General features: G+C 45.9%; 1 long non-coding RNA gene across 2 annotated transcripts; it reads left to right on the top strand.

Annotated features, from left to right (window-relative positions):
* Positions 1 to 22,640: 22,640 nt before the first annotated feature.
* On the top strand, positions 22,641 to 30,447 carry LOC127296264 (uncharacterized). 2 transcript variants are annotated; one of them, XR_011743852.1, is made up of 12 exons: positions 22,641 to 22,709; positions 23,681 to 23,729; positions 23,962 to 24,060; positions 24,170 to 24,345; positions 25,678 to 25,827; positions 25,976 to 26,402; positions 27,158 to 27,209; positions 28,004 to 28,181; positions 28,329 to 28,446; positions 29,057 to 29,171; positions 29,458 to 29,622; positions 30,028 to 30,447. It is a non-coding gene; the product is annotated as an uncharacterized lncRNA (long non-coding RNA). The 2 variants fall into 2 exon arrangements; XR_011743851.1 differs by having other exon boundaries at positions 22,641 to 23,729.
* The last annotated feature ends 41,642 nt before the right edge of the window (positions 30,448 to 72,089 follow it).

The following is a 72,089-nucleotide window of genomic DNA, read 5'->3' as shown; positions in this document are numbered from 1 at the left end:
CTTTGGCGTTCTGAGAATATATTGTCGAGTGCTTATTCGGCTGTTGGAATAGAACATTTTATTGAGTCAACGGATGACTTATACTGCTCTCCCGATGGGAGTATATGTAGAGTTATTTACATAACTCGAAATATGCTCCCTTTTTCTTCTTCTTTTTCTCTTTCTTTTTTATAATTTCATCGGGCACGCGAATAGCATTTCCGATGGGAGTAGCCCCCGAGGCTACAGCCAAGGATTTTGGACTTGGTTGTAGGCTCCACACATTATGCCACTATATTGTCGTTCCTTCTCGAGCTTTTATATCTATCGGGTGCGCGAACAGCGCTCCCGATGGGAGTAGCCCCCGAGGCTATGAACAAATGCTTGCATTTGATCATAGGCTCCTGCAATTTCTATTTTGTCATACTCGAATTTTACTTTTTTCCAAAGTAGCTCCCGAGCATTTGGGCAAAAACTTGTATTTGATCAAAGGCTCCCGACGTAATAGATAAATTTTCCTGCCACCAATCTTCTTATTTCAGACTTGTTGAGATTTTCCCCTTGGTCAAAGTGACCTCAGTACTGACGATAGCCACAATCTTTGTATCCAAGAAACTCGAGTACTGCTGTCCCTGCCTTGTGGGTCCAAAGTTCCTACCATGTTGACACGTCGTGCAAGTGGGGGACACACGTCCTCCGCTTTTCCTGGCGCACGTACTGTAACGCCTATTCTGTTTCATCTAAGTAAAAGTACCTTTTTACCCTTCATTTACTAGTTCCTTGTCCACCGCACAATTTCTCCATCCAACGGTGCGTCGCTTCATCACACCTTTATTTAAGATCATCGTCTTCCTCCTCCTACACTTTCGCTCGCGCCGCTCCTCTGCTCTCATCTGCCCAAATCCTTCTTTGCGCCCCATAGTTCTTTGAGCTCCGCCACGCTCGCACTGTGCTACTGCGCCATTGTTAATGCCACCGCGCAAACTCACCAGGCACAGTACTCCTGAATCCTCGATGGCTGCCGCGGATCTGGGAAGCGCGGAGTGGGAGAGATCCAAAATCTCCGCCCAAGACATCAACCTGCTGAAGAAACTGGGGATCAGCAAGAAGCAAGATGCGCTGCGCTTCCCCAGCGAAGAAAGCTACCCAACCCCTCCAATGGAGTATCGGGTTAGTTTTGTTGATCATCTCATCCGCGGCCTCTCTGCCCCCATTCACAATTTTCTTCGAGGGTTGCTTTTCATGTATGGATTGCAACTCCACCATCTCACTCCCAACTCCATACTTCACATCTCAATCTTTATCATCCTCTGTGAGTCCTTCCTTGGAGTCCAGCCTAACTGGGCTTTATGGAAGCGTCTCTTTTTTTGTCGCCACAATGGCTCTGCCAACGTCGCCTATAACATAGGTGGCGTCGTTATCTGCGTTCGCCCTGATGTCGAGTACTTCGATGTCAAATTCTCTGATTCAGTTCAAGGGTGGCGCAAAAAATGGTTATACATCCACGAGGAAAACCATGGGTCTGTTGAAGACAACATTCCTCCTTTTGATGGTGCCGAAAGAATCTGTCGTCGCTGATCCTGGGATGCAGAGGCTTCCGCCGAAGAAAAAGCGGCGACCGAGGCACTAATGACTCGCATCCACGAACTTCAAAACACTCGTGGCCAAGAGTTGTCAGGTATCCAAATCACGGCGTATTTCCTTAGGATTAGAGTGCAGCCTCTGCAAGCTCGCAAAAATCCCCTCTGGAAGTATGCTGGCGACGAAGATGTGGATCGCTTGTCAGTGGATTTGTCGGTCAAGGACTTAGAAAAACTTGTCCGAAAAATCTCCTCCCTCAACAAGAAAGATCCTGTCCCCTCGTCTTGCCGCGTGAAGCCGTATAGCGCCACCAACCCTCTCCCTGAGGTAATTTCTCGTGTGGCCCCTTTTTTTTATCGACCACTTTTTTTTTTGTTTTTGTTGACATCCTTTGTATAACTTTCTTGTCGACATTCTTCTGTTTTGTAGAACCATCCAGATCTTGTTTCTCTTCCTCCCCTTCCTGAAGGTGGAGAAGTCGAGGAACGGGCAGTTGTCACCGACGACAACCAGGGTACTTCTCGCCCTGAGAGTGAAGCTGCAGTTTCTCGAAAATCTGCGGTATCCTCTGAAAAAGAGACCGATTCTGAGGCTACTACCTCAGCACATTCCCCTCCTCCTGCTGTCTTGCCGCGTGAAGCCGTATAGCGCCACCAACCCTCTCCCTGAGGTAATTTCTCGTGTGGCCCCTTTTTTTTATCGACCACTTTTTTTTTTGTTTTTGTTGACATCCTTTGTATAACTTTCTTGTCGACATTCTTCTGTTTTGTAGAACCATCCAGATCTTGTTTCTCTTCCTCCCCTTCCTGAAGGTGGAGAAGTCGAGGAACGGGCAGTTGTCACCGACGACAACCAGGGTACTTCTCGCCCTGAGAGTGAAGCTGCAGTTTCTCGAAAATCTGCGGTATCCTCTGAAAAAGAGACCGATTCTGAGGCTACTACCTCAGCACATTCCCCTCCTCCTGCTGTTTCTCCGAAGAACAAGAGGAAGAGGAATGAAGTCGAAGATTCCGGCACCTCCAAAGCCGAAGAAGCTGGTCCTTCCGAAGGGAAGAAAGCTTTCGACCCTTTCTTGGATGCCCTTGTCAGCTCGTAAGTCCTTATTGTGCTTTGTTGCTTATCTTGCAAAATACTTGTCGTCGTTTTTCCTTATATTGTCGATGTTTTATTGCAGTGATGATGAGGAAGGAAATCCTCCTATTGACGTGGCTGCTCGAACGAGGACGTCACGTACTTTAGTTGTGTCGGATGCTCAACCCGATGTAGAGGAAACTTCGCCTCCTCAACATAACATCGAGCATCCAACTCCACCTGCAAGCCCCCGAGCCCCTTCACCGAAGAGGGCCAGGACTGAACCAGTCGAAGAACCCACTCAATTAAGTGGTGGTTTCACGACTTCTTCACTGAATGACGTAAGTTTTATCCATTACTCTTTTGTTTGATACCTCGTTTTTTTCCTTTGTTGCCATCGAATTTTTCTCGTACTATATTTGACTTTTCTTTCTTTGGATTTCTCTAGCCTTTGATGAAGGAGTTTTTCCGACTCGGTACCCAATTCATCAGGTACCGTGATCTTTCGAACCATCTGAAAGGTACTATCTTGCTATCTTTTTCTCAATTGCATTTCCTTCCTCTTAATTCTTGTCGCAATAGTCATTATTGTCGACTGCTTTTTCAGCCGATCTTGCGGAAGCTAAAAATCGCGCTGACACACTTGCTCGCAAACTGGAGCAAAGTGAAAAAGCTCGCAAAGAGGCTGAAGCAGATGCCAAAAAGGCTAAGGCAGAGGCCGCCACCGTCGAAGATCTTCGAAAGAGACTTCATGAGGCGGAAAAGTCTTTAAGCGAGCGGATTTCTGAATAATCTGCTCGCGAAGAAGCGATTATCAAGCGCCTGGCGTCGCAGAGCCGTCGTTTTGCCAGTAAGTGCCCGACTTCCTTGAACTTCTTCTATCTTGCTTACTTATCAATAAGTTTTTGTCTTAGCAGGAAAGACGGGTCAAGAATATGAACTTACGGCTCCCGAGAATGATCCTCTTCTTGACGCGCTTTCTCTCCTTGAGATTCATGGAGACGAGGCACGTGACGGCCTTGCCGTAGCTGAAGCGGGGTTGTCGCAACTTTATCCCTACTTCTTCCCGAAGAAAGAACAACCCGCGCCATTCCTTGCCCTCGCCAAGTGCTTCAATACTCCCGAAAACCTTGGGCTCAAACTTCGCCAAGAAAGTTTGAAGGTTGGCGTGGAGGGTACTATCGCCTTGGTTGCCGATAGCCAACAGAATATCGACTGGACTAGGGTTGGCGACACGCAAGGGATGGAGACCAAAAGGTGGCAGTCGCTGATCAAAGCTGCAAAGCCAAACTCGAAGAAGGTCCTTGCTTATCTTGGGTGCAAACCAACTCCAGCTCCAAGCTCATCCAAAACGGAGGTCTAGTAGACCACCCTGTCTTTCCTCCTTTTTATGTTTCTCTTTCTTCCTTTTGATGTTGTCGCCAAAGTAGCTTTTGGTGACACTTATCCCACTAGCTCCATTGTAATGCCTTGTAATTATTCTGAAAATCAATGGAATTCTATTTTGCTTGATGATTGATGTCGAACTTTTTAATTTCAGTTGATATTTGATAACTATACTCCAACTCCTGCTCCTTCCGATATTTTGCCTACTTCTTCTCGCTCGAGGAAAGTGCTTGTTAATACTGAACTTGGTGAAGATTCCTCGAGTGCGAGTTTATCGCAAGATTTGGAAGAACTTCGGCAAAAACTTCAGTATGCGAAGAGGCAAACACTTGTGATGATGGAGCAATCTCGCAAGGCATCCGAAGCAGAAAAAATTGCACTTCAACAAGCTCAAGAGGCCATGGCTGCCAAGGAAGCCGCCGTTTCTGAAGCTGAGAAGGCAACTACCCGAGAGAATTCCATGCTTGAACTAATGAATGAAGCCGATGCCGATATGTCCGGTATTTTATTTCGAACCAAAACTCCTTCTATCTTTCTGCTGTATCCTTTTTGAGTTTTTCGTGCTGTCGTCAAATAGGTTCCTTTCTCGATGCTGCGGCTGAAGATGAAAGGGTAAACACGAGGACCAACCTGCTCGTTAACCTTTCTCTTGATCATGGTTGTCTGTTCTGGGCCACTCCAGAACGGACCCGACAAATTGTCAGATTTCAAGACCGCGCCTGTCAGGTTCGCGATTTCCTGGATTTTTGCACTAGAACATTGTCTCTAGTTTACAAGACGATGTTTCCTCGGAACGAGGCACCCGATACTCTTCTTGGCTTGATGGAGAAATTTCGAGATGCTCCGCAAATCCATGGCTTTGTTCGGGCGCAACTATCTGCTGGCGCCAGGTTTGCTATGATGATGATCAAAATCTGCTATCCCAAGTTTGACATGAGCCAAATTGTTTCCAAATGCATGGCCAAGATGGCGAAAAGGAAAAGGGATGTTAGCAAAATTGATGATCATGTGACCCCTGTTGCCGAAGATATGATGGATGAACTTCTTCGGATGGATTCTGAGTTCTTCGTGAAGGGCAGCTATGCTGAACATAGTACTCGTACTATAAATCGGATGACCATAGACAATATACTAGGGCATAGTTGATTTTTCTTTTTCTCTGGTCACGTTGAGTTTTTCTCAGGAATTGTCTCTTGTATGTTGTGAACATGTTCTATATTGTAAAGTCAATAAATATTTTTATTTTTCCTCATCAAGCCCCCGAGTGTCTTGGTGGCGAAATTCTTTATTGTATATGCGAGGTTTTGAACTAAGGCAACTAAATTATATTGAATACACTATATTTGCGGGTACAAGCCCCCGTGCCTTGTTGTTGATCGCTATCTTGTATCTTTGTTTATTTTGCTAGGTATTTTCGTACCAAGGCGAAATATTTTCGGAGATATGTATTGCAAGTCTTAAGCACAAGCCCCCGGGCCTGTCGAAGAAATATATGTCTCAACTATCTTTATTATATTGCAGCACCGCGAGCCCGCCTCATTAAAAACCTTTTCCGGCCCCACTCGGTGCCCCGAAAAAGGAAAAGAGTGCGTCTGAAAACTCGTGGGCGTTTCAGTACATTGTATTTGTACAAGGAGGACTATATTTCGACACTAGGCGTAAAAACGCCTTAGCTGTGCCACGTTCCAGGGGTTTTTCTCGGGAGCCCCTGACTTCTTATCCTTGATTCTGTATGCTCCTCCTTCGATGACTTCCGTGACGATGTAAGGACCAAGCCATGGTGACTCGAGTTTTTCAGTACTTTGTTGATTGAGCCGTAGAACTAGATCTCCCACCTGAAAGGACCTTGGTCTCAAACGTCGACTATGATAATTTTTCAAGTCTTGCTGATACTTGGTGACCCGTGATAGTACTTCATCTCGAGCTTCATCGAGTGCATCAACATCGTCCTCCAACGCTTTTCTTGAAGTTTCCTCGTCGTACTCTGTGACCCTTGGGGAATCATGCTCTATTTCAATTGGTAACACTGCCTCAGCTCCGTGGACCAGGAAGAACGGAGTTTCCTATGTCGCCGTATTTGGTTTTGTTCGGATACTCCACAATACACTCGGCAACTCCTCTGGCCAGGTGTGTCGAGCTTTTTCCAGTGGTCCTAACAAGCGCTTCTTGATACCGTTGCAGATGATGCCATTGGCTTTTTCGACTTGACCATTGGTTTGCGGGTGCGCAACTGATGCAAAGTGTAGTTTGATGCCTACCTCTGCACAATATGCCTTGAATTCCTTGGATGTGAAGTTGCTACCATTGTCTGTGACGATGCTATTAGGCACTCCAAACCTGAAGACGATGCTTTTCATGAATTTGACGACAGACGCTCCGTCTGGTGAATTTATCGGCTTGGCTTCTATCCACTTGGTTAATTTATCGACAGCGACGAGCATGTACTCGTATCCTCCTGGCGAAGCTTTATGTAACTTCCCCACCATATCGAGGCCCCATTGAGCAAAGGTCCAAGACAATGGTATTGGCATCAGTTCTGCTGCCGGAGAATGAGGTTTCACGGCGAATCTCTGGCACGTGTCGCAAGTTCGTACTATCTCCTTTGCATCCTCTATTGCTGTCAACCAATAAAATCCGGCTCTGAAAACCTTGGCTGCAATAGCTCGACTGCTTGCGTGGTGGCCGCAGATTCCTTCGTGTACATCCTTTAAGATCATCCTTCCTTCTTCGGGTGTAACGCATCTTTGTAGTACTCCCGAAATACTTCGTTTGTATAACTCTCCTTTAACCACAGTAAAGGCCTTCGATCGCCTAATAACTCGCCTTGCTTCCACTGGATCGTCGGGTATCTCTTGCCTTAGGATGTATGATATATAGACCTGCATCCAAGGTATCTGCACCATCATCACCAAGTCTTGTTCCTCTTCTTCTTCCTTTGGTGCTTCTTTGGTAGCCCCCGAGAGTTTCTTGTCCTTCTCCTTCTTTTTTGGTTTTGTCGACTTCGTAGATCTCTCTGCTATCTCTTCCCAAAATACGCCTGGTGGAATTGCAAGGCATTGTGACCTGATGTTTGCGAGAACGTCGGCTTCATCATTGCTCAGCCTACTGATGTGATTTACTTCGCATCCATCAAACAATTTCTCGAGCTCATTGTACACTTCCTTGTACGCTATCATACTGTCATTGACTGCATCGCATTGGTCCATGACTTGCTGAGCCACCAACTGCGAGTCGCCAAAGATTTTTAGTCGAGTTGCGCCACAAGCTTTCGCCATCTTCATCCCGTGTATGAGAGCTTCGTATTCTGCCTCATTGTTAGATGTGTTTGGGAACGTCATCCTCAAGACATACTTCAGCTTGTCGCCCTCAGATGATATTAGTATCACGCCTGCTCCAGCTCCTTCTAATCTCTTGGACCCGTCGAAGTTCATAGTCCAAGTTCTCGATAAATCTGGTGGTCCTGTATTTTGTAACTCCATCCACTCTGCGATGAAGTCTGGTAGAATCTGCGACTTTATTGCCTTTCTTTTTTCATACGTGATGTCCCGAGGGGAAAGTTCTATTCCCCAAAGGGAGACACGACCCGTAGCTTCTGGATTGTTGAGTATATTGGACAAGGGCGCCTCATTGACCACTATTATCGGGTGTGCCGAAAAATAGTGTCGCAATTTTCTTATGGTTGTAAACACTCCATACGCTAGCTTTTGATACCGAGGATACCTCTGTTTTGAAGGCGATAAAACTTCGCTGATGAAGTATACTGGCCTCTGCACTCCATGGAGTTTTCCTTCTTCCTCTCTTTCAACGACAAGTGTTGTGGTTACCACCTGAGGTGTGGCTGCAATGTATAACAACAAAGGTTCTTTTTCTTTCGGCGCCACCAAGATTGGTGGTGTCGAGATTTTGCGTTTGAGATCCTCAAAGGCTCTGTCTGCCTCTTCGTTCCAATGGAACTTCTCTCCCTGCTTGATCAAGGCGTAAAACGGTAACGCCTTTTCCCCCAACCTGGCGACGAATCTGCTTAAAGCTGCGACTCGCCCGGTTAGCTGTTGTATTTCTTTTAACTTTGTTGGCTTTCTCATTGTTACGATGTCCTGGATTTTTTCGGGATTTGCTTCAATCCCTCTTGCTGAAACTAAGAACCCGAGAAGTTCTCATGCAGGGACGCCAAAAGAACACTTTGTCGGGTTCAGCTTGAGACAGAACTTATCGAGATTGTCGAAAGTTTCCTTTAAGTCCTTGATTAGCGTGTCCCCCTTTTTTGATGTTATGACGACGTCGTCGATGTATACTTGTACGTTTTTCCCGATCTGTGTTGCTAAGCACTTCTGCATCATCCGCTGATATGTTGCTCCCGTGTTTTTCAAACCAAAGGGCATTGTTCGATAGCAGAACACGCCGTAAGGTGTGATGAACGCTGTTTTGACTTCATCTTCTTTTAATCTGATCTGGTTATAACCAGAGTAAGCATCCAAGAAGGAAAGACGTTCGCATCCTGCCGTGGAGTCGATAATTTGATCGATCCTTGGGAGGGGAAAGTGATCCTTTGGGCAATGTTTATTGAGACACGTGAAGTCGACGCACATGCGAAGGACTTTCGTGTTTTTCTTCGGCACCAACACTGGGTTAGCTACCCACGTGGCTTTTGTATGTAATTCCTTGATGAAACCAGCTTCTCTGAGTCTATCAATTTCCGACAGCATAGCCTTGCGGTTTGGTTCTGAAAAACGCCGCAAAGGTTGTTTGATTGGTCTCTCTATTGGATCCAAGTTTAGGTGGTGCTCGGCAAGTTCCCTGGGTACTCCTGGCATGTCAGCTGGACACCATGCGAAGATTTTCCAGTGCTCACGGAGGAACTCGACGAGCGCGCTTTCCTATGCGAGGTCCATATTTGTCGCGATGGACGTCGTCTTCTTCGGATCTGTTGGGTGAATCTGTACTTCCTTTGAATCTTTTGCAGTATTAAAAGTTGATTCCTTATTAGGCCTTCCTACATCTAGCAGCACATCGTAATCCGTCGTGAGTCTCGACGCCATGTACTCTTCTTGCATCCCGAAGGTTTCGGAGAGCCGATGAAAGTCCTTATCACATTTATCGGCTAGCGCGAAGCTTCCCTTAACTGTGATTGGCCCCTTAGGTCCAGGCATCCTCCATAATAAGTATGTGTAATGTGGTACCGCCATAAACCTGGCATATGCTGGGCGCCCCAACAAGGCGTGGTACTGCGATGGGAAATCTACGACTTCAAACTCCAGCCTCTCTATCCTGTAGTTTTCTCGAGTGCCAAACTGAACATCGAGATTGATCTTCCCCAATGGGTAACTTGGCTTTTCTGGTGTGATGCCGTGGAAACGTGTGTCCGTTGGCTTCAGGTTTGCCAAGGATATGTTCATCTTCCTTAGTGTATCTGCGTACATAAGGTTTAAACTGCTGCCTCCATCAATGAACACTCGAGATACATCGAATCCTGCAATCACTGCTGGTAAAATAAGTGCTGACTACCCTGGTCGAGGAACTTGCTGCGGGTGATCCGCAATTGTGAAGCCAATATCCTGTCCTGACCAATTAAGGTACTCAACTGTTGGTGGAGGCATCTTTTCTGCCATGAACACCTGTCGCGAGATTACTTTCTGAGCTCTATTGGATGGTCAGCCTTTCTGAATCATCGAGACCGCTCCATGGGAGTTGGGATCAATGTAAGGTGGTGGCGTTGGTGCTGCCGCAATTCTGAGCTGATGTCGATTTTCGTCCGTAATTGCGGGAGGAGGTGGTAGGTGGATCTCACTCCTAGGTCCCTGAGGGTTTCGACTCGCTGCCTGAGTATTAGCTTGTCCGGCGAATCTCAACATTGCTTGAAAGTTTCGGCAATCTTTCTGCAGATGCCCCGACTGCCTCTTCCCGTTATTGTCGACATAGAAATGCATCTGGCACGGGCCGTTCATCATATCCTCAGGGGACACGAAGGGTCTCTGAAACCTAGGCCCATTGTTTGGCCTGTTGTTTCGGGAATCATCTCTATTGTCGCCTCGCTGCTCGTTGCTCCTTTGATACTCATCTCTATTGTTTCCTCCAGCGCTTGCTCGAAACCCAGCCAAAATTTGGCCAGGTGCGTCATAGCCCGAAAATTGTCGAGAAAATCATCGTCTATTTTGAAAATTTCGACTGCGGTCCTCCTCTGGTGACCTGTGTCGTTTATTATGCACAGCATCCTCGCCATCTACCCATCTGTTTGCTATTTCCATTAATGCTGATACTGTCCTTGGGTTAGTTCTTCCCAAGTCCTCCACAAAATCTCCTCGTCGAACTCCTGCAACAAACGCGTCTATCGCTCTCTCGTCAGATATATTTTCTGCCGAGTTTTTGATGATGTTCCACCTTTGGATGTATTTCCTCATTGATTCATCATGCTTCTGTCGACATGATCTTAATTCCTCAAGTGTCGCAGGCTTTTTGTAGGTTGATCGGAAGTTCTTGACAAACACATCCTCAAAACTGTCCCAGCTGTCGATGGAACCTGGGGGAAGCTTCTTTATCCAAGACCTCGCGGCTCCACTCAGGTGTACTTGGATGCTTTGCATGGCTGTTGCTCTGGTTCCTCCTATCAGCTTCACCGTCTCGAGGTAATCGATTAACCAATCTTCTGGATCTTGAAGGCCGTCAAACTTTTTGAAGTTATCGGGTAACTTGAATCCTGATGGGACTCGAGTTTTTCGGACCCGTCGCGTAAAACACGGGAGTCCACACATATCTTCTTCAGCAAGTTCTGGTGAACGCTGATGTTCCCTTCTATCTTGTCGCACTCTATCGACCCTGGCCTGGGCTGCCGTATCTCTGACGCCACTTGCTCCTGGTGGATCTTGCACTGCTGCAGTAGGTCTCGGGCTATTTTGTCTTGCAGCTCCTTCGGGAGGTGTGGCTGCAAACGCTGCTCCCATGGCTCCACATCCTGCCATGGCCATGTTGTACAACGCCTCTCTTGGATCTCCAGGAGGTGGCCTAGATGCGAGGATAAAGGCTTGTGTCGCCATATACCCAGCTTCCGGTGTTTTGGGGATAATGTTCCCTCTTGTGTCTATTGACATAAAAGACATGTCGAGGTTTTGAACTAGATTCTCTCTTTCTCCCTCAGGTATGTTTTGCAACCTTGATCTTGCTCTGTTCCGAGCTTCCCTGTGGCTATCTCCCGAAGTTCCTGAATGTCGACTTAACTCCGCCCTTCGCCTGCTTGATGCGGAAGCTGCCTCCCTTCTTCTATTCAAAGCGGCTGTCTGTTTTTCCAATTCTCTTCCAGCTCGAGCAAGCCTATATTGGTAAGCCTGCAATTCTTCAGTCGTAGCAGTTGTCGCCATTGGTTCTGAACCATCCATAGCTCTTGCGGCTCTATCCCATGCTGCTTGTGGAAGTTGAACTCTAACCCGCGGTGTAGGCCCGACGTATTTATTGCCTAAACCTCGCCTTAGGTCAGAGGGATCGACATATGGATTTCCCAAATCGTCGAAAGCCTCTGATGTTTCCTCCTGATCGCGACTTGCTTCTCCAATGGCGTAAATTTGATGATATTTTGAATTCTGCACCTTGCTGGTTTTGGTGACACCATCATAGAGATTGGTGAAGACCTTTCCAACAGTTATGGACTTGTCGATGAAGTCGAAGTTGTCGATGCTACTCAAGTCATCGCTTATATAGGAGTCCGCGGATGACTCGAAGGACATGTCGCTGAAGATCTTAGCGAGTTTTTCGCTTGCCCTGGTGCTTATGAAGCGTGGCGACGAAATCTCCTCATCGCCTGACTCGACGGATGATGCCGAGCTTGAAAAGTCAGGTTCGACCGCCGATAATCCCGGCGAGATCGGAACTTCGAGACGGTACGCTCCTTCTTTCTCAACGCGGAAGTGGAACCTTCCGAACGTCATCTCCATGGGCTCCTCCAGATATGCATATGCATCCAAACGGGAGGGCGGGTGAGGAACAAAATCAACGAGACCAGTTTCGATCTGTTTACCTTTGTCCATGATGTTGCTTGCTATCGACGAAGTCGACGATCTTGAACGTGCCATCGAGATCAGCTCCTTGTCGCCTCTAAATCCCACAGACAGCACCAATTGACAAGGTATTAACTTGTCAATGCCTACAAGTAGTAGACTAGGGTTTCGTTGGATGTAGAGGGCAAGTAGATCTCGAAGGTTTCAGCCGAAAAGTACTCGACGGTGCAAAAGCTAGGGTTTGAGAAATAATGATTCGATCATTTCTTTGTCCCTCGACTCCCCCTTATATAGGAGGCGGAGCCGAGGGATACGTAGTACACAAGTTTACAGAGTCCGAGAGGGTTTCTGACCCGTCCCGCAAGATTACAAATAACACTTCCTATTACAACTCTAGCTTTCCTTATCACCATCATGGGCTTCCGAACTTTATATTCTTCGATACGTGGGCCTTCAATAAACCCCGGGTACTATCTTCGGCAGGCCCATTGGGGATGCCTATGTCAATATATATACACTCAATTCATTGTTGGTAGTTTTCATGAAGTAGAAGAATCACTACAAGAAAAGTTGCCATAACCGACGAAGTTGAAGTCGCGCTGTGGGTGCTGCTGTACCATGGCCAACGATTTTTGGTCTCTCCGTGGTGCATGTCAAAACTTTTTTTTCTCGTTTTTGAGGCCACCTAGCCCGACGAAAACGTCCAAAACGTCGCGTATGGTGGCCCGGGACATGGTGCATCATGAATTCTCGGGTTCGCCGGCCGAGTCAACGCAAATCCGCACCGCCCAGGGATGTAGGGCCCAGATGGCAGCCTCTATAGCATTGTTTTTTTTCTCGATCGCGCCATCTCATTCAATGCTCTCCGATCGAGCCATTTACGATGCAGGATCATGGGTCCCACATGTCATCTTCTATGAACGAAAATTATTTCTTTTCTTGGATTTTTTTGACCCCCTGATTTCTAGCTACTTTCTTTTTCTTTTGATCCCATGCCGCCTTGGAAACGTTGAGACCGCTGTTGCTAAATGGGACCCACATGTTATCCTCTATGTGCAATCAAGTTTCTTTTCTTGGAGTTATTTTTGGCACCTCATATTTGGTCACTTGCCTTTTTCTTTCGATCAACTGCCGCCTCTCAAACGGTGATACCGCTGCTGCTAAATGGGACCCGCACGTCATCCTCTATGTGCAATCAAGTTTCTTTTCTTGGAGTTATTTTTCGCATCTCATATTTGGTCACTTGCCTTTTTCCTCTCAAACGGTGATACTGTTGCTGCTAAATGGGACCCGCATGTCATCCTCTATGTGCAATCAACTTTCTTTTCTTGGAGTTATTTTTGGCACCTGATATTTGGTCACTTGCCTTTTTCTTTTGATCCCATGCCGCCTCTCAAACGGTGATACCGCTGCTGCTAAATGGGACCCGCATGTCATCTTCTATGTACTATAAAACTTTATTTTCTTAGATTTTTTTGGGCACCTGATATTTGGTCACTTGCCTTTTTCTTTCGATCTCGTGCCGCATTTGAAACGGTGAGACCGCTGCTGCTAAATGGGACCCGCATGTCATCCTCTATGTACTATAGAACTTTCTTTTCTTGGATTTTTTTGGCACCTGATATTTCGTCACTTGCCTTTTTTCTTTCGATCCCGTGCCGCCTCTCAAACGGTGATACCGCTGCTGCTAAATAGAACCCACATGTCATCCTCTATGTACTATAAAACTTTATTTTCTTGAATTTTTTTGGCACCTGATATTTGGTCACTTGCTTTTTTCTTTCGATCACGTGCCGCCTCTCAAACGGTGATACCAATGCTGCTAAATGGGACCCGCATGTTATCCTCTATGTACTATAAAAATTTCTTTTCTTGGATTTTTTTTGGCACCTGATATTTGGTCACTTGCATTTTTCTTTTGATCCCGTGCCGCATTTGAAACGGTGAGACCGCTGCTGCTAAATGGGAACCGCATGTCATCATTTATGTACAATCAAGTTTCTTTTGTTGGATTATTTTTCACCCTCTGATTTTTGGTCACTTGCCTTTTTCTTTCGATCTCATGCCGCCTTTGAAAACGTTGAGGAACCTGCTGACTCATGGGACCCGCATGTCATCCTCTACGAACAATAAAAGTTTCCTTTCTTGGATTTATTTTTGACCCCTAATTTTTGGCTACTTACTTTTTGTTTTGATCCTCTGCTGCATTTGAAACGTTGAGGATTCTGCTGGCTCATGGGTCCCACATGTCAGCCCGCTATGAACAATAAACCATTCCTTTCTTGGAGTTATTTTGACCTCTAATTTCTGGCTATTTTGCTTTTTTAAAATCCTTTGCCGCCTTGGAAACGTTGAGGATGATGTTGCCTAATGGGTCCCGCATGTCATCCTCTCAGAACGATGAATTTTTATTTTCTTGGATTTTTTACAAACTGATTTTTGCTTTATTTTCTCTTTCGATCCCCTGCCGTCTTTAAAACGTTGACGACGATGCTGGCTCATGAGTCCCCGATGTCAGCCTCCCGTACAAAGACAAACTCCACAACCACACAAGAAGTGGTCAAGCATTGACCTCTACTAAGGCGCGCACCGCTTCGATCACCTGAGGCGTGTGTTGCTTCTTATACATCTGCATATAATGTTACATCTTCTCGTTCAAAACTTCTTCGGTGGTTTTTCCTTTGCTCTTGATTTTTGGAACCTTCCCAAAAGCCTCCACTCGCCTATACTCTACGCGCTTGGCTACAGGAATGTCGCAATCTTTGTTTTTCTTTCCAATCGGCAGCTGCGTGGCTCTAAGAGAGATGGAGCAGCCTCCCCCCAAAACGCGATTGTTTTTAAATATTTTTTAGATAATAACACTGGACATGCAATAACTTGTTCACTAGGTGCAAATTTGGGCAAATTAAAAGATGCGATGAACGGATACACAAACTTGCAGGCGGCGGCTCTAAAACCAATCTAGGGTTCCGTACTCCTCGCTGGCGACGTTATTTGTTTGCTCCGCCTCCAACGGCCTTGGGTCCTGGAGGTATGGCGGACCACGGCCCCTCGCTGACGGGGAGTTTTTGTTCTTTTTAGCTTGTTTTTTAGTGTCTTGTTCGGGATGGTGAAGTGGCGGTTACATCCTGAATCGGAATAAGGTCGCCCCTGCCCTATCCTCACCCGGTTGTGCGTCTAGTGCTAGTGGAGAGCGCGTGGAGTCGTGTGTCCGGCAGATCTTCTGGGATCCAGTCGGTTTTCATATTTATTGGTGTAGTTACTTGTTAGTCTCTTTCGACATACGGTTGTCATCATTGACGAGGGTTGCTACTCTGATGCGCTGGTTTTTTGGAGCCTTAGCATGACGACTTTCCATCTGTCTACTATAACAAGCTCTACTACGATAAACTTTACCTGCCTCTGGTGATGGAGGGGTGAGGACAACGGCGCGCCTTTGGCTCGTGCTAGTATACGTAGTCGTCGAAAGGTGGTCTAAATACCTATTTGTAATTTTTATTACCTTTTAAGCTATTTGTATTACAGTGGACTAGTAAAAGGGCCCGTGCGTTGCACTGGAAGTACGGATAATCAAACAATTTAAAAGGACTTGAATTTTGCCCGACAATCTAGAAGGCGAGCACCGTAACCCTGCGTCCTCCCATCCTCCAATATATGAGTGGTGGAAATATGTCTCTCTATATTGTCGACTTATATAGTTCTGTCATAAATCCTATTTGATTTGTATTAATATGGCGGATTCTCTAAATGACACTATACATTTCATTTTGGATGTTTGCATTGAGAGGCTTGGCATTGTATTGTCATGAATGTCAATATCCCAAGATATCAATATTGAGATTGAATGCCAATATTTCTGTTTGGATGTTTAGTTATTTAGAACCTAAACTTCATATTGAGGTTGAATGCCAAATCCTGTTTGGATGGTCAAAGCGATGAAATGCAATAGTGCAACATTGCTCAGTGTTCTGTCAGCCAAAAAATGCACACATATGAATCAATATTCCTCAATACTACACAAAATGTTCACACCGCTCATGGCTCTAGATGCAAATAACTAAAATTGTCATATACGCACTCTGTTCCTGTCAACCTATAGGCAGTTCCGTCTAAACAAATGCATCTTACCTTCAGCATGCTACCTTCAGTTCGCTCGAGCAAGCAACAATTAACAGCAACAAGAGGTATGGGAGGACGCAGGCAGCAGGCTCGTGGGGTCAACCACCACCGATAGCTCGGGGAGGTGACAACCAGGGGCGCACGGGGTGCTGCAGTCAGCGGGGGGTCGGGGATCTGGCTGGGGCCAACTGCTAGAGATCGTGGATCCGGTGGCATGCGGTGTGCTCCTGGAGATCGACGAACCGGCCGAGGAGCGGCCACACCGGCGTTGGGCGCAGCTTCAGCGGCAAGGTCGACCGTCGACGGGCCGTACCTGTCCACGAAGAAATTGGGGGCGGCAGCGACGGACTGGATGAGCAGGGGGGCGGGGGAAGAGAGAGCCGGAAATTAGGTGGGAGGCGGCGGCGTGCCGCCTCGCCGGAGCTGGAGGAGAAGGGGGCGGGAGTGTACATGCTCTCTCCCATTCGGACGCTATCTCCCTCCACTTCTCCCTATTCATATCCTACTGAGAGAGGCGGGGGTGGGCAGGGAGCTCGCAGGCGACCGGGTACGGTCGTACGGACGCGGGGGTCGAGAGGGAGCTTGCCGTTAACTGGGAACGGGCGCGGGGGTTGGAAGGGAGCTCGCCGGCGTCCGGGTACAGACGCGAGGATGGGGATCCACCTGAAGCCATGGTAGGAGCAGTGTGGCTGCGTTTGTGCGGGCCTGGCTTGACTTCCGCACGAGCGTTTTCTTTCCAGACTACCGAAACGTTATTTCACTTCGCGGTGGCAACTTTTGTAATTTCAACTGATAACCAGGGGCAAGAAAAAACGGACGAACAAGAAGCCTTATTTTTTTTATTATTAGGTATAGACTAGGACACTTGCCCGCGCTTTGCGACGGGTCAATAATTTATAGGTCATGAAAAAATTCATGTGCCAAAGGCAACGACTATGTTGATTTACGGCACCACCACGAGCGCGACTACTGAGCTTGTAAGATTTATCTCATTACGAGTGAATATTTTGTTGATCATGAAAATGAGATTCATGTGCCGAAGGCAACGACCATGGTGATTTGCCTCACAGCGATCATTGGCCACTGAGTTTTTAAGATTTGTGGAGTATTTTACATACTTCAAGTTATATTCATCTATCATTGCTCAACTCTTTCTGTTTTGAACAAAAAATATCACTAACACATTAAGTGAAGGAACGTTCAGCCTTCTTCTCGGAAAGTGCTTATGAAGCATTAGCCCCCGATGGCTCCGTTGCAACGGAAGCTGCAGCAGCACCGAGGTTTCTGAAATTAGCGGTGGCATTCAAAATACGAGTATTAAATTTAAATTGAGAGTATAGGTGATATTTCGATGAAACCAATTGCAATTTATTTCACAAAAGTAAAGACTAAATGAACACTAATAAAGTACAGCACCAAGCCAACATTACGATGCATGCACAATACGAGGTAAACTACAGAATGCATGTAGTTGTACATGCCAATGAACAAAGAAGAGAGGAGAAAACAAAAAGATATTGTGCCTCTTCTAGAGCAGCAGTGGGCTTGAAGGAATCAGGGTCCGAATAGAGTATCTGAATTATTATCTTCCCATAGAGCTGGATATGGAGCTGGATATGTGTGCCTCGCTTTCTGAAAATTAAATACCACAGGTTCCATATATACGCGAAACCTACAGTCCTCTCCAGAATCAAATATAGGATCTGTGGAGATTGCGCACTCCCGTGAGACCAGAAGCATACGTAAGCCGATCCAACCTCCCTTTTCTACATGGCTTACATGACAGCAAGCATATGATCAGTGTCTGACAGGCGGTCTTCTTCCTCAGACTAAACAATGGCCTCCTGAAGTTTCCCGTGGATGCCTGGCTGCAGAACGTGTCCGTCGACCTATCGGATGAGTAGTACCTGCCGGCAATGTAGGCACGCCAGAAAGACAAGCACCACACTGAAGACCTTTAGCCGCATTACATACCACATACGATTCCCGGCTCTGTCTCTGCACAAACAGAGGAGCAAAATCGTAGCAATTGACGCCCAAAATCTGAAGTTTTACGCTCAATCGTAGAACCGTCGGAAACATTGGCGGCAGCACAGAAAACTCCCGCGCGGACCTGATTAAGATCAAGGAGCAGCAGAACAACCTCTTCAAATCCCGTCCCGGAGTAACCGAAGGGGAAGGCGGGTGAAATCAAGGCCGGCGCGCCGGCAGGAGTCTGGCAGCGTTGGAACGGAGGTTCGATGCACCTGGCCTTCCCGGGAGCCCGTGGTCGGGGTACCGTGACCGGGAGGAGTCCGTCGAAGTATTTTCAATTCGAGCAGCCGAGTGTCCTCGTCGTCCGGCTCCAATACCTCCTCTTCCTCGTCAGGCCATGGCGAGCAGCCGAGCGTGGCCTACCCGACATTGTACTCGTGCAGCTCCGATCCTTCCCGATGTCCATGGCGAGCAGCGGGGAAGCAACGGAGTCTCATAGACTGGCTAGGCGGTGTAGCTAAACTTGGGGTTATCGTAGCTATTTGAGGACACGATCAATGAGACCTCCACGATCAATTGGGTTGGAGCTGGACCCCAAGGCGGCGTATAACTCTCCGAAGAAAGAGATAGAGAGAAACGAACTGAAAAGGAGAGAGACGATGCGCTAGTTATGAACGTCGTGGGATCGGACGTGAGCAGAACCACGATGGACGGACCAAAGAAGGAAATCGTTCTCTCGAGATCAACCAGGACTCTGTACCGAGATCGACCTCGACTCCGTCTTTGGCGGTTCCGTTCGGTGGGGAGACGTACGATGAGCGAACGAAGCTAACGGGGTAACTTACACCTGGACCAAGCGGACGGACGACGAAACCAAACGGACCGAACCACGGAAACGCTTCTTCCTTTATTATTAGACTAGGAAACATGCCCATGCGTTGCATCGGGATAGAAAAAATCACATTGCAAAGCTGCACAAATGTTATGGTTGTTACAACCATGACATGTCACAGAAACCTTACAATATGGACACGTCCAAGGTGTGCTTCACAGGTAGGCACGTATGGAACCAAAACAATTTTAGTTTACATAGTGGATGGTTATATCAAATATTCAAATGAAGGCCTTCTAGTTCTTTAAAGAAGACATTAGCTTGTGGAGTGGGCTCAAACGCCGAAACTAAGGAAAAATAAACGAAGAGATTAAAAGTAATTGTAGTGTAGCTTGAAAAAAAATTAACGTTAATGATTATTCATGAAGAATCAGCTATTCATCTTTTATATTTAACCAAATATACAATACTTCCACCAGACAAAGTTCACAAGGGAATATATTGCGAAGACAAGTTAGACATCGAAGATGGTGGATGTCTATGCCATCGTTCTGCAAATATTAATAACATTGGTAAATTCTACAGATGTCGTTAGGCTTTGAGGATATATCACGAAAATAAAATCATAACAACAAAGAGATAATTGTGTGATCGGTTTAATTATTGGATCTTATCGACATAAAATTTATATTTTATTGACTAAATTAATAGTCAATGTTTATCGTAAACTGTGTGTGCCTGTTAAACCGAAACGGAGGAAGTACTTTCGGATAATAAAATCAGTTGTAGCATAAGCTCTAATAAATCTTAGTTCTGGGAATTAAATAAATAATAAATTTCTTTTACGCGCATAATAACCTGTTAATAATCTAACATAACCATACCTCATAAACTGTTCAGAATGCGTGTAACTCTAAGGACAGTTCCTTCGGCAATGTGCTCAAACAGGAGGGCTTGCTCTGTTGAGTCCTTCCCTGTTTTTCCATCACTTTTCGAGGGCTTGCGGGGGTGTGTGCGGGGTTCCCATGAGGGTCGGTGTTGGTGTTGGCCGTTTGGTGGCGGCGATGAAGGTAGCAGGTGTTGTCTTTCTCCTCTACACATCGAGGAGAGAGCTGGTGCCACTGTGCCACGGAAAGAAAATTCAGCACAGACACACATAGGTCATGACTCGCTGGCCTCCATGGCCGGGTAGAGGCATGAGACCATGTCTTTGTCCGGCAGCGTGAGGGTGGTGAACAACATGAGCCACAACCCGGCGGTAGCTGATTCCTCTCTTGTGAGGCCGTGACATCCCCGTGCGTGCCCCAAATCCATCCTCATTACTGTAAATGTGTATTTATCCGCCTCAGTGCTCAATTCCGAAATCCCATCTCTCCTTGAAGATACCCGCTGTAACTAAAATTGAAAGCAGGTAGAATCCCCGATTGGGCTGTCTCCTCTTCGGGTGGCCATATCTCTGGAATATGTTCATCGCTGGTAGTCTGAAACTGCTCCCGGGTGCCTGCTTGCTGGGTAGTCCACGGCCTGCTTGCAGGGCGCCGAGAAAGCCTGCGGCCGGGCAGGCAAGCTAAGGCGGCGACCGGGGGAAGGAGCGACGCAGTACCGAGAGGCCGTGCCTCTGGCGAGCAGATCGGTACAGAACCCCAAATCGAGCGGATCGGAGCTGCCGGGCGTGCAGATCGACGAATTTTGCGGCCCTTTGGGAGCTCATGGAGGAGTTCGATCTGTGCCAGAACAGGTTACCCAATAACCATAGGTGCTATTTCGCCTCGCCAAATTCTTTTCCAATAAATCTGAGCTCCACCAATTCAGCATAGATTTTGTTTTGCAAAGATTGTGCACGGGAGAGCTCGTCCCGGCCTCGAAGCAATAGCTGGCCCTGGGATTCGGTTGCCAGAGATCTCGATCTGGCCGTCGGGTGATTGATCCGGTTGTCGGAGTGCTCGATCTGGTAGCATCTTCTAGGATCCGGCCGTCATTGGGAAAAGCGCAGCCTACAGGGTATGGCGACGCGAGGCGGCTATCGGCCATGAGCAGGAAGAGAAATCAATCGAACCTTGGGAAGAAGATGAGACGGTGCGGGTGCGTCTTGTAGATATAGAGGAACACGAGAGAGACCAAACCTCCTACGATCTGGAAAAATAAGACCAAACCGGTACAATGACAACATCTGTATTATGTGTTTTGGTGGAAGGGCAAAACGGTCATTATTATTAATAGAAGATTGGTGAAACTTTCGCAAAAAAAAAAAAAACACAAACTTGCTATGCATGTGCAAACTCATACAAAGTCGACTAGAACAAATGGCATTTCTCCTATAAATGTCCCTAGACTACCCTCTCAACCAGGGGGTCTGAAAGGGGCAAACGAATCTGGGTCGTCCAATCCACATGCAACAGTAATTTTTGAGTCCCACTTTTCACCACAGCCGTCGGATACGGTAATTGTTCTTTCACTCTTTACTTGTCTAAGTAGGTCCATGACAGATGGGGCCTTGCGGGCGTGGGGTCAGCGAGCAGAGGCAGCGAAGTCACTCGCTCAGGTCGCCTTTCTCTCGTCGTGTGCGCCCACGGTGAAAACCCTAGCCTATCGGGAGCCTCCTCTCCTCTCCCAATCCCCTGCCCCGTCTCCTCTCATTCTCCCCCAATCCGCCGCCTCCTCTCCTTTCCTCTCCCCCGCTCGGAAGCAGCACACCGCCGCTCAACTGGAGGACCGCGGGCAGGCGCGGAAGATGTCCGCGCGAAGGCGATGCGTCGGCGGCGGCTGGCGGCGGCGGCGCGCGTCCCGATTTAGTCCAGCCGGTGGCGGGCGGCGCGCGTCCCGCTTTAGTCCGGCGGCGGCGGGGGCGCGATAAGCACCCTAGAGGTTATCCCCCTCCTCTTCTCTCAGATCCTGGAGATCTGCTCGAGGGGGGACGAATCGGAGGAAGAGGAGGAGATGGAGAGCGGCGACGAGGCGATCCGATGACCCCTCGCTCGACCCCGCCGCCGACAGTGCCAGTGGGTGAAGAGGCGATCGAGGACGCCGCGCAGCGCGGGGGCGCCTGAGGCCGGGATCTCCGGCGGCACGTCCGCGGTCGTGGGCCCCGGGATGGATCCGGATGGGGACGACTGCGGTGGCGGGCCGTAGCAGGATCTGCAGGAGCTCGCATGGAGGAGGGTCAATGGTGGCGGCGTGCCGCCTAGAGGAGTATGTCGACATCCGCTGGGGCTCTCTGGCAGCGGCAGGAGTAGGGACTGACTCCAAACCTCCCTCCGCCACCACGACCACTGCTCCCGAGCCTCACATCCCAACATCAGCTAGGTGATGTCCTAACCCTATCTCATGTAGTTTCCGATCTAACAGATGGGCATGCATATCCACGGATCTGCTGCAGACTCATAAGCTGATGTGCACGATAGAAGGGTTTCCATGGCTGCAACACTTGTATCTGATTGATTACGTTCATTATACTGTTGTAGTTGCAGCATACAAGGCATATGTCTCTGACCTACTTTTCTTTCTCTTCGTAGGATTATCTTTTATTTCTACTTCAGCCTATGGTAGTTTGTGGGAGCGGTTGCAGATTTCCAAGGATGATCAGTTTTCTACAGGCAAGATCCCATTCTTGGTTGAGGTTTCTTAAACTATAGCTTCATCATTCATGTTGTTGTTTCCCATTTATACATGTCTTGTCAGCCTTGCTGGTTCTGTTGGTTATCTTCCTTGCAGCCTATGGAAGTTTGTGGGAGCGGTTGCAGATTTCCAAGGAAGAGCAGTTTGCTACAAGAAAGATCCCATTCTTGGTTGAGATTTCTTAAACTATAACTTCATCATTCATGTTGTCGTTTCCCATTTATACATGTCTTGTCAGACTTGATGGTTCTGTTGGTTATCTTCCTTGCGTGTGCATTCATGCCATGGTACTTTTTGTTGCTAGGACACAATGGTAGTATGCTTGATATATATGTAAGAAAGAGGGGATTTGTCTTTTCAGCAATGTAAGCTTACAAGTTAAAGGATCTTGTTTTGTAGTATGTTTTAGGAATCAGTTTTGGGAAGCCAATGTATTTATAAATAAACCTCTTTAGCGACTCTGTCCAACATTAATTCTGTGACTCATTACATTAGTCTGCCATGCTTTGAAGGTGGGCTCTATCATGTTATATACAATGTCTCACTAAATCACCCTTTTGCCATTATCGCAAGGACCACATGTTATCAAGGTGGCCCATACAATTATTGCCATATCATCCATATATGATGTGGTAAAATCTCAATTGCTTAAATTCGTGTTTATCATTATTGCATAATAGTTTATGGTCAAATATAATAGCTTGGATGATAGTTTTATTGTTTTTTATAGATGAATACTGATCTACCGGTGTCCTTAGCGCTCTATTTTGGGTTCTCAATTATCATGATGTCTAAGTATGATTTTATTATGTTCAGCCGTATAAATCTTGGAATCAAGAAGCATAATGTTTTAATTTAAGAGGGCTTGGGTGCATGACGTGTATTTCTGATTACAGGGTGTCCTCAATAATATCATCCAGCCATGCAATTGTTTCTGCTGCTTGTGCATTGGAAGCTTTCAAGCTTGTCTCTGCCTGCATTATAAGCGTGTCAAATTATCTCACTTGAATTTTGTTGCATCATGCCCCATTCTTAGTTTGTTACTCAAATAGTTGGTGTCACCAAAGAGTAAGAACAAAGGTTCTATTTAATGAGTTGTTTATAAATATGTCTATTCTTATATATTATCCAAATATGCCAGGGAGCATCACGGCGTATGTTCTGCTGGGTAGTAGATACACGGCTTGAGGGTACGACACTCAGGCAATCGGTTGTACTCCTTTATCTATTTTGTGTTGCTCGATAAATTTTGTTTAAATATTATATGTTCATAAGGTCTTGTTATCTGTTGGTTATTCCTTGGTTGGCATTTCCCCTTTTCTCTTTTCCATGTGCTGGTTTGATTGAAATTTTGTTTAAAAAATGCTGATGTGATGTCTTTGAATTTCCTTTTTCATGTTTGTTCTGGTATCTCTACCAAAGATTCATGTCCGGGCACCTATCCTGCCTGTTATGTGCAACCATAGGATTTCATATATTTCCCTTGAGGAGGGCTGCAGCAGGAGTGTGCAAATCTGCAAGGTCTTGTTCTAATGCAAAATTTTCTATTACTTTGAATGCCTATAAAGTTTGTTTGAATCCAGTATGTTCTTTTTGGCTTGCAAAATTCTGATGTTGATGCTTATGTTAGGCTGTGCACGAGCTCGAGGATGGCGCCGATGGGTCAGCCAACTCCCGCGGCAGATATTTCTTGGATGGGCTCTGTGGATTTTGTGTTCTGCTACTGCCAGGTTCAAATGGGAGTTGAGAGTACCATGTGCGGCGTCAACCAAAGTGTGCACTTTTTCTTTGTTCTTAAGAAATCAAGTGAGGAACTAATCTTTTTTTTTTGCTTCTTTCATAGTATTGAGTGTTACATTTTGTATTGTGCTGAAGTTGATCCAATTTCAGCACCGCTCCTCCAGTTCTTGATAGCAGGAGAGTTCTCTTCTCACCCTATGTGAAATGCTTTTATTTTCTGGCGAGATTGCAATGAAATATAAATGGGATACCTCGCTGACCACATCGCCTTCCGTTTGCCTGCTCTTCCATACGAACGCTAGCTCTGCGTGGTGGCCACCGCAAGGTTTTGAGGCTGGTTGAGGTTTCATACATGTTTTCCCCTTCCCGTTCTTGATCCGAGATTCTGTTCTTGAGCCTGAGTGATGGCTACTGATGGGAGAAATATAGATTTTTAAACAATACATCAACACATTATATGCCCAAAAAATGTCATTCTGGACCTCGTGCATTTACAAAGTATGCAATGCAAATATTTGCGGTATACTTAGGAGGTTTGATTGATGGAGAATTCAGGTTGTTAGCATGCACTTACATGTGAACAGAATCATTAGACTGAAAATTTATTTACTTTCTTGCATTGTTAATTCTTGTGGTAAAGTGTATCCCCAAACTAAGGATTTAATTCCATGTTTACCTTCAGGCTAAATGTTGTCTTAATTATCTGAAATATCATATGATGTTTATGCTCAAGACAGGGATTATTACCGATCATTTTATCACCCATGTTTAGCCTACGTACAGGGACGACTTGCTTGTATATTGTATTGCTTCTTTTGATTATGTGGCTAGCATTAATCATATAGTGCATCTTTCAGTTATATGTTCCATGAGCAAGGTGCTATTGTCAGGTAGATGAAGGATTCATTCATGGGAACAATAATGGTTCTCAGATTTAGAGTCCGTGTTGTTGTCCATCGTGTATAGGTTTATATTTTTTATGGTATCATTTCTGGACCTTGTTTCTGAATGTACCATTCTAGACCTTCTTTCTTTGCAGGGGTTGGTTCTGTTCAATCCGGGGTTTCTTCATGATTGTGCTTGCTGGTCGCTTGCCCTGTCTGTTAGTAGTTATTTTTGTTGGCCTGACTGTGTTACTTATATGCTATACTGATATTTCCCTCTTGCCTTCTTATCATGTTATCTCCATATATTTTGCCAGCTATTGATTTGCTAGCCAGTTGGTAGTTTTAGGGTGCTACATCCTGCGGCTGTTCTTGGTTGTTACTTTTGCCTTATTATATATAAAAATAAAAGGGAGTTACCCAACAAACATTTTTTCTGATCTTGGCCTTTTGTTTGCATCTAGATTTTTCGAAATGTGTCAGCATGTACTAACTCATATTAATTTCTTTTCAGTTGTAGTGGTGCAAGCTCTGGCTCAGAGGAGGTGTTTTGATGGCCTGTGGCATATTTCACCGAGGAGGCTCATCAGCATGAGTTCCAGGAGGAATACAGTGCAAGTGAGCTTTACCTGGCAAGTTCATGAGCAAGAAAATATGGTTTGAGGTGATTTTACTGTTTCTCTAAAATTTCTCAATGGTATATCCATGAAGGACTAATCATAGCATACTGAATATTGAAATATATTTCACACACATTTTTAGCAATCAAAGATCTTGAATTATTGTTATTCTCACATGTTATTACTTGTCAGAATATACCTTTCACGTTGAAGAGGCGGTGCCATCTAGTTGCCGGTAACTGCGTGTTGAATCTTCTGCTGGATGCCATATGTCCGATAAAATGCCTGGGAGAAGCACCACTAGCACGGTTGATCTATGTTCATAATGCATGGGTGTCCAAGGCTATGTTCCTACTTTGGCTCATTGGCAGCTTCACATATCGTCTTTACAATCAGGCTATTAACTGCTTACTTCTCCAAGTTCAGTCCATGGTGCAGAAACTGAAAAGTTATTTAGTTAGTTTTAATGGATAGAAACCATATGTCCAGTGCATTCTCTATAAAACTAGGTCAAGTAATAATGTCTCATGTTGCGTTGTTTCAGTTCCTGAGGGTCCTGGAGAGGGAGCTAGCTGTAACTGCGAAGACCAAAGAGGCTTTCTTTGCAGACTTCACCCAGGTGACTGACTTTTTGAACTCTATTTCTTTTGTGCCTTTTCTTTTTCATCATCTCTGGTTACTCACTACAACCATCTATGTTCTGTCACCAAGAGGACTACAACCGCCATGATAGTTTTGACGTGATAGTACTTTATGTGGCATGAATGCACCAATTTTGTCTTTCTTCTTTGCCTAGAAATGGACAATTCTGTATGTAACATGTTCCTCTCTTTTGCTTGATACTTTAATAACCCCTCATTCTTGCTATTCTTTTCCCTCTGTATATGTATGCGACTTTCTGATAATTATTTTCTGGCTTTAATTATAAAATCATGGTCATTTATAAAAGAGAGAGTCACGTTGCCAACACTAAAATAAGACAAATGGAGAAAAACTGTCAGAAATGAAAAACAAAGGAATAGGTAGAAAACTAAACCGCAAGCTTTGGAAGAAGTTCAGTACTCCCTCCGTCTCATGTCTCATAGTATACGATGATATACAACCAATATACTCCTATATTGATTCTGATAGCATCTTATATTATAGCTAGGTCATACGGTAAATATGATTTGGCATTACATGATTTTATTTTCTGTTCTTTCCTCTTTCACATTTTATTTTATTTTAGCTGAATACCCATCTACTTGCTGGAATTGGTCATGTTTGGAGTGCATTCTGCATGTTCGAACTTAGAAGATGCTTATCCAGGTCTTCAAGAATAGTGGGTTTTATATCGTGCATGATGTATTATTGATGTTTGATGGTTTTTTGCAGCCTTGGTCAAACCTTGCAGGGAATGTTTGGCGCTGATTTCACGTTACGACAGGTAATTAGATTATTGAAACTTCATGGGGGTAGAAATTTGTAGAATGGGTAGTTACGCAAATCTCAGCTTTTCTTTGTACTTTCTCTTCTTCTACGTTACTGAACAGAAAATGTTGCCTGCCTAAGGTGCGTCTTAGCTTCCAAATACAAGATGTGTTTCCAGTTTTAATGACTCCCGTCACATAGTACTTCTCTAAATATCTTTAGGAGCTCGGAAGTAAAGAGTATAAATTAAGACCATGGAGCGCAATGTTGATTAGAATTATTAAAATTTCTATAGCTTTGAGGACTGACAGAATGATATGGCTGGGTGTTTGGAACCTTGATTGGTATGTTTGATTCCAATATGTACTTATTTTCGTGTCCCTCTCTGTTGCAACAGCTTTCATGAAACAGTATTGTTACAAGACTACGATTTCAGTCTTATAGATTAACTAACTGGAGACACCCCTTCTTTATTTCATGTTTATAAGAGAAAAAATAATCATTTCGTCCGTCCGATCTACCCGTCGGCAATCTTAAACTAGGTTTCAACCAACTAGAACAATTTCCCTGTTTCTTACGGAAATTATACTCTTTCTGTATTCCCCTTTTCACACAATAAATGTGATTTGTATGCAAATATTTTCTCGAAACAAAAATTAGTTACAACAAGGTTCTCAATGAAGCCAATTTAAGGGATAATGATGCAAATATGAGATGAATTTTGCACTCACTTCATGGTAGACAATTCCAAAGTATTGCATGTTCTCAGCTAGGCCTCATGTTCCAATCAATCCAGAGTTACTTTTGCAGGGAAGAGGTTGCACTATTTTGCTTGCTGGTACCTCTGTTTTTCAGCTGCAGCCCCGCAGGTCGTTCGTCCTCAATCCATTGTACAAAAAGTAATTTACATAATTCATGGACAGTGTAACTCTGCAGCATTTTTGGTATCGTTCGTGGCACTTAAGTTCTTTCGACATGATATATGCAGGTTAGTAGTTATTACTCAAAAGTCATGTTCTTTTTTCTATAGTCTAAACTAACTTATACAATTGTCTGCACACATAGTATTGAAATATCGTCTATAGTATAATAGCTAGCCCGTGAGATTAGGATGCGCATTATGTTTCCTTCACAGGTTCCCGATTTGGATTGTCAGCGCACATTAAAATTCAGCTGGCAACGAAGATGTTAATAACATATTTCATCGACATGCCAAGTTGAAGGAGAAGAGAGCCAAACCCTCAGCTCCTTAGGTAAGTGAGATTCACATGTCAATCAGATCCATTTATGCACCACATATCAGTAATTATATATCTCCATCTCACATGTTTCTCATACATGAGACTTTTTTTTCTTCGAATTTTCAACGGAGGGGTGAGTATCCCAATTTGAATTATACTGAAAAAAGGGCAAACCCAAGATGGTCATACAACGGAGAGATAGAGGTGTAGAAGAGGTTTTTCTTTTCAGCAGTTGTAGGAAGGCGGTTGATCCAAGCGTAATAATGAAGATATATGGACTTACGTAACGAAAGCAGAACAACAAACGGTGCTATGTTAGGAAGTAAAATCAAGAAAAAGACACAGTTTTAGTTCATGAAATGCCCAATAGTAATTTTTTTGTGGTTTTCATTATTACAACTTATTTTCTAAGATATATCATAGAAAAAATATAGGCAAGGTATCTGAGAATATTAGTTAACCAAACGCTGAAATATACAAAAGCCCGTTGGAAAAATTGCATTAGAATAGTCTGTGAATGTGCCAAACATGACATGTCTAAGTGAAAATAGCTTCACTGAATTCTGAGGGAGTAGAAAACTTTGATATATAGAAGTATGTTAACATATTTAATTTGTTGCAGGTTTCTTGATACGAATTTCTTTCTTCATACCATGGCGCAGTTGGACTTTATGTACTGTTGTATCATGTTAATAGATCTTCAGTGATTCGTGGTGGAACATACTGCTATATAATAGGTACATTATATGTACATTACCCTGGGTTTTTTTTATCATCGATGTTACAGCCTAGGATTGTTGGCAACGAACATTATGAAACTGCACAAAGAGTTAAGGAAACTTTACAACGTTACAAAGAACTTCAGGACATTATCGCTATTCTTGGGTTGGATGAATTACATATTTTTCACTTCTAGAGCAATGCATTGCTTGCATCTTTATATGCTATAATATGTTGAGTAGATGTGGTCTTTTAAGTTGTTAAATCTCTCCATTATGATATGATATCTTCCTTTCTTTACAGGTCAAGACATCATTTCCAAATACAGAGCTGTCCATCCAAATTTGTGCATCTAGCCAAGCAATTCTTGATGTTGCTTTGAGCTAGCTGTATGGTTCAGAGATGGTTCTTCATTTCGGCTTCTCTTCATTTGTGGCTTATACTGGCTGCTTCTTTCAGAGCTTATGTGTGAGTTTCCCTCTTTTCAAATTCCCCTCTGAACATATTAATTTGTTTGATGGTAGATGCGAGCGCCATTTGGACACTCCAGTGTCTGGTCAATGTAAATGCTTTGGGGGTGTTAACTTCTGTTTAATCCATTTATTCTCTGCATGAAGGCCTGCACAGATCTAGCCTCGTTCTGTTCCCCGTCTACATTACTAATTTCATTAGGAAAGCATGGAGATGGAGGTTTGAGCATGTCAAGAATATCGCTGCTTATTTACTTTGTTTCACTGCGAAGCATATATTACACTTGTGCCTTCTCTTCTATCTTACCGGGAAATGGATTGGATAGTTTCCTTTTTATGAAAGAAATATTATTTTTGTTGAGAGCCTCCATGCATGGGATTGATCAAATTTCACTACTTGCAGGTTCCCTCCTTTCTAACTCCCCGATCCATCGAGTATTCATAAGTCGTTGTTTGCAAGTTGCAGATCAACCAGAAAGCCTTTGCGCAACCCAACGACGGCTATAGTGCTGCTTTTCATCTTGTACATGAAGTTAGCCTGTTCTTCTGGATGTTCCCGCACTAGCTTCTGGCCATGCTACCTTATAATATGCAATTAGCAATATCCACCAAGTGATTGAGGTGCCACATGTTTGCTTTTGTATGCGTCTTAGGTTAATTATTTTATCTAAGAACTTCAAATCGAAGACTCCAAGTAGCATGTTTATGTAGCACCCAGACAATGCTTCTATCTAACAACTTCGAATCAAAATATCCAAATTGTTTCTTCTGTTGCATGAAGCTGGTAATGTAATTTGTGCATTTAAGCACCATATCTTTCATATATTATTTGTAATCTATCTGTATTATAGTAGTATTGTAAAAGCTACTAATTTGAAGCCAGGTGATAGCAGCTGATGTTTATTGATACTTCAATCACAGAGATAAATTAATTATTTCTGGATGTGGGTTAAAGATAAAGAAAAAAACTAAAGAGTGGTAATGCCCACCTGTTGAGATCAAGTAACAATCCAACCGTAAAATTTAAAACCACTTAGTGTGCTTGCAGGAAGCAGGGTATAAGGATGTACAATTTTGAAGTTGATTGTTTAATTGTTCAAAATAGAGCTTCAAAGGGGCATATTCTCAGTGCCATTACCTTTTTAGATTGTTGTTTTGTAAGGGTGGAAAAGGAGGAGTGCAATAGCGCCATTAATATGTTTTCCTCTTCACAGATTTAGGCGTTTCTTGGTTTGGAAGTACATGTTAGCAGTTCATGTATTGATTCTGAGAAGATGGCTTTATACGCGCCGACGCCTCCGCTCCCTCGCCACGTCACGAAAACGACCCCTCCGTTTTCTACGTCTAATTTAAAAAAAACGTTGGCCTAAATGTTTTTTCCTTTATAGATCATTCCTCCCATCTACAATTTTTCGTCCCAAAACATGACAATGTGTAGCTTGCACACAGAAAACAAATGATGTGTGAATATCACACGTCTTATGTTGTGTTTTGTTCTACGTCTTTTTTTAGCACACGTCACATATGGTGATACTTTCGGAGAAAGTAGTGTAGATTCAAAGATACAACATAGCCATGTCCATAATTTTCATCACATGTTTTGGAAACTCAAATGTGCAAGTAAAACGAAATAAGAAATCGCAACCACTTTTCGGTCATGGCAACTGGATTGCCCAAAGGAAAGTGGAAGAGATATCGAGAGCACTACCCAAATGAAAGTACAAGGGCCGTCGAGGGCGTTTCCTCCAACGAAACACACTACATACTATTATACCTCACCATGGGACGCCCCGTCGGATACTATTCTACTCGATCCAAAAGCTCTACTCCAACCTTCGGTACTAAAATAAACCAAATCCTATGGGTAGCCTCCGCCATTTGCGCGATAGCACAACAGGTATTATTTGAAAATTATTAAAGCGCCGTCCATAGGTACACTTAAACATTGCGATGAAACACAAATGTGCACGTGAGAAAATAAGAAATCGCAGCCACTTGGCCATAATATTTCTGTGATGGCAAGTGGATTACGCAAAAGAAAGTGAAAGAGATATTGAGGGCATTACCCACATGAGAGCACAAGGGATGGTTCAGATCATACGAGGGGCAGAAGGAGCCGTGGCATGGGAGCAAAGGGAGTAACCAAAGGACGGTGCAGGGACCATTGAGAACATTTTCTCCAACTCACGCCATCAGATGATGTTATAGCTCGCCTGGATGGCCACCCAACCCGAATGCCCTCCCTTTACCACTACGGTGATGACATCGGCAAGAAGAGTAGAGCTCCGCTCCAAACCTCTGATATTAAAATAAGCCAAAACTTATAGTTCAAATTCTTATTGAATTATGCTATTTGTGCGATAGCACAACGCGCTAATTCGGTACTAAAATAAGAGAAACCCTATGGTTAGCCTTCGTCATTGCGCGATAGCGCAACGGGTCATCTAGTTAATAGTTACACACACAAAAAGCCCCTGTATTATGTAGTACACGAGACATGTAAAGTGATCAGCTCGTCTTTCGCAAATGGCGAGTAGCCTGGCGGTGGAGGCCTCTCGAGACATTCTCTCGAACGAGAGACGCTGACGCCAGTTGCGGGCGGTTTCCAGCCTCGCATTAGCTGGCTCGTTCTGCTAAGCCTTTAGTTTGTAATACTTTTGTTAGAGCATCATCAGTCCCGTCTTTTAAAGCGATTTTTAAAGAGATTTAAGACGGTTTTTAAGGTTTTTTTGTCCGACGCGAATACGGTATCCGGCGCCCCGAGTCCGTCCCCGCTACACAGCGGACGCTCCGGGCACGCCGAACACAACGAGAAGCGAGACGAGAAGACACGTGCCCGACGCGTCAGCGGGTTAGACGCTTAACCGCCGCCTACGTAGCGATGATACAGTTATCGGGAAGGGGAACCGTCACATTGTCAACCGCGTCGATCGCGCGGAAACCGCCGGAATGGAGCGCGAACTCCACGGAAGAGCAACCGCCGCTCTCTTCGACATCTATGCCGCCATTCATCCGCGCTCAATAAAACCCCTACGTATGCGCTTTCCGATCTACAACCGGCCGCCATTCATCGAAACCTCGCCTGTCTCACAATGAGCGACCTCTCTTAACTTCCATCAGACACCGACATCGAGGGTAAGCCGCCGGGATGGCGCCACTAGTGGGACAAAGCTGCGACGCCCCCGCCACCGCTGGACAGCGCGGAGAAATGGGAGGCCGTGGAGGAAGAGGAGGAAGAAGAAGAAGAAGAAGAAGAAGAAGAAGAAGAGGCTGATGAGGCGACGGCAGCGGCAGCCCGGGCGAAGGCGGAGGCGGAGGTGAAGGCGAAGGCGGACACAAGTTCATCCGACGCGTCGAACGACACCGCCTCTTCGAAAGAGGTGACGAGTAGGAAGCGCCACCGTGAGGACGACGAGGCGGAGCCATCAAAGAAGAAGTAGTTTAAATTTTATATGTAATTTGTTTATATTTTTTGAATTTTTATATGTAATTTGTTTATGTTGCACCGTTTTGAATATTAGTACAGAGTTACCTACATATTTTTTCTATCTATTAAAATAAAAATACAGTGTTTTAAAATTTTGGGGGCGCGTTTAGGTGACACGACTGGGGAGCGACGTCTTCCAAACGCGGCACGAAATAAAAACATCCACAAACGATAAACCCAACACCGTTTGGGAAACGCTTTGGGGGACGCGGCTGGAGATGCTCTTAATGTGATTCTGGATGTTATCCTTATGGATGTTGCTTGATCAATAAAGTACTACATTCTAAAAAAAAGATGCGCAGATCGATTGGATCAAGGCGTTAACCGGGGTCCATTCGGATGCAATGACGTGTACACACTAGTAGAAACTAGGGCTTTGTTTTTTTGCTCCAAATAGCTTTTACACCGGATTTGGCACGAACCGGTGCTAAAGGGGCTGCTCCCCACGCACCTCCACCCCCCCCCCCCCCCCGCCCCCCGTGGATCGCCTTTTTTAACACTGTAAAATAGAAAATAAAATGATAGAAAATTCAAGAAATAAAAACTTTTGATATTCTTGTATGTTACGCAACCTACTATTAGGAAAAATTAACAAATTTGGATTTCAATTTTGTTTGCAAAAAAAGTTTGAAAAATGGTAAAACCGCATTAACTTTTGCATACGACGTCGGAAAAAAAGTATAATATATCAAAATCATCGTGGGTTTACCCGGTTAGCCAATTTTTAGATTCTCAAAATTCGAAATTAAAATATGAAAGCAGGAAGATTTTAGTTTTTTCTAGAAATTTAGGATTTTATATATTTTTTTATTTTTCAAAATTAAAATTAATAATTGCATCCTGCATAAAGTTACACTCTGCAAATTATAAGTTTTTCAAATTTTCAGGTTTTAGGTTTGGCAAAAAAATTAAAAATAATTAAAAATAATACAAATTATGAAGTTAATGTTTATTTATTTATTCAAGATTATTATTATATCATTACTTTTGTTTATTAAAAGAATTATTTGAAATTCGAACAATAAAGAAATATGACATCGACCGATATGTTAATAGGATTGATATGATACTAGTATCACATACATGCGCGCGAAACACTTGGATGCGGGATGGAAAGGAACTTGGAAGTTAAACATGCTAGTGCTAGAGTAGTGGGAGGATGGGTGACCGAGCGGGAAGTCTGAGCACGAGTAAGTAATTAGACTAGAGATAAGGGTAGTTAGAGACTAAACTTGAAAAATAACTAAAATATTAGAAATTCTAAAAAAGGAAAAAAAAAGGGAGTGAAAAATAATTGGAAAAAAAATTATGGCAGCGGGGTTCTACCGCGGCAACGTTTTGGGACATTTTCCTGCCGCGGCAGACTACGAACCGGTGCTAAAGGTGCTCTCGCTCGGGCGCCCGGGGGCCACCACGTGGTGCCCCCTTTAGCACCGGTTCGCAACTGAACCGGTGTAAAAGGGGGGCCTTTTGCACCGGATGCTTTGCACCGGTTGGGCATCCGGTTCATATGGCCCTTACCAACCGGTGCAAAAGCACCATTTTCCACTAGTGACAGAAGGCCAGGACGTGGGCAGGTGCTAGCGGCCCCATGTAAGATCGGTCGGCCATGTTTCTAGTCGTTAGGGCATCTCCAACGCGGCGACCCATCCCGTGTCCGCGCGTCTGGATGGATCGAATCGGACAAAAATCCGGCCCAACATGCGGACCCATCCCAAAAACGGATGGCCGCGGCGTCCGGGACAACCCAAACCCGGCCCAAATCTGGGCCGAGTTTGCGTGGCCGCGGACGCCGATGGGTGGCCGCTCGCGTCGGCCCCTTGTCCGCCCCTGGCCCGCGTGTCATAGGCAGAAATATTTTTTCTTCATTAAAAAGGTAGCCATTACATTTTTTTAATCTACTACTACTATCCTAATACGTACGGGGCCGGCGGCCTTGCCGGCGACTCCTCGCCGACTCGCCGTCGGGGCCGTGGATTTCACTCGACGCGGGCGGCCTTTACGCGTGAGGATTCCACTCCAGCTTACAAGCTGGGTGGCGCGGCGGAGGCCTTCATCCTCCTCCTTTCCGTCATCGCGCCTCGGGCGTGCTCGGGCTCCGCGTCCTGCAGCGGCACCATCCGCTTCTCGCACACCTCCAGCTCCTGCAGGGCGGCGCGTTCCACAACGGTCCGCGCCTCCAGGCGGACGCGGCCGGCGGCCTGGGCCTCATGGTTCTCGTTCTGCCGGCGCATGCGCTCTTGTCGGCCGCGCTCCGCCGACGCAGCAGCCTCCCGGGCGCGCCGCTCGGGCGAGGGCAGCTGGATGAGGTGGCGGGCTGCTCGCATAGCGAGGAGCTGGTTCTTCTGGCCGAAGTGGTCTCCTAATCGGCGGCGGCCGGCCCGGCAGGTGGCCTCGTGCTCCTTCATCACACGCGTGAGGTCGGCGAGACGCTCCTCGATGGCGGCGTTGATGTTCGCCAGCGCGAGGTCCTCCGCATTGACGGGCTCCTCCTCCGCGGCGGTCACCGCCCCCTCCTCCGCGACCTCGTACTAGCCGTCCATGGTCTCGTGCCAGCCGGCCACGGGCGCCTCCACCATCTCCGCGTCCTCTTCCTTCTTTGCCGCCCCTCGGCAGAGACGCGGAGCGCCTTATCATCGGAGACCCAACGCTCGTCCGCCTGCTCCTCCTCCATCTGCGGTAACCTGGCCCGGGCGGCGAGGGAGAGCTTGGCCCACGTGGCCTGCAGGGTGCGCGGCATGGCGAGAGCGCCGGAGAAGGAAGAGGGGGAGAGGACGGCAGAGCGGGTGTGTCAACACCCGGATTTTTAAGTCCAGATGCCGATTATGTCGTACATCGCAATCCCAGGAAGATTGTTTTTGTGAGACATAATAAGTTCATATCACAGCACATCATTCATTTCAAACCATAATTGTCTTACATCAAAAGATCACATGATCCAGTCTTAATACAACAATTGATCTAAGGATCAAATACATAACACATAGCGGAAGATACGTAGTAGTGGTCCATCTGTTCCATAGGCAACGCTTGACGTCATGAGTTAGTCCTAGTTATTGTAGATATCTTGCTGTCCACCTTCCGGATACTGGTTCTCCTCTTCATATTCTGGCCATTTGAATAGCCTGGGACAAAGCCATGAGTACTTTTTAAAGTACTCGCAAACTCACAGTAATAGAATTACTAATAGCTCTAAATGGGTTCTAAGCTCTAGGTTCATTTGCACAAAGCCAATTTTATTTCATCAACACTTAATAGCAAAGTGTAGGATAACGTTGCATAGAAAACAAAAATTTTCCTACTGCGAACACGCAATCCAAGCCAAGATGCAATCTAGTAGACTGTAGCAACGAGGGGATTATCGAGTCTCACCCTTGAAGAGATTCCAAAGCCTACAAGATGAGGCTCTTGTTGCTGCGGTAGACGTTCACTTGCCGCTTGCAAAAGCGCGTAGAAGATCTTGATCACGGCGCCACGAACGGGCAGCACCTCCGTACTCGGTCACACGTTCGGTTGTTGATGAAGACGACGTCCACCTCCCCGTTCCAGCGGGCAGCGGAAGTAGTAGCTCCTCTTGAATCCGACAGCACGACGGCGTGGTGTCGGTGGTGGTGGAGAAATCCGGCGGAGCTTCGCTAAGCGTGCGGGATGTGGTGGAGGAGAGAGAGCCGCTAGGGTTTGGGAGAGGGGGGCGCCGGCCACTAGGGGTGCGGCCACCTTGGTGGTTCTTAGGGTGGCCGGCCCCCTCCCCTTGGCCCCTCATTATATAGGTGGAAGCCCCAAGTGTTGGACTACAAGTCTCCGAATAAGACCCGAACCCAAAACCTTCCATGTGATAGGGAAACCTACCCAAGGTGGGAATCCCACTTGGGGTGGGATTCCCCCTTTCCATGTGGGGGGTTGGCCGGCCCCCATAGGGGGAGTCCACTTGGGACTCCTCCCCCTCTAGGGTTGGCCGGCCATGGAGGTGGAGTCCCTTTGGGACTCCGCCTTCCATAGTGGTTTCTTCCGGACTTTTCTAGAACCTTCTAGAACCTTCCATAGAACCTTCCGGATCATTTTAAATCTCATAAAATGACTTCCTATATATGAATCTTATTCTCCGGACCATTCCGGATCTCCTCGTGATGTCCGGGATCTCATCCGGGACTCCGAACAAATATTCGAACTCCATTCCATATTCAAGTTCTACCATTTCAACATCCAACTTTAAGTGTGTCACCCTACGGTTCGCGAACTATGCGGACATGGTTGAGTACTCACTCCGACCAATAACCAATAGCGGGATCTGGAGATCCATAATGGCTCCCACATATTCAACGATGACTTCAGTGATCGAATGAACCATTCACATACGATACCAATTCCCTTTGTCACGCGATATTTTACTTGTCCGAGGTTTGATCATCGGTATCTCTCTATACCTTGTTCAACCTCGTCTCCTGACAAGTACTCTTTACTCGTACCGTGGTATGTGGTCTCTTATGAACTTATTCATATGCTTGCAAGACATTAGACGACATTCCACCGAGAGGGCCCAGAGTATATCTATCCGTCATCGGGATGGACAAATCCCACTGTTGATCCATATGCCTCAACTCATACTTTCCGGATACTTAATCCCACCTTTATAACCACCCATTTACGCAGTGGCATTTGATGTAATCAAAGTACCTTTCTGGTATAAGTGATTTACATGATCTCATGGTCATAAGGACTAGGTAACTATGTATCGAAAGCTTATAGCAAATAACTTAATGACGTGATCTTATGCTACGCTTAATCGGGTGTGTCCATTACATCATTCATATAATGATATAACCTTGTTATTAATAACATCCAATGTTCATGATTATGAAACTAATCATCTATTAATCAACAAGCTAGTTAAGAGGCATACTAGGGACTCTTTGTTGTTTACATATCACACATGTATCAATGTTTCGGTTAATACAATTATAGCATGGTATATAAACATTCATCATAAACATAAAGATATATATAATAACCACTTTTATTATTGCCACTTGGGCATATCTCCAACAGTCTTCCACTTGCACTAGAGTCAATAATCTAGATTACATTGTAAGGTACCTAACACCCATGGCACTCTGGTGTTGGTCATGCTTTGCCCTAGGGAGAGCTTTAGTCAACGGATCTGCTACATTTAGATCAGTGTGTACTTTGCAAATCTTTACTTCTCCATCTTCGATGTACTCGCGAATCGAATGATAACGCAGCTTGATATGCTTCAGCCTGTTGTGTGACCTTGGTTCTTGTGCATTGGCGATGGCACCCATGTTGTCACAGTAGATGACTAATGGGTCCAATGCACTAGGAACCACACCGAGCTCTACAATGAACCTCTTCATCCATACCGCTTCTGATGAAGCCTCTGAAGCCGCTATGTACTCCGATTCTGTTGAAGACTTTGCCACCGTGCAATGCTTTGAGCTTGCCCAGCTTACTGCAGCACCATTCAATATAAACACGTACCCAGACTGTGACTTAGAGTCATCAGGATCAGTGTTCCAACTTGCATCGGTGTAACTAGTTACAACGAGCTCTTGGTCACCTCCATAACAAAGAAACATATCCTTGGTTCTTTTCAAGTACTTCAGGATATTCTTGACCGCTGTCCAGTGTTCCATTCCTGGATCACTTTGATATCTGCTAGTCAAACTGATAGCATGTGCTATATCCGGTCTAGTACATAGCATGGCATACATGATAGAGCCTACTACCGAGGCATAGGGGATCTGACTCATCCTTTCTCTTTCTTCTGCCGTAGCCGGTCCTTGAGTCTTACCCAAGACCTTGCCTGGTAACATAGGTAAAAATCCTTTCTTACTTTCGTCCATTCTAAACTTCTTTAGAATCTTGTCCAGGTATGTACTTTGTGATAGCCCTATTAGGCGTCTTGATCTATATCTATAAATCTTGATGCCTAATATATACGATGCTTCACCAAGGTCTTTTATTGAAAAACTATTATTCAAATAACCTTTTACACTGCTTAATAGTTCTATATCATTCCCAATCAATAATATGTCATCTACATATAATATCAGGAATGCTACAGAGCTCCCACTCACTTTCTTGTAAATACAGGCCTCTCCATGACACTGTATAAACCCGAAGTCTTTGATCACTTTATCAAAGCGTCGGTTCCAACTTCTTGATGCTTGCTTCAGTCCATAAATTGAACACTGAAGTTTGCATACTTTGTCAGCATTTTTAGGATCGACAAAACCTTTGGGTTGTACCATATACAACTCTTCCTCAATGTCTCATTAAGGAACGCCGTTTTGACATCCATCTGCCAAATCTCATAATCGAAAAATGTAGCTATTGCTAACAAAATCCTCACAGATTTTAGCTTCGCTACAGGTGAGAAAGTCTCATCGTAGTCAACATCTTGAATTTGTCGGAAACCCTTTGCGACAAGTTGAGCTTTATAAACAGTAATATTACCATCAGCATCTGTTTTTCTCTTGAAGATCCATTTATTCTCGACAGCCTTTCGGCTATCAGGTAAGTCTACCAAAGTCCATACTTTGTTATCATACATGGATCCCATTTCGGATTTCATGGCTTCTTGCCATTTGATGGAATCTGGGCTCATCATCGCTTCTTCATACGTCGCAGGGTCCTCATCATTGTTGTCCACAATCATGACATTTAGACAAGGATCATACCAATCAGGAGTGGCACGTTCCCTTGTCGATCTGCGAGTTTCAGTAGCTATCTCGTTTGAAGTTTCATGATCATTATCATTAACTTCCTCTGTTGTCGGTGTAGGCGGCACTGGAACAACTTCCGGTATTGTGCTACTCTGATCAACTAGTGAAGATTCATCAATCTCATCGAGTTCTACTTTTCTTCCAGTCACTTCTTTAGTGAGAAATTCTTTCTCAAGAAAGGTTTCGTTCTTAGCAACAAAGATTTTGCCTTCGGATCTGTGATAGAAAGTGTACCCTATAGTTTCCTTAGGGTATCCTATGAAGACGCATTTCTCCGCTTTGGGTTCTAGCTTGTCCGGTTGTAACTTCTTTACATAGGCTTCGCAACCCCAAACTTTAAGGAACGACAGCTTAGGTTTCTTGTTAAACCATAATTCATACGGTGTCGTTTCAACGGATTTTGATGGTGCTCTATTTAAAGTGAATGCGGCTGTCTCTAATGCATAACTCCAAAATGATAACGACAAATCAGTAAGAGACATCATAGAACGAACCATATCTAAGAGAGTTCGATTACGACGTTCGGACACACCGTTACGTTGTGGTGTTCCCGGCGGTGTCAATTGTGAAAGTACTCCGCATTTCTTTAAATGCATGCCAAACTCATAACTCAGATATTCACCTCCGCGATCAGATCGTAGAAATTTGATCTTCTTGTTACGTTGATTTTCTACTTCACTTTGGAATTTCTTAAACTTCTCAAAAGTTTCGGATTTATGTTTCATGAAATAGATATACCCATATCTACTCAGATCATCTGTGAAGGTTAGAACATAACGATAACCACCGCGCGAGGCTACACTCATTGGTCCACACACATCGGTATGTATGATTTCCAATAAGTCTGTAGCTCGCTCCATAATACCAGAGAATGGAGTCTTAGTCATTTTTCCCATTAGACATGCTTTGCATCTATCAAGTGACTCAAAGTCAAGTGATTCAAGTAATCCATCGGTATGGAGTTTCTTCATGCGTTTCACTCCAATATGACCAAGACGACAGTGCCACATATAAGTAGAATTATCATTTAATTTAATTCGCTTAGCATCAATGTTATGTATATGTGTATCACTACTATCGAGATCTAACAGAAATAAGCCATTCTTTTCAGGTGCACGACCATAAAAGATATTATTCATAAAAATAGAACAACCATTATTCTCAGACTTGAATGAATAACCGTCTTGCATTAAACAAGATCCAGATATAATGTTCATGCTCAACGCGGGTACAAAATAACAATTATTTAGGCTTAAAACTAATCCCGAAGGTAGATGTAGAGGAAGTGTGCCGACAGCGATCACATCGACTTTGGATCCATTTCCAACGCGCATCGTCACTTCATCCTTTAGTAGTCTTCGTTTATTCTTTAGTTTCTGTTTCGAGTTACAAATATGAGCAACCGAACCAGTATCAAATACACAGGTACTAGTACGAGAACCAGTAAGATAAACATCTATAACATGTATATCAGATATACCTTCTTTCTTCTTCTTGACAAGGCCGCTCTTCAGATCCGCCAAATACTTGGAGCAATTACGCTTCCAGTGTCCCTTCTCCTTGCAGTAATAGCACTCAGCATCAGGTTTAGGGCCAGTCTTAGGTTTCACAGGAGGCGTGGCAGCTTTCTTGCCACCCTTCTTGAATTTGCCTTTAGACTTGCCCTGTTTCTTGAAACTGGTGGTCTTGTTGACCATCAACACTTGGTGCTCTTTCTTGATCTCAATCTCAGCAGCTTTAAGCATGGAGAAGAGTTCAGGTAACTCTTTGTTCATGTTCTGCATATTGTAGTTCATCACAAAGTTCTTGTAACTAGGTGGCAGTGATTGAAGGATACGATTAATCCCGATCGTTAGGAATAACTATTTCCAAGTCACTGAGTTTCTTCGCATGCCCGGTCATAACGAGCATGTGCTCACTAACGGAGCTACCTTCTTCCATCATGCAACTGAAGAAGTGTTTCGATGCTTCATAGCATTCCCCGGCCGCATGAGTTTCAAAAATAGTCTTCAACTCTTTTATCAACTCATGTGGATCGTGGTGCTCAAAACGTTTTTGAAGATCGACTTCCAGACTGCATAGGTTGGCACACTGAACTTGAGAGTACCGAGTTTTCCGAGTTGCGTAAACATTCTTTACTTCATCGGTTTCAGTTTCTGCAGGAGGGTCACCTAGCGGTGCATCAAGCACATATTGCAGATTTCCGCCAGCGAGGAAAATTCTCACATGACGGAACCAGTCGGTCAAGTTGGTACCGTTGCTCTTAAGCTTTTCTTTCTCTAGGAACTGGTTAAAATTGATTGGGGACGCCATATCTACAACATATATTTGCAATAGTTTAGACTAAGTTTATGACAAATTGAGTTCAAATTTTAATTCAACATAATTAAAAACTAGGTGAACTCCCACTCAAAACAATATCCCTCGAATTGTCTTAGTGATCACACGAACCAAATCCACCACACCTAAGTCCGATCATCACGAGACAAGATGTAATTTCAATGGCGAACACTCAAAGTGTTCATCATATCAATCATATGATTCATGCTCTACCTTTCGGTATCACGTGTTCCGAGACCATGTCTGTACATGCTAGGCTCGTCAAGGCCACCTTAGTATCCGCATGTGCAAAACTGGCTTGCACCCGTTGTATGCACTTGTTGATTCTATCACACCCGATCATCACGAGATGCTTCGAAACGACAAGTCTTGGCAACGGTGCTACTAAGGATGAACACTTTATTATCTTGATATTTCAGTGAGAGGGATCATCTTATAATGCTACCGTCGCGATCTAAGCAAAATAAGATGCATAAAAGGATTAACATCACATGCAGTTCATATGTGATATGATATGGCCCTTTTGTCTTTGCGCCTTTGATCTTCATCTCCAAAGCACGGACATGATCTCCATCATCGTTGGCGTAGCATCAAGGTCAATGGCGCCGTATTCATGATTGTTCTCCCATGTAGCAACTATTACAACTTCTTTGAAATACTACTCAACATGAATTTTAAAGACAACCACAAGGCTCCTGCCGGTTGCCACAATACAATAATGATCATCTCATACATATTCATCATCACATTATGGCCATATCACATCACCAAACCCTGCAAAAACAAGTTAGACGTCTCTAATTTGGTTTGCATATTTTACGTGGTTTAGGGTTTTCGAGAGAGATCTAATCTACCTACGAACATGAACCACAACGGTGATATTAGTGTTGTCAATAGAAGAGTAAATTGAATCTTCACTATAGTAGGAGAGACAGACACCCGCAAAGCCACTTATGCAATACAAGTTGCATGTCGAGCGTGGAGCAAATCTCATGAACGCGGTCATGTAAAGTTAGCCCGAGCCGCTTTATCCCACTATGCCACAAAGATGCAAAGTACTCAAACTAAAGACAACATAAGCATCAACACCCGCAAACCATTGTGTTCTACTCGTGCAACCATCTATGCATAGACACGGCTCTGATACCACTGTAGGATAACGTTGCATAGAAAACAAAAAATTTCCTACCGCGAACACGCAATCCAAGCCAAGATGCAATCTAGTAGACGGTAGCAACGAGGGGATTATCGAGTCTCACCCTTGAAGAGATTCCAAAGCCTACAAGATGAGGCTCTTGTTGCTGCGGTAGACGTTCACTTGCCGCTTGCAAAAGCGCGTAGAAGATCTTGATCACGGCGCCACGAATGGGCAGCACCTCCTTACTCGGTCACACGTTCGGTTGTTGATGAAGACGACGTCCACCTCCCCGTTCCAGCGGGCAGCGGAAGTAGTAGCTCCTCTTGAATCCGACAGCACGACGGCGTGGTGTCGGTGGTGGTGGAGAAATCCGGCGGAGCTTCGCTAAGCGTGCGGGATGTGGTGGAGGAGAGAGAGCCGCTAGGGTTTGGGAGAGGGGGGCGCCGGCCACTAGGGGTGCGGCCACCTTGGTGGTTCTTAGGGTGGCCGGCCCCCTCCCCTTGGCCCCTCATTATATAGGTGGAAGCCCCAAGTGTTGGACTACAAGTCTCCGAATAAGACCCGAACCCAAAACCTTCCATGTGATAGGGAAACCTACCCAAGGTGGGAATCCCACTTGGGGTGGGATTCCCCCTTTCCATGTTGGGGGTTGGCCGGCCCCCATAGGGGGAGTCCACTTGGGACTCCTCCCCCTCTAGGGTTGGCTGGCCATGGAGGTGGAGTCCCTTTGGGACTCCGCCTTCCATAGTGGTTTCTTCCGGACTTTTCTAGAACCTTCTAGAACCTTCCATAGAACCTTCCGGATCATTTTAAATCTCATAAAATGACTTCCTATATATGAATCTTATTCTCCGGACCATTCCGGAACTCCTCGTGATGTCCGGGATCTCATCCGGGACTCCGAACAAATATTCGAACTCCATTCCATATTCAAGTTCTACCATTTCAACATCCAACTTTAAGTGTGTCACCCTACGGTTCGCGAACTATGGGGACATGGTTGAGTACTCACTCCGACCAATAACCAATAGCGGGATCTGGAGATCCATAATGGCTCCCACATATTCAACGATGACTTCAGTGATCGAATGAACCATTCACATACGATACCAATTCCCTTTGTCACGCGATATTTTACTTGTCCGAGGTTTGATCATCGATATCACTCTATACCTTGTTCAACCTTGTCTCCTGACAAGTACTCTTTACTCGTACCGTGGTATGTGGTCTCTTATGAACTTATTCATATGCTTGCAAGACATTAGACGACATTCCACCGAGAGGTCCCAGAGTATATCTATCCGTCATCCGGATGGACAAATCCCACTGTTGATCCATATGCCTCAACTCATACTTTCCGGATACTTAATCCCACCTTTATAACCACCCATTTACGCAGTGGCGTTTGATGTAATCAAAGTACCTTTCTGGTATAAGTGATTTACATGATCTCATGGTCATAAGGACTAGGTAACTATGTATCGAAAGCTTATAGCAAATAACTTAATGACGTGATCTTATGCTACGCTTAATCGGGTGTTTCCATTACATCATTCATATAATGATATAACCTTGTTATTAATAACATCCAATGTTCATGATTATGAAACTAATCATCTATTAATCAACAAGCTAGTTAAGAGGCATACTAGGGACTCTTTGTTGTTTACATATCACACATGTATCAATGTTTCGGTTAATACAATTATAGCATGGTATATAAACATTCATCATAAACATAAAGATATATATAATAACCACTTTTATTATTGCCTCTTGGGCATATCTCCAACACAAAGACCCTTTATTTACCTAGACCTACTCAAGTGGGAACATTAGTGTCATTCCCACAACTCTGTTCTGATTCAAGTCAAGGTCACCCTTTAAGTCACCATTCATTTTAGAAAACATCTGACAACGGAACAGTATGGCCATCCAACTGTCCATGACCGCGGACGTGGCTATTCGAATAGTTTAACACTCTGCAGAGGTCGTACTCTTGTGCCACAACTTTTGGTTACATCCGTCAGGGATAGCCCTAAATCATCATAACTCAGTATGTGGATCATCAACCATTAACCTTTCACTTACATACTCTAGTATAGGCACCTCCCCTATGAGCTTGGCCACCTAGTGATGGCAATCTGCCATCCTAGGAACTGCACAGGGCTTGGGTAGGACATTCAACTCTTTTCACGTCATTTCACTTTCAACGGAGGCAGCCTCAACATAACCTATATGACGCTTGTTCAGAGGGAATCCATACTAAGATACATAAATTTCCAGCTAAAGCCTTACCCATAATCAGGTATTGTGGGGGTACTCTAAAGTTGGAATGGTATCGCATCCGAACCCAACCATCAGTTTTTGTCAAATTCACCATGTCATTCATAAGTCATATTCACCTTCAAAACTTCAAATAGAATGATTCATCATCCTAAGGTTTTCAAAGTCATTTGTTTCACAAGTTCCCATCTAGAGTATTCAATTTTAGATTTAGCACTAGCAACTTAATCATGAGGGGTGCTATCTACATTTTAGCTCTTCTAGGCTAAGTTTGACTCTCTTTTGGTACTCTATACTTAGACAATAATTAACTTCAACAAGTAAGACTTGGTAAACCAAGTAAAAGCTTGTAAGATAAAAACTTGGACTTGGAAAGGTAAAACTTTAAACAACAATACTAGTGCCATGGTATCTTGCACTAGTATCTTGGCATTAGTAGAGCTTGCATTAGGGTAGCTTGCCTTGGTTGGTGTACTGATCAAAGTGTTCCTTCTCTTCTTCATAGAAGACCTCCCCCTCCTCGTAGCCTTTGGTACTAGCGTCTATAAACGGATACGAGGTAACAATCACCAAACAATACTTAAGGAGACTACTTAGCCTTAAGGGCTCACTTAAGATGATCTATCATCATCACAATCATCACTCAACATCGTACTAGGGTTTCCTTATTTAGTGTTAGGAAAATAATTTCCTCTCATTGAAATATACCAAGATTTAATATCCTCAAATAAGAGAATATGAGGCCACGAAACTAAAGTCATCACCTCATATCACATTACTTGGGAAAATGATTTAAATGAGATGCTACACCTCATAGATTTGAAATGCTAAATTTGAAATAATTTAAATGGGCTAGAAATGACTACATAGCCATTATTTGAATCTAGCCCATGATAATATGAAATAACTATGTCATATTTTTGCATAATCAATTAGAGTTTTTGAAATGTGAATTATGAGAATTGGAATCACCTCAAAATTCATTATGGTTGATTTTTAATAAATGTTTGAATTTTGAAAAGGCACTGCCTTGTTATTTTCATTGCAAGTGATGTATAATGAACTAGGGTTTGAGACCAGTGGGGTTTGCTAGATAATTGCATAAGCTTTCACACAAAATTTGGAATCACTCCATTTGGATTTGTAGATTTCATTTTATTCAAATTCTAGAAAAGCACCAATATTGAATTGAGTTAAAAAGAATTTAAACGAATTCAAATACTTGGGCTACGGCGGGAAACGTTAACGGGCCAAAGAGAAAGAGAGAAGCGGGCTGGCCCAGCTGCGCGTCTCGCACGCATGGGCCGCCTGATAGTGGGTCCCGCTGTCAGCGACTAATAAACACCGAAATGGTATGATCTAACGTGGACCACATGATTAGAACAGGATCCAACGGCCGATGGTCATCGTCGTCTCCGACGAGATCCAAACCTACTGGCGGCGAGACTTGGGGGTCGGCGGCTCACTGGCGGTCCGGCGATCGTCGGCGGTGAAGCAGATCGACGTTGTTGATGACGGCGAGGCTCCTGGAACCGGCGGCGTCTCCTGGGGCGGCTCCAATTGACGGTGAACTTGCAGTAGTACTGGCGGAGCTCCGTCAAGAAATTGGGTGGCTACAGGCTGAATTGAGGCGGGGCAATGCTCAAGGTGGCTCAGTGAGAAGAGAGGAGGAGATTGGTGTGAAGGAAATGAGCAGGGGAGTGCTCTATTTATAGCGGCGATGAGGTGCCGAGGCGCACGGGCAGGTCGACCATGGCGACGACGCTATAGGGGCTTAGTGACATTGGCGAGGATGCGGTGCTGTTCAGGGCGTCACGGCGATCATCACGAGCATCATGGCACGGAAAATGGTGGTCTGACGCGGCGGGGAACGTGACGCATCTGGCGGTACCGCGGCGGACGACGTCAACGAGGACGACGGCGATAGGGCTTGCACGGGCAGGTGAGCATGTCTGGGAGGTAGCTGGTGACGTGCTGAGCGCGTGGGAGAAAGGAGAGGGCGAGGGGAGGTCGACAGCGACGAGGCGAAGCCGAGCACCGTCGTGTCCAGGGGTGTGTCTGTGCACGCTCTGGCGCGTCGTGGCTGACACGGGCACGTCCTTGCCTGGGCGTTGCAAGCTTCTCCTCGGCCCAGGGCTTGCATCAGCAGGTTCAGAAGAGAGAGGGGAGGCTCAAGGACAAGGTGCGGTGAGCCAGAAGTGAGAGGAGAGGATGATGGCATGGTGGGTGGCATGATCACCTCGACATGGCCATGTCTTGGTCAAAATCATCAAGGTACTGTGGTACAAGTGCTTGGCATTGTTCAAGGGGTGCAAGAGGGTGCTGAGGAAGTTCAACGGGGCTAGAGTTTAGGTTAAAAACCACTGGATATTAGAGTGTATGTAGTTGGCAGATTAGTGCACACAAGGTGCTCGACACAATGGCCGCATGAAATTCAAATTTGAATTTTGCCAAAATATTTTATGGGTGTGATTCAAATAATGTTTGGCATCTAGTGATGGTGTTGGTTTGCAAAATGGAAAAGGTTTGGTGAAATTCAAAATGGGGTTGATATATAATCTGATTCAATGTTGCAACTTTGCATGCCATTTATAAGAATTTGAAAATGAATCAGCAAGGTTGGTCAACACCATTGTGATCACCTTGATGAGTTCTTGGATGAGGAGCAAAGAGTTGAGAAAGTTTGGTTTATAAATAAATATCCACAGGGGTTCAAAGTGGGTAACATGTTAAAAATGGCACAAGTGACCATTATCACATGTGTTAGTTTTTTTTCATTTTCTTTTGTTTTGTTTTGATTTTCTTTGACCGAAATGCATTGTTTTGGGTTCATTTAGGGTTAGGTTGAGTTTGGTCATGGTTTCAACCATTTTAGCTAAAGTAAAAATGGCATAGGCCAAGATTTGCAGTTATGGCTATATGCCCACATATGACTTCTCTTTTATTTTTGTTTTTCTTTTTTTTTTCTCCTTGATTTTGAAATGGGGTAGGGTTTTAGGGTTTAGCAAACATGCTCCACACTCCAAACAAACAAATCATGGCAAAGATCACAATCTACATGCAAGATCACTATGCACACTATGCAACTCAATTTAAGTTTTTGTTGGCTCCAAAATTTGGAAAAGGGGATTGATCTTCTTTATTGGTTTGAAAAGTTGGGACGTTACAAATCCTTCCCCCTTACAAAGATCTTGTCCCGAGATCTAAATAAAACTAGGTACTAAAGAGATCAGGGAATTCAGTCCTAATATCATCTTCTCGCTCCCAGGTGGCTTCTTCTTCAGTATGGTTGCTCCACTGAATCTTCAGAAATTTGATACTTCTGGTGCGGGTGGTTCTGAAGGCTTCTTCCAGGATACGGATGGGTACTTCACGATAGGTCAAGTCTTTGTTGATGTCCACCAATCTATGATTGATGTTCTTGAAAACCTCCGTCTTCTCAGGAACTTCTAAACATTTCTGAAGTAACGAGATGTGAAACACATCATGCACAACTGACATTTCCTCCGGCAGTTCCAGTTGATATGATACTTCTCCTCAGCGACTCAAAACCTTGAAGGGTCCAACATATCTAGGTGCAAGCTTTCCTCTGAGTTGGAATATCTGCATTCCTTTGAGGGGCGATACTTTCGGATACACAAAGTCTCTGATGTTGAAGGTCATCACTCGGCGTCTCTTGTCAGCATAACTCTTCTGTCTCGATTGGGCAGTCTTGAGGTATTCGCGGATCTTGTGAACCTTCTCTTCAGCTTCTCGGAGAATGTCGAGTCCAAAGATCTGACTATTTCCGACTTCCGACCAGTTCAAAGGGGTGCGACACTTCCTTCCGTACAATGCTTCAAATGGGGCATGTCGTCGTGGTGAACGAGCAGATGCCATGGGATGGCTTAAGTTGGGGCCGAATGTGTGCTAGAGGATTCGGGGGAGGGTTTTGGATTAGATTGGACGAACTTCCGGATGATTTCCTCAAGAACACAACCAAAGGAAGCGATGCAAGAAGAAGAACACAAGGAAGAACTCTGCTCTAGATCCTTCTCTTTATTGATCTTAACAGGAAACAGGTTTCTGGTACAACATCTGGTCGTTATCTCTTCGTACGTGCCTGTAATGAGGCTACCCCCTCTCCTTATATAGGGGAGAGGTGGCTTACAGAACAAGGAACCCTAATGGCATCTTTGACTAGACAAACTACTTTTACAAAGCTACTTTAATCGTAAATGGCGGCGCCGGTGTCTTTCATCAAGGAGGCTGACGTCCTCCGGTTGCTTTCGGCGTCATCCTCCTCTTTATCGTTAGGCCTTCGTATAAATCTACTTTGCTTAGCTCATCCTTGTCTTCTAGCTCTGAAGAGAATCTTTGACCAGCTTTGCCGACATGCTCTTCTTACCGGTAGCCCGGTGTCTTCTTTACCCGGTTCCGGTATACCCCTCTGGGGGATACCGGCTTAGCTTTACTTAGCCAAACACTGAACTTTGTCCCTCGGTATAAACATTAAACCGGTACCTTGATGTCTCAAACCATCCGGTTTGGCATGCCTTTGGCATACCGGGGGTCATCCCCCCAACATTAGTCCCCGAAGCTGGTATAGTCTGATGGACTCTGTCTATCAGACCATGCCAGTTTCCCGTATCTCAAGGTTCCGGTTTAATCTTTCCGGTGTTCATCTTTGGTCCCGGCATCTTTGCCGAATTCACGCTTCCTTTCTTTCTAAGGTACTCTCCGGTATCTCTTTCTCCGGTATCTCAGTCATTAAATCTCTCCTCGGCGAAGTCGAGAATTTCTCGGGTACAGTGCCTGTCAGTGACATGCGCACTGTACCTGACGCGCCAGTGTCAGTGGTCACTTCCCTTCAGCCTCCGCGCGCGTAATAAGTGCGGCACACCGGATCCGGGACGCCGTTCCGGATCCGTGCGGCGACCCTGTGGCCTTTTCATTTTCGTGCGTGTATCTGCGCGCCACGTGGCGGCCCACGAAGTGAACCGCCGCGGCCCAACGGTTATCAGCCCACTAAGTCATTCTCCTATAAATGAGGGAACTGCCCCTTCTTCTTCCTTCTTCGCACTCGCAACTTCCCTCGCGCACGCAGAGCTTCTTGCCTCCTTGCGCCCTTCGCTGCTTTCGTTCTCCGCCCGAGCTCAGCAGTCCGGCGAGCTTGCTCCGCCGCTCCGCTGAACTTCGTCGAGCTTTGGTGCGCGGAGAATCGCTGCAGCGCATCTGCCGTGGCCGCTGCGCTCGAGTCCGAACGAACTCATCTCCGCCTCTCCGTCGCCGGACTTCTCCAGCAACCGCGAGCACTCCACTTCGCCGGCGAACATCTTCCTCAGCAACTCCACCACCTCAGGTTAGGCCAGATTCGCCTCTGCCCCTGCGTTCCGTGTTTTTTCAGATCTTGGGTCGATAGGATATTTATCCCCCTTTTTTGTTTTTTCTCTTACTCGTAGATCTTCGCGCAACGGTAGATTCGGGGAAAGCTGTTTTCCGGTATAGATTTGCATGTCTAGTGACCGATATCTCTGTGAGTCCTCCTCCAGTAGCGAACGGACCGTATCATCCGACGGCTTAACCGCGGAGCTTGCCCAGATGGAGGTTGATACCGGCAGAGATCAGGGGGCCGGCAGCTCTAGCCAAGCCTCCGGAAGAGATTTATCCAGCACCACACGCGAGGCCTGGAGGGGTTCCGGCGTGACCCAGCACGAAATCGACTGGCTCTACCGGTCGAGAAGGATACCGGAGGGAGTATCTTGCCGGCTCCCTGGCAACGAGATCGAACCGGTAGTTAACCCCGGTGAGTACGTCGTGTTCCTTGCTCACTTTGAGCGCGGCTTCGGCCTCCCAGCCTCCGATTTCTTTCGCAAATTCCTTGATTTCTACGGGCTCCAGCCTCACCAACTTCCCGGCAATGGCATCTTCTATTTTTCATGTTATGCCACCTTCATGGAGGCTTACATAGGCATCCGTCCCACTCGCGAGAATTTCGCTCGCTTCTTTGCTCTTCAGATTAATTCCGTTCAGGGCAAGGACATTCCTAAGCCCAAGCCCCCCGTTCAATGCGGGTCTTGCATCATCGGCTCCCGCCAAGGGAGCCCTTTCTTTAAGTTTGCCGGTCTCGAGTCATGCCGGTTATGGCAAGAGACCTTCTTCTACGTGAAGAACGACGGCGTCGCAGATCTTATCAACTTACCGGCTTTCAATCCGGCGCCGCCCAAAAAGATCAATTGGGGCTACAACCCCGGAACGAATCTGACTGAAACGAACCGTGTTGTACGCTTCATAGAGAAGCTGAAGAAGGAGACCAACATCTGCGCTGATGATATCATCCGCGCCTTCATCTCACGCCGGGTGCTTTCTCTCAAGGGCCGGACTCATAAGATGAGCGATATGTACGGTCCCGGCGATCCCACGAAGATCACCGGCCTCCCTCTGAGTAAGAAGGACGTAGTCCTCAAGGCTAGGAAGATCTGCCAGACTGCTATGCCGTTTGATTGGGAGTGGGGCTTCTTGCCTCTTAGCTCCACCAACCCTCCGACTAAGGAAGTAAGAACTTGTGCAACTTGGGTTCTCGTGCCGGTAACTTTTTTGCTGCGACTGACTTGTCTTTTATTTGTTTTCAGGCCAAGGAGCGCTTCGCCCGCATCGACGCGGATCGACGAGGCCCTTGCCAGAAGCGCCCTCTGGACCGGGAGGATCCTGACCCCTACGTCCATTGGAACGATCTGAAGATGGGACGTACTCATCACTCGCGCCCCGGTAACTCCCCGCCAGAAGCTTCCGGCTCCGCTGACGATCTTACTGTGCTCGAGGTATATTTCCTTTCCGGTCTCTCATACTTTATTGTTATTTCTCTCCTGTAGATGCTCCCTCAGCTGGCACGGAACCGCAGGTCCATGAGCACGCTGCTCCCCTGCGAGCCGAGGCCGGCGACGAGTTTGTGGAGAAGCTAGCTCCACAGCTCAAGAAGAAGAAGGCCCCGGCTCCAGATGCCGGCTCGAGCCAGGCTCCTCCCGCCAAATGCTCCCGGACCGAAGTTGTCGGCGGGAGAGCAGTTGGCAAGAAGAACTACAAGGGCAAACAGATGCCGGTAACCTCCGGGTAAGACTTCGCTCCTCTCGGTGTCTTTGTTTTACGAATTTTTCTTTCGGTTGCTTTTTCCAATCTTCTTCTTTTGGTTGCCTTTTTTCAACCTTTCTCTTTTTCTTGTTCAGCCCTGCGCTTAAGCTTGGCGCAAGGCCTGAGAGCTCTGAGGGAACCGCAAGGTCCTCATCTCCATCTCACGCAAGCCCGGCACCGTCTGGTGCCGGCAACATCTCTGCCTCCCCTCTGGGGGGCACTTCAAGTTCGAGGCGCGCGGCCCCTACACCTCCACAACACCGCGCGGAGGAGGAGCATGCCTCCCCTTCAGGAAAGCAAGACACCGGCGCCGACTCAGAAGCTATCGGGACGGCGGAACCTCTGGTTCCCCCCGTCCCCAAGAAGAAGAAGAAGAAGGCCGCGGAACCTTCCCCCTCCAAGCCGATGCCGCCACCGGAAGCCCCCAGCGCTAATCCGACGTCGCCGCCGGAAACAACAAAGCTTATCAAGGGGAAGGCCACGGCGTCCGGTACCTCCTCCGCCGACCCGCAACAATTAATGCTGCACGCCGGCCGCGCTGCTGTTACAGCCGGATGGAAGCCTTCCGGCGTCCTGGGCCGGATAACAGAGCTGAAGCGCGGAGGCCGCGACTTGGGGCACCTGCTCCCCTACGCTGAGCGATGGAACGCTGTGGACGAGTCCGTAGCCACCCGCGGCTTTGGGAAGGATCGCCTTCCGCTGCCGGACCCCGCTGGCCCTCGCTGCTCGGAGGAGCACTTCGCGCGCCTGCGGGGCGCGGTGAAGGAGTTGGACAGCGCGTGGTACGATGCCACCAACAATATGGTGGTAAGTTCACCAAACTTTCTTCGTATTTTCTATTTTTCAATTCATGCCGGTTTCTTTCTTTCCGGATCTTGTCTATCTTCCCAGTCCCCGAGTTTTGTGTTGAGAGCGTAGTTCTTAGCGCAAAACTTAAGTAACAACTTGAAAAAAACCTGCATGCCCAGTCCCCGAGTTTCGGGTTAAGAACGCAGCTCTTAGCGCGAAACTTAGGTAGAAACTTGAAAAACTGGTGTTTCTTCTTCTAACAACTTTGTTTGAACAGAGCACGGCCGACGCCCGGAAGCATCTCTTCGAGGAGCTTCTGTGGGAGCACCGGGACCTCGCTGAGGCGCACGACATGTGCCAAGGTAAATTTCTGTGTCTCCGGCAGCTTTGTACCGGAACGTTTTCCTTCTTAGTACTTACAACTCTTTTCTCAACAGCCATCCCGGAAGCTTCCATCGAGGCCCTCCAGATTAAGCTCGCCGCGCTCCAAGGTACTGCCCCTCTTTTCCGGCTAATTTGTTTCTTCTTTGCTTCACCAATTGCGATTTTGTTAAGATTTTCTTTCCGGTTTTAGGTGAAAAGGAGGAGCTCATTCGGCAGCACCGCGAGGCCCTGGACGCCAAGCAGACCTACGCCAGCGGGCTGAAAGAGCAGTTGATCCAGCTTGGGCTGAAGCACAGCGAGGCCATGAAAGCTGCCCAAACCGCCGCTGAGGCTAGGCTCAACGAGGCTCTGGAGGACGCCAACAACTCCACCGTTGTGCTGCGGGCGGAGCTGGAAGAGGGAGCTAAGGCGCGGCAAGCAGCCGAAGATGAAACCGCGCGCCTGAAGGGAGAGCAGCAGGAGTATGACCTTTTGGTCATGCAAACTGATGCGCTAGCCCTAAGTAAGTTTTTCTCTTTGTTTTCCGGTTTCGCTTATAAGCTTATCTCTTCCGGTAGCATATACCTATCTTTTGTCTTGCAGGGTTGTTTCCGGATTCTCAGGAATATGCAAGGAAGAAGGTTGCCGAACGCCGGGTTGCGCAGGCGTACAAGAATTTGGATGCCCCTTGGGACCCCTATGACCATCTGGTCGCGTTGTCCGCCCGCGTCTCTCACATGCGCGCGGTGGACCAGAATCTTTCTGACATCCCCGAGGTGGCCATCCAACTCTTCAAGGTGTTGTGGCCCGAGGAGGTGGTGCCTATCAACTTGTCGCTCATCAACGACCGGCTGAAAGGTGCCGGCCGGAGAATCCAGGAGTGGCAGTGCTCCGCTGCTCGCGCCGGAGCGGACTCAACGCTGCGCGTGGCTTGCTCTTGGTATCCGGAGCTGGATCTTGATGCTCTTGTTGGTGTGCGCGAAGGTGCTCCCACCGACACGAAGCCGGCTCTTACCGCGAAGCGGCAAGATCTGGCCTACCGGATCGCGGAGTACGCCGAGGTCCGCACCTTCATCCCTCCTCCTCCAAGCGTCAATGACTACCTCAGCGAGGATGAAGAGGAGGATGAAGAGGAAGATGCCGAAGCAGGCGACGCGCCTCCGGAAGCTCCAGAAGCCGGTGCCTCTGCTCCCAAAGCTCCTTCTGCTTAAGTACCTCCTGTTATCTGCTTGCTTGTCCTGCTTAACTTGAAACAAAGCTTATCAAATTCTACCCCGGTATGCCGGGGTCTTATGATGTAATATAAAACTTATCCTTGCTTTTGGATGTGGTACAACAATTTATGCTGGTATGCTATACCGGTATGTTATTAAGTTATGTTTGTCTTAGCACTTTGCTCAAGGTTTTGATCTTTTCATCCTGTACTGTGAAGATTCCGAAATTATCTCGGCATCCAATCCGATGCACACTTGGTTCTTTTGCTTTGGCTCTGCCTACCCTCTGGGTTTTTTGGCGTATGAGTCACAAAGTTCTTTTGCCAAGCACACACTTTCTTGAACTTAGAAATAACTCGAAATTTTTCACAAAAAACCGGTATAACCGGGGTTAGTTAAATTTTTCGGATTGTTTGCTCCCATCTCCTCTCTTCGTCGTTCGCGTGCTTAGTTCCTACCGGTTTATCTTGCTTGCCATGAAGCCGGGTTTCGGACAGCAGCAGAGTCAAAGACTCCGGTAGGTTTAGCACGCTACTAAGCCGGAAAGAAAAAATGTTCTGCAACCAACCGGTAAACTGAAAAAATAAACATATTACATGCAATTTCGGTAGAGGCAGTCCCCGAGACTCATTCGAGGTGCAGTCATCTTTATTCATATCATATATAAGGTACAAAAAAGAACTCCTTATAGTACAACTTCATGCATAAAAGGGACGCAAAAGAGCTATGTTCCATGGGCGCTTGGTTTCCTCTCCTGACCTGTCCGCCTTTCCTTTCTTTGCCTCCTGTGCATCAACCAAGTAATAGGCATCATTGTGTAGAGCCTTGCTCACAATGAAAGGTCCCTCCCATGGGGGTGATAATTTATGCCGGCCTTCAGTGCGCTGCACTAGGCATAGGACCAGATCTCCTTCCCGGAATACTCTCGGGTTAACCTTCCGGTTGTGATAGCACCTCAAGTTTTGTTGGTAAATGGCGGTTCTTGCCAAGGCTAGCTCTCTTGCTTCTTCCAGCAAGTCCACATCATTTTCTCTAGCCTCTTTTACTTCTTCTTCGGTATATTGCTGAACTCTTGGTGAGTCATGTATGATATCGGTTGGAATCACGGCTTCAGCCCCGTAAACCATGAAAAATGGAGTGTACCCGGTAGACCGGTTTGGAGTTGTTCTTATGCTCCATAGTACTGATGGTAGCTCATCGAGCCAACACCCCGGTGTCTTTTCAAGAGGTTCAATGAGTCTGGGTTTGATACCGGAAAGTACCAAAGCATTCGTTCTCTCCACTTGGCCATTGCCTTGTGGGTGCGCGACTGAGCACAAATCCAACCGGATATTGTTATCCTCACAGAATCTTTTGAACTCACCTTGAGCAAAGTTTGTGCCATTGTCAGTGATGATGCTATGCGGGTATCCATACCGCAAGATCACATCTTTTAAGAATTTCACCGCTGTATGCCCATCACACTTTGCGATAGGTTTCGCCTCAAGCCATTTGGTGAACTTGTCCACCATTACGAGGATGTGGGTGAAGCTGCTTTTGGCGGTTTTGAATGGGCCAACCATGTCAAGGAACCAAATAGCAAACGGGCAAGTTAGCGGTATAGTTTTTAAACCGGATGCTGGGGTATGATTTTGCTTGGCGTACCTCTGGCACCCATTGCATTTTCGTACTAGATCCTCAGCATTTTCCAACGCAGTAGGCCAATAGAACCCATGCCGGAATACTTTTGCTACCAATGCCCTTGATGAAGCATGGTGCCCACATTCTCCTTGGTGAATTTCCACAAGCATTTCTTTTCCTTCTTCCGGTTCCACACATCTTTGAAGGACACCGGTAACACTTCTCTTGTATACCTCCCCATTGATGATGGTGTAAGCTTTGGATCTTCTTTGGATTCGTCTTGATTCATTTTCGTCAACCGGCAAGGTGCCGTTGATCAGGAATTCCTTAATAGGTTTAACCCAAGATGGTGCCTCTCGAACCACAAATACCGGCATGTCTATCTCCATGTTATCCACCAGCATTGTTTCCTCCGGTATGGACGCAGCAGTCCCTGAGCTTGCCGGAACAGTCCCCGAGTTTACCGGAACAGTCCCCGGGTTTCCTTCGTCGATATCCATTGGTACAACATGTGATTCCGGTACGAAAATTGATTCCGATTCCGGGCTCGGTTTGATCGATGGTACCCTTAAGTGTGCCAAGGCTATTCCGGGAGGAATTTCTTGCCTGGACGAGCCCAGCTTGGATAAAGCATCCGCGGCTTCATTTTCTGCGCGCGGCACATGGTGAAACTCACAACCCTCAAAGTAGCCGGAAATCTTTTGCACATGAAACCGGTATGAGGCCATGTTGGCATCTTTTGCGTCCCAATCTCCGGAACACTGCTGCACCACAAGATCTGAATCACCGTAGCAAATGATCCGGTGCGCACCGATTTCTTTTGCGACTTTGAGTCCATGGATCAGAGCCTCATACTCAGCCACGTTGTTTGATGCTCTAAAGTGCACCTGTAGAACATACCGGAGATGGTCTCCCTTGGGTGAGGTAAGTACCACACCGGCACCTAGACCCTCTTTGAGTTTGGATCCGTCAAAGTGCATCTTCCAGTATTCTACCTTTTGTTCCGGTGGTTTATATTGCATCTCCGCCCTATCAACAAGGAAATCAGCCAAGGCTTGCGATTTTATGGCATCTCTTCTTTCGTATTCCGGTACGTATGGAGATATTTGAATCGCCCATTTGGCAATTCTGCCACTTGCATCTTTGTTACACATGATATCTGAAATGGGTGCCTCACTCACCACTTTCATGGGATGTTCTTCAAAGTAGTGCTTGAGCTTTGTGGCTGCCATGAACACGCCATAAGTCATTTTCTGGAAATGAGGGTAGTTTTGTTTTGAGAGGGAGAGCACCTCGCTCAGGTAGTATACCGGTCACTGCACGGCTTTACCTTCCTATTCTCTTTCGACCACAACTACCACACTCACAACCCGGTTTGTTGCTGCTATGTACAACAACATGGGCTCCCTTTCCAAAGGTGAAGCTAGTATAGGTGCAGTGGCAAGCATTGTCTTTAGTTCTTTGAACGCGCAATGCACTGAGGGTCCAGGGCAAAGTATCTGATTTTTTCATCAAAGCATAGAGGGGCAGAGCTTTTTCTCCCAACCTGCTTACAAACCGGCTTAGCGATGCCAAGCTTCCGGTAAACTTTTGCACATCTTTTAGATTGTGCGGTATGGTCATTCTTTCAATTGCCCGGATTTTTACCGGATTTACCTCTATTCCCCGGCTTGATACGAGGAAGCCAAGCAACTTGCCGGCAGGGACACCAAAGGTGCATTTCGCCGGATTAAGTTTCATCCGGAACCTTCTTAGGTTATCAAACGTTTGCCTCAAATCATCGATCAAGGTTTCCTTGACCTTCGTTTTTATCACAATATCGTCTACGTAGACCTGCACGTTTTTTCCGATCTGATCATACAAGCATTTTTGCATACAGCGCTGGTACGTTACACCAGCGTTGCGCAAACCGAAAGGCATAGTGACATAGCAATAAGCCCCGTGCGGGGTGATAAACGCAGTTTTTATTTGATCTTCCTTTTTCAAGGGGATTTGGTGGTAACCGGAATAAGCATCTAGGAAAGACAACAGTTCACAACCGGCAGTAGAATCAATCACTTGATCGATCCGGGGTAGCGGGAAAGGGTCTTTTGGGCAAGCCTTGTTCAGGTTGGTGTAGTCGATGCACATGCGCCATACCTTTGGAGCTTTTGCTTCAAGGTTCTCTTCTTTCTTCTTCTCGACCATCACCGGATTAGCCAGCCACTCAGTGTGCAGTACTTCCACGATGAAACCGGCAACCAACAACTTTGTTACCTCCTCTCCAATGATCTTTCTCCTGTCTTCAGCAAACCGGCGCAGAGGCTGCCTTACTGGCTTAGCATCTTTACGGACGTTCAAAGAGTGCTCAGCCAGCTCCCTCGAAACACCTACCAAGTCATCAGTAGACCAGGCAAAGATATTCCGATTCTCATGGAGGAAGCTGACGAGCGCGCTTTCCTATGCATCACTGAGGCCGGCACTGATTCGAACGGTACGCTCAGGGTGAGCCGGGTCCAGCACGATGTCTTTTGTTTCATTGGTTGGCTTGAATGCCGGTGTGCCCAGGTTTCCACTCATTGCCGCTAAACTCAACTGTGAGGATTGAGCCAGTGCAACCGCAGTTTGCATTCTTTTCTTTTCCTCTGCGATTACCAGCGATTCAGCCAGGTTTGATCCGGCAGAAGCAGTTTCCAGTGAGACCTTGTAGTTTCCCACCACGGTTAAGGGTCCATGAGGTGCCGGCATCTTCATCTTGAGATAGGCCGTATGAGTTGATGCCATAAAAGCTGCCAGTGCCGGTCTCCCCAGCAGTGCATGGTAAGGGCTTTCCAGGTCCACTACCTCGAAAAGAAGGTTTTCCACCCGGCAGTTATCACGTCCACCAAAGGATACATCCACCCGGACTTTTCCCATGGGTGAACAAGAAAAGCCCAGAACGATTCCGTGGAAAGTCGTGTGTGTTGGCTGCAGCATGTTCTCAGTTATCCCAAGCGTGCGCATAGTGTGTCGGTACATGATGTTTATGCTGCTCCCATTGTCTATCATCACCTTGCTAAATTTGACTCGAGCTGTTGGCCCATGCATGATAGGGTCCACAACCAGAGCGTAACAACCCGGGTTAGGCATTATCTTGGGGTGATCCTTGAACGACCAGCTGATTTCCTGATCAGACCACAGCATGTACTTTGGGACTGCCGGCATCACCGCGTTCACTTCCATGGAACAGCGACGCAAGCTTTGTTTATCTGTTGGCTCAGTGACGAACACAACACAGCACAAATCCGGATCGTGGTAAATGTTCCGGCCTAAAGGTGCCGGTGGAGATGGTTGGCCCTCGCCGTCTCCCACCTAGTGAACTTGTTGTGGTGGAGGCCGGTTTTGCTGAGGCTGTACCGGTATGGCATTTGGTCCGGTAAGCGGGGGTGGTGGTGGTAACCCCCCGGCATCTTTTGTTGTGCCTTGGCCCATCAATCTTTTGGTCCAAGTACAATCTTTTGTCAAGTGGTTTGCCGGTCTTCCGGGGTTCGGTGTGTGCCACCGGCATGGTTGATCCATAGCGGATTCCATGGTGTATCTTTCCTCATTGTTTTGCCACGGCTTCTTTTCAACCCACTGTTTCTTTGGACCCGCCCACGGCTGCGATCCGGTTTTCTGCCTTTGGCTTCCGCCGGGGCCGGAATTATCCTGCACCGCGGCTACTTGCTGTGGACCATACCTTCGATCCGGAAACTCTTCCCTTCGCTTGTTTTGCCTGTTATCCCGGTATTGCTCTTGGCGTTGCTGAGGCTGGTTTGTTTGTTCCGGCTCAGCTTGTACTGCCGGTTGCATTGGGTCTCCCAATGCGTAGCTATCTGCCACACGTATCATTTCTGCCAACGTTGTCGGCATGTTTCTCTGTTGCTTTTGCCACAGAGGTGAACCTCTTCTGCACCCATTGCAAAACCACGCAATCGCTTGTGCCTCGATTACCCCTTCACAGGAGTTCCTTGTGGAGTTCCACCGGGTTAGGTAATCTCGATCTGTTTCATTGGAACGCTGCACGCATAAAGCGAGCTGTTGCGGCCTGTTTGGCCTCCGGTAAGTGCTACTGAAGTTACTTACAAAGGCCTCTTCAAAGTCCAGCCAGCCATTGATACTTCTTGCCGGCAAATTGTTTAGCCAGATGCGCGCTGGCCCTACCAGGAAAGATGGTACGATTCTTACGGCCCAGCACCGGTTTCCTCCACCAGTGACAGTTCCTCCGCCACCGGCAACATATACCGCGGTCACGTAATCCGCGAGCCAGTCTTTCGGCTTGGTGGTGCCATCGTAAGTTTTAGTGTCACGGGGCAACGTGAAGTTGCGAACCGGTGGTTCCTCTCTCATGATTCTTGGGCCAAAACACTTGGGGCCTGGAGGACCTTCTGCCTCCACTATCTCAGATAAGTACACCCTATCCAGCCTGTGCCTCGCATCCCGGTCTGGTAGGCATCTTTCGCCTAACCGGTCTCCCAATGGATTCCGGTAAGCTGGAATTCTCTCAGCTCCTGAGTCGACCTCTTCATATCTTTCCGGTACCGCGGCTCTTGATTGCCGGTACCTTGGCGGAGGCATTTCCTCTTCCACGTATGCTGCTCTTGCAGCGCGAAAATTTTGCCCACTTTGCTCTTTTCTGGCATAATCTCTTGCGGCGTAACCGTTTCCGGCATAGCCACCTGCTGCCCCTTGATTTTTTCTACCGGCCTCATGCCGCCCGGCTTGTTGTTTTCCGGCAAGCACCGGATCGTACACAGTCATTTGCTGTGCATTCATTTTTTTTTCTTTTCTCTTTTCCGGATGGGGGGACGATGCCTGCCCTTGGGACTTGCTACCGGCATTCTTTGTCGAACTCGCGGATTTTGAAGCCACAGCCTTGTTCAGCTTAGCCAGCTGCTCAGCGTTTTGCTGCTCTATGGTTTCAAGCAGCTCCCGGACGCGCTCTTGCTGCTTTGCCAGAGTGTCCCCGGAAAGCGATTCACATAGCTCTACAGCAGCCTTAGCAGCTTTTATGGTTTTATCTGGGCTACTGTACTTAGGTTTTTCTATGATGCTCACAGATGCAGAGACACTTTTTCCGGTAAGAACTTCCTTACGCAAATCCTGGTCTAGATTGCGAGCTCTAAGCCGGTTTTCCGGTTGCCTAGCCGGATGAGCGCTGACAGAAGCAAAGCCATGGGCAGCGTGATACTCACGTAGGGTTAGGTTCAGCTCGCGCTGCGCCCGGATGATGTCGTTGCCGTTCTTGAGCAGCCTCTGACGCTCTGCTTCCAGCTCCGCCTGAGCCGTTGCCGGGTCGATGTTCTGCGCAATGGGCGTGGCGAGGACGTTCATGGCTGCTTGGAGAGGAGTTTCCGGTAGCGCGGAGGCACCCGCAGCCACCTGGTCACGCTCGGTCGGCGGTTTGGCCGAGCGCGTGGACTTCGTCGCTCCAGCGCCTTCCGCCGCAGGTCCTTTGCCGGCGTCGCCTGCACCAACGACCAGCACCTCGACGCTGCTGGCGGCACGGCCGCTGGGAAACGCAGATCTTGGCGGGTCCGGAGCCACCAGCACCGGCGAGAGGTACTGGCGCTCGGGGACGGTGCCGTAGTAGACGCGGAAGCTCCCGAGCTCGATAGTGTGCCTCTTCTTGGGGAACTTACCGCCGCTGGCGAAGTAGCCTGTGTTGTCGTTGATGAGGTCCATGTCGAGGACGCGGTCGACGAGCGCGGTGACGACACGCTCGCCGTCGATGGTGAGGAGGCCCGCCCGAATATGAACTCCAGCAAGCGCAGCTGCTGGCCCCATGGTGGGCGCCAACTGTCATCGTGCTGAACGAGCAGATGCCATGGGATGGCTTAAGTTGGGGCCGAATGTGCGCTAGAGGATTCGGGGGAGGGTTTTGGATTAGATTGGACGAACTTCCGGATGCTTTCCTCAAGAACACAACCAAAGGAAGCGATGCAAGAAGAAGAACACAAGGAAGAACTCTGCTCTAGATTCTTCTCTTTATTGATCTTAACAGGAAACAGGTTTCTGGTACAACATCTGGTCGTTATCTCTTCGTACGTGCCTGTAATGAGGCTACCCCCTCTCCTTATATAGGGGAGAGGTGGCTTACAGAACAAGGAACCCTAATGGCATCTTTGACTAGACAAACTACTTTTACAAAGCTACTTTAATCGTAAATGGCGGCGCCGGTGTCTTTAATCAAGGAGGCTGACGTCCTCCGGTTGCTTTCGGCGTCATCCTCCTCTTTATCGTCAGGCCTTCGTATAAAGCTACTTTGCTTAGCTCATCCTTGTCTTCTCGCTCTAAAGAGAATCTTTGACCAGCTTTGCCGACATGCTCTTCTTACCGGTAGCCCGGTGTCTTCTTTACCCGGTTCCGGTATACCCCTCTGGGGGATACCGGCTTAGCTTTACTTAGCGAAACACTGAACTTTGTCCCTCGGTATAAACATTAAACCGGTACCTTGATGTCTCAAACCATCCGGTTTGGCATGCCTTTGGCATACCGGGGGTCATCCCCCCAACAAGGCATTTGCAAGCTGGCTTGGAAACTGTTGTTGTATGAGAATTCGGCGAAAGGCAGACAGTCTTCCCATTTGGATCCATACTCTAGCACACAGGCTCTCAATGTTGGAGATATGCCCAAGAGGCAATAATAAAATGGTTATTATAATATATCTTTGTGTTTATGATAATGTTTACATACCATGCTATAATTGTATTAACCGAAACATTGATACATGTGTGTTATGTGAACAACAAAGATTCCCTAGTAAGCCTCTTGTATAACTAGCTTGTTGATTAATAGATGATCATGGTTTCGTGATCATGAACATTGGATGTTATTAATAACAAGGTTATGTCATTATATGAATGATGTAATGGACACACCCAATTAAGCGTAGCATAAGATCACGTCATTAAGTTATTTGCTATAAGCTTTCGATACATAGTTACCTAGTCCTTTCGACCATGAGATGATGTAAATCACTTATACCAGAAAGGTACTTTGATTACATCAAACACCACTGCATAAATGGGTGGTTATAAAGGTGGGATTAAGTATCCGGAAAGTATGAGTTGAGGCATATGGATCAACAGTGGGATTTGTCCATCCCGATGACGGATAGATATAATCTGGGCCCTCTCGGTGGAATGTCGTTAATGTCTTGCAAGCATATGAATAAGTTCATAAGAGACCACATACCACAGTACGAGTAAAGAGTACTTGTCAGGAGACGAGGTTCAACAAGGTATAGAGTGATACCGATGATCAAACCTCGGACAAGTAAAATATCACGTGACAAAGGGAATTGGTATCGTATGTGAATGGTTCATTCGATCACTAAGTCATCGTTGAATATGTGGGAGCCATTATGGATCTCCAGATCCCGCTATTGGTTATTGGTCGGAGAGAAGTCTCAACCATGTCTACATAGTTCGCGAACCGTAGGGTGACACACTTAAAGTTTGATGTCGTTTAAGTAGATATGGAATATGGAATGGAGTTCGAAGTTTTGTTCGGAGTCTCGGATGGGATCCAGGACATCACGAGGAGTTCCGGAATGGTCCGGAGAATAAGATTCATATATAGGAAGTCATATTCCAAGTTTGGAAATGATCCGGTGCATTTATGGCAGGTTCTAGAAGGTTCTAGAAAAGTTCGGAAGAAAGGCACTATGGAAAGGTGGAGTCCCTCCGGGACTCCACTAGCATGGCCGGCCAAACCCTAAAGGGGAGGAGTCCCAGGTGGGCTCCACCTTGGTGGACGGCCAGCTGATACGTCTCCGACGTATCGATAATTTCTTATGTTCCATGCCACATTATTGATGATATCTACATGTTTTATGCATACTTTATGTCATATTTATGCATTTTCTGGAACTAACCTATTGACGAGATGTCGCAGTGCCAGTTCCTGTTTTCTGCTGTTTTTGGTTCCAGAAATCCTAGTAAGGAAATATTCTCGGAATCGGACGAAATCAACGCCCAGCATCATATTTTCACAGAAGCTTCCAGAACACCCGGGAGCCGCCAGAGGGGAGCCCTGGTGGGCCCACACTTGTGGCCGGCGCGGCCAGGGGGTAGGGCGCGCCGCCTTGGTGTGTGGCCCCACCAGGACTCCACCGACCTTGCCCTTCCGCCTATTTAAAGCCTCCGTCGCGAAAACCCTATCACGATTGACGAAACCCGCAAAAACCTTCCAGAGCCGCCGCCATCGTGAAGCCAAGATCTAGGGGACAGGAGTCTCTGTTCCGGCACGCTGCCGGGACGGGGAAGTGCCCCCGGAAGGCTTCTCCATCGACTCCACCGCCATCTTCATCACCGCTGCTATCTCCCATGAGGAGGGAGTAGTTCTCCATCGAGGCTCGGGGCTGTACCGGTAGCTATGTGGTTAATCTCTCTCCTATGTACTTCAATACAATAATCTCATGAGCTGCCTTACATGATTGAGATTCATATGATGATGCTTGTAATCTAGATGTCATTGTGCTAGTCAAGTGGATTTTACTTATGTGATCTCCGGAGACTCCTTGTCCCACGTGTGTAAAGGTGACAGTGTGTGCACCGTGTGGGTCTCTTAGGCTATATTTCACAGAATACTTATTCACTGTTATGAATGGCATAGTGAAGTTCTTATTTATATCCCTTTATGATTGCAATATGTTTTGTATCACTATTCATCTGTGTGCTACTCTAGTGATGTTATTAAAGTACTCTATTCCTCCTTCATGATGTAATGGTGACAGTGTGTGCATCATGTAGTACTTGGCGTAGTTTATGATTATGATCTCTTGTAGATTATGAAGTTAACTATTACTATGATGGTATTAATGTGATCTATTCCTCCTCTCATAGTATGAAGGTGACAGTGTGCATGCTATGTTAGTACTTGGTATAGTTGTGTTGATCTATCATGCACTCTAAGGTTATTTAAACATGAATATCGAATGTTGTGGAGCTTGTTAACTCCGGCATTGAGGTGCTCTTGTAGCCCTACACAAATAGCGGTGTTCATCATCCAACAAGAGAGTGTAGAGTGGTTTTATTATGTGATCGATGTTGAGAGTGTCCACTAGTGAAAGTATAATCCCTAGGCCTTGTTTCCAAATACTGCTATCGCTGCTTGTTTACTGTTCTACTGCATCTTTACTTACTACACGCCAGCAAGCACTTTTCTGGCACTGTTACTACTGCTCATATATATTCATACCACCTGTATTTCACTATCTCTTCGCCGAACTAGTGCACCTGTTAGGTGTGTTGGGGACACAAGAGACTTCTTGCTTTGTGGTTGCAGGGTTGCATGAGAGGGATATCTTTGACCTCTTCCTCCCTGAGTTCGATAAACCTTGGGTGATCCACTTAAGGGAAACTTGCTGCTGTTCTACAAACCTCTGCTCTTGGAGGCCCAACACTGCCTACAAGAATAGAAGCTCCCGTAGACATCAAGCTATTTTCTGGCGCCGTTGCCGGGGAGGAAAGGTAAAAGGCACTCATACTCCGGTTCCAGGTAACAGTACTTTTCTGGCGCCACTGTGTTTGTGCTCGAAGCTATTTCCTTTAGATCCTGCAATTGCATCTTTTTGTTTCTTGTTTACACTAGTAAGGCATAATGGACAACAATGAGCTTCTTATTCTATTTCCTGATTTAAGACATGGATGGTTTGATCCGAAAATTAAAAAACCCATGGAACATATTAGTATGAATACTTTGAACACCGTTGTTGCTAATGCTATGGAAAATTCTGAGCTTGGGGAAGCTGGTTTTGATGAGCATGATCTTTTTAGTCCCCCAAGAATTGAGGAGGAAATTTACTTTGATGATACTTTGCCTCCTATTTATGATGATTATAATGATAGTAGTCTTTTGTTGCCACCTGTTATGGAGGATAAAATTGATTATGATTACAATATTTCTCCTATATTTGATAGCTACTTTGTTGAATTTGCTCCCACTATTACTAATAAAATTGATTATGCTTATGTGGAGAGTAATAATTTTATGCATGAGACTCATGATAAGAATGCTTTATGTGATAGTTATATTGTTGAGTTTGCTCATGATACTACTGAAAGTTATTATGAGAGAGGAAAATATGGTTATAGAAATTTTCATGTTACTAAAATGCCTCTCTATGTGCTGAAATTTTTTAAGCTACACTTGTTTTATCTTCCTATGCTTGTCACTTTGCTCTTCATGAACTTGTTTATTTACAAGATTCCTTTTCATAGGAAGCATGTTAGACTTAAATGTGTTTTGAATTTGCCTCTTGATGCTCTCTTTTGCTTCAAATACTATTTCTTGCGAGTGCATCATCAAAACTGCTGAGCCCATCTTAATGGCTATAAAGAAAGAACTTCTTGGGAGATAACCCATGTGTTATTTTGCTACAGTAATTTGTTTTATATTTGTGTCTTGGAAGTTGTTTACTACTGTAGCAACATCTCCTTATCTTATTTTTGTGTTTTGTTGTGCCAAGTGAAGCCTCTAATCGAAGGTTGATACTAGATTTGGATTTCTGCGCAGAAACAGATTTCTATCTGTCACGAATCTGGGCTGTTTTCTCTGTAGGTAACTCAGAAAAATATGCCAATTTACGTGCGTGTTCCTCAGATATGTACGCAACTTTCATTAGTTTTGAGTTTTCTGATTTGAGCAACGGAAGTATTTATTAAAAATTCGTCTTTATGGACTGTTCTGTTTTGACAGATTCTGTCTTTTATTTCGCATTGCTTCTTTCGCTGTGTTGGGTGGATTTCTTTGTTCCATTACCTTCTAGTAGCTTTGAGCAATGTCCAGAAGTGTTAAGAATGATTGTGTCACCTCTGAACATGTGAGTTTTTGATTATGTACTAACCCCTCTAATGAAGTTTATGAGAAGTTTGGTGTGAAGGAAGTTTTCAAGGGTCAAGAGAGGAGGATGATATACTATGATCAAGAAGAGTGAAAGCTCTAAGCTTGGGGATGCCCCGGTGGTTCACCCCTGCATATATCAAGAAGACTCAAGCGTCTAAGCTTGGGGATGCCCAAGGCATCCCCTTCTTCATCGACAAATTATCAGGTTCCTCCCCTGAAACTATATTTTTATTCGGTCACATCTTATGTGCTTTACTTGGAGCGTCTGTTTGTTTTTGTTTTTGTTTTTGTTTGAATAAATGCTTGTGTGGGAGAGAGACACGCTCCGCTGGTTCATATGAACACATGTGTTCTTAGCTTTTAATTTTCATGGCGAAGGTTGAAACTGCTTCGTTAAATTGTTATATGGTTGGAAACAGAAAATGCTACATGTAGTAATTGGTAAAATGTCTTGGATAATGTGATACTTGGCAATTGTTGTGCTCATGTTTAAGCTCTTGCATCATATACTTTGCACCTATTAATGAAGAAATACATAGAGCTTGCTAAAAGTTGGTTTGCATAATTGGTCTCTCTAAGGTCTAGATAATTTCTAGTATTGAGTTTGAACAACAAGGAAGACGGTGTAGAATCTTATAATGTTTACAATATGTCTTTTATGTGAGTTTTGCTGCACCGGTTCATCCTTGTGTTTGTTTCAAATAACCTTGCTAGCCTAAGCCTTGTATCGAGAGGGAATACTTCTCATGCATCCAAAATCCTTGAGCCAAACACCATGCCATTTGTGTCCACCATACCTACCTACTACATGGTATTTCCTGCCATTCCAAGTAAATTGCTTCATGTGCTACCTTTAAACCTTCAAAATGCTTCTCAATTTGTGTTAATGTTTTATAGCTCATGAGGAAGTATGTGGTGTTTATCTTTCGACCTTGTCATTTACTCTTGACAGACTTTCACAATGGACTAGTGGCTTCATCCGCTTATCCAATAATTTTGCAAAAAGAGCTGGCAATGGGGTTCCCAGCCCCAATTAATTACAACTTGCATTAATAATTCTCTTCACATGTTTTGCTCTGATTCATCAGCAAGCAACTTAATTTTGCAAATAGACACTCCTTCATGGTATGTGAATGTTGGAAGGCACCCGAGGATTCGGTTAGCCATGGCTTGTGTAAGCAAAGGTTGGGAGGAGTGTCACCCATAAATAAATAAAAACTAAAGTACATGTGTAAACAAAAGAGAAGAGGGGTGATCTACCTTGCTGGTAGAGATAACGTCCTTCATGGGAGCCGCTCTTGAAAGTCTGGTTGATAAGGTAGTTAGAGTACCCATTACCATTCGTTGACAACAACAAACACCTCTCAAAATTTTACTTTTATGCTCTCTATATGATTTTAAAACTTGAAAAGCTCTAGCACATGATTTATCCCTGCTTCCCTCTGCGAAGGGCCTTTCTTTTACTTTTATGTTGAGTCAGTTCACCTATCTCTCTCCACCTCAAGAAGCAAATACTTGTGTGAACTGTGCATTGATTCCTACATACTTGCATATTGCACTTGTTATATTACTTTGCATTGACAACTATCCATGAGATATACATGTTACAAGTTGAAAGCAACCGCTGAAACTTAATCTTCCTTTGTGTTGCTTCAATACCTCTACTTTGATTTATTGCTTTATGAGTTAACTCTTATGCAAGACTTATTGATGCTTGTCTTGAAGTGCTATTCATGAAAAGTCTTTATTTTATGATTCAATTGTTTACTCATGTCATTTACCATTGTTTTGATTGATGCATTCATTACATATGCTTACAATATTATGATCAAGGTTATGATGGCATGTCACTCCAGAAATTATCTTTGTTATCGTTTACCTGCTCGGGACGAGCAGGAACTAAGCTTGGGGATGCTGATACGTCTCCGACGTATCGATAATTTCTTATGTTCCATGCCACATTATTGATGATATCTACATGTTTTATGCATAGTTTATGTCATATTTATGCATTTTCTGGAACTAACCTATTGACGAGATGCCGCAGTGCCAGTTCCTGTTTTCTGCTGTTTTTGGTTCCAGAAATCCTAGTAAGGAAATATTCTCGGAATCGGACGAAATCAATGCCCAGCATCCTATTTTCACACGAAGCTTCCAGAACACCCGGGAGCCGCCAGAGGGGAGCCCTGGTGGGCCCACACTTGTGGCCGGCGCGGCCAGGGGGTAGGGCGCGCCGCCTTGGTGTGTGGCCCCACCAGGACTCCACCGACCTTGCCCTTCCGCCTATTTAAAGCCTCCGTCGCGAAAACCCTATCACGATTGACGAAACCCGCAAAAACCTTCCAGAGCCGCCGCCATCGCGAAGCCAAGATCTGGGGGACAGGAGTCTCTGTTCCGGCACGCTGCCGGGACGGGGAAGTGCCCCCGGAAGGCTTCTCCATCGACTCCACCGCCATCTTCATCACCGCTGCTATCTCCCATGAGGAGGGAGTAGTTCTCCATCGAGGCTCGGGGCTGTACCGGTAGCTATGTGGTTAATCTCTCTCCTATGTACTTCAATACAATAATCTCATGAGCTGCCTTACATGATTGAGATTCATATGATGATGCTTGTAATCTAGATGTCATTGTGCTAGTCAAGTGGATTTACTTATGTGATCTCAGGAGACTCCTTGTCCCACGTGTGTAAAGGTGATAGTGTGTGCACCGTGTGGGTCTCTTAGGCTATATTTCACAGAATACTTATTCACTGTTATGAATGGCATAGTGAAGTGCTTATTTATATCCCTTTATGATTGCAATATGTTTTGTATCACTATTCATCTGTGTGCTACTCTAGTGATGTTATTAAAGTACTCTATTCCTCATTCATGATGTAATGGTGACAGTGTGTGCATCATGTAGTACTTGGCGTAGTTTATGATTATGATCTCTTGTAGATTATGAAGTTAACTATTACTATGATGGTATTAATGTGATCTATTCCTCCTCTCATAGTATGAAGGTGACAGTGTGCATGCTATGTTAGTACTTGGTATAGTTGTGTTGATCTATCATGCACTCTAAGGTTATTTAAACATGAATATCGAATGTTGTGGAGCTTGTTAACTCCGGCATTGAGGTGCTCTTGTAGCCCTACACAAATAGCGGTGTTCATCATCCAACAAGAGAGTGTAGAGTGGTTTTATTATGTGATCGATGTTGAGAGTGTCCACTAGTGAAAGTATAATCCCTAGGCCTTGTTTCCAAATACTGCTATCGCTGCTTGTTTACTGTTCTACTGCATCTTTACTTACTACACGCCAGCAAGCACTTTTCTGGCACTGTTACTGCTGCTCATATATAGTCATACCACCTGTATTTCACTATCTCTTCGCCGAACTAGTGCACCTATTAGGTGTGTTGGGGACACAAGAGACTTCTTGCTTTGTGGTTGCAGGGTTGCATGAGAGGGATATCTTTGACCTCTTCCTCCCTGAGTTCGATAAACCTTGGGTGATCCACTTAAGGGAAACTTGCTGCTGTTCTACAAACCTCTGCTCTTGGAGGCCCAACACTGTCTACAAGAATAGAAGCTCCCGTAGACATCACCAGCCCCACCTCAAGTAAAGGTGGGAGTCCCACCTTGAGTAGGACTCCCCCCTTGAGTAGGTTTCCCACCTTTGGGAAGTTTTGGTGTTGGGGTCTTATTCGAAGACTTGGACTACAACTCTTGGGGCTTCCACCTATATAATGAGGGACAAGGGGAGGGTGGCCGGCCACTCTTGCCTCCAACCTTGGCTGCCCCCTTCATGGACGGCGCCCAAGGCACCCCTCTCCCCAAACCCTAGCACCCCTCCTCCACATACAACTCCCGCATACGCTTAGGCGAAGCCCTGCCGGAGTTCTCCATCGACACCGCCACCACGCCGTCGTGCTGCCGGGATTCCAAGGAGGATCTACTACTTCCGCTGCCCGCTGGAACAGGGAGAAGGACGTCGTCATCAACACCGAACGTGTGACCGAGTACGGAGGTGCTGCCCGATTGTGGCACCGTCAAGATCTTCTACGCTCTTTTGAAAGCGGCAAGTGATCGTCTACCGCAGCAACGAGAGCCTCCTCTTGTAGGCTTTGGAAAACTTCAAGGGTTAGTCTCGTTCATCCACTCGTTGCTACCGTCTTCTAGATTGCATCTTGGCTTGGATTGCGTTCTCACGGTAGGAATTTTTTTGTTTTTTATGCTACGAATCCCATCAGTGGTATCAGAGCCGTGTCTATGCATAGATGGTTGCACGAGTAGAACACAATTGTTTTGTGGGCGTTGATGCTTTGTTGTCTTTAGTTCGAGTACTTTGCATCTTTGTGGCATGGTGGGATGAAGCGGCTCGGGCTAACTTTACATGACCACGTTCATGAGACTTGCTCCATGTTCGACATGCAACTTGTATTGCATAAGTGGCTTTGCGGGTGTCTGTCTCTCCCACCATAGTGAAGATTCAATTTACTTTTTCTATTGACAACACTAGTATCACCGTTGTGGTTCATGTTCGT

This window comes from Lolium perenne, chromosome 4 (genome assembly GCF_019359855.2).
Source record: "Lolium perenne isolate Kyuss_39 chromosome 4, Kyuss_2.0, whole genome shotgun sequence".
In the NCBI taxonomy this organism is placed as follows: Eukaryota; Viridiplantae; Streptophyta; class Magnoliopsida; order Poales; family Poaceae; genus Lolium; species Lolium perenne.
This window is presented reverse-complemented; position numbering and strand designations above follow the sequence as displayed.